The sequence below is a fragment of the Helobdella robusta genome, assembly GCF_000326865.2.
Source record: "Helobdella robusta unplaced genomic scaffold HELROscaffold_2, whole genome shotgun sequence".
In the NCBI taxonomy this organism is placed as follows: Eukaryota; Metazoa; Annelida; class Clitellata; order Rhynchobdellida; family Glossiphoniidae; genus Helobdella; species Helobdella robusta.
In genome coordinates, this window is record NW_008704083.1 from 3,033,048 (window position 1) to 3,102,808 (window position 69,761).

Sequence of the window (69,761 nt, forward strand, 5' to 3'; positions counted from 1 at the left end):
GACATCTGTAAAACAATACTGTGGTATTTTAAAAACGTCTAAGTTTAATTTAAGCCAAATTTAAATTTGGCGACGTTTCTATCAAAACTTTATAGAAACTGCATTTAGCTAACTGAAAAAAATTGGCACCTAATCTGTTTAATATAAAAATATTGAATGAGGGGACGAATGAAAATCTTCCTGCATTCGAACCAGGGGACTGCAACACAAGTTCGTCATACCTGAAAACCTAATTACTGAAATCGTCAAACTAGCTCCCGCGTCATTGTCACAACATTGGCTGCATAAATACAATCGATGAAAATAATTTTGTATTTTTATTATTATTGTTATCGTCACCAAATAATTATTCCGTAGAAAATAACGTATTACAATAACAATATGCAACATCATTGATGTTAGTAAATAAAGTTCATTAACCAGCCAACCAACCGACCGACCAACAAACCAACCGACCGACCAACCAAACGACCAACAAACCAGCCAGCCAACCAACCGTATATCCCTACAGCAATGAAAGCGACGAAGAAGACTGCGATGAGGAAACAACAGAGAACATCTGTGCAACCTCTGTGTATGTATGTTTTTTGTTTGTTTTTTTTTGTTTAATTGTTTATTTGTTAAATTGTTTGTTTATTGTTTGTTTGTATTCACGTTTTTATGCTTATTGAATAATTAAATAATAACATATTTACCACTTTGTAGATAAACTAAATTAAAATGTATCACGTGTCAAGTTTGTTGAGCCAGCTGACATTGAAACTAAACTTTTTGATTTCAAGTATAATTTTTAGTGCTGTATGACCCAACAACAGTTAAGTTGTCATCAATGCTTTGTCAGTCAGCCACGGTGTATTACGAACATTCGTGTCATGAATATTGATAGCGGTTAAACATCAAACGACATCATCAACACAATCTCAGATATGATTGAATAGGAAATGAATTTAGAATCAATATGGTGAAATAACAAAATCGATGGAACAGAACTCAACAGAACACTTCAGCAGTCAAATTCTACGAATTTAATGAATACATGTTGTATGTGGAACGCAGGATCTACGAGACTATGGCAGAACTCCATCACAATGCAATATTACCTCACAGCGTCAACATGTTCTAAAGATCAATACCAATCATTTGATTTGATTTTACGAAATTAAATTTAAATAAAACAAATACTCATGAACATCAGTTTTAACATTTAAACATTTACAACACAACACAACATTAAAACATTAACATATCATTAAAAAAACTTTACTTATCACTTTATAAAAGTATAACAAATGCATCACATTAATACAACAACATTATCACCACAACATTAACACTTCAACATTAACACAACTTTAACAACAACATTAGCACAAGCAAGGGACAAAAAAGTGCTAACAACAACATAAAGTAGTGTAACAACAAATAATAATTGTCATGTCGGTGATAGCTAAAAAAATTTAAAAAATTATTACCAAAGAAATCAGACATGAAAAATAATGATTCAAAAAGTATTTAAAAAGGTTGATTTGTGAAACAAATAAAAAAAATTATTTAAAATACTTTTAAAAATATGAAAATTAGAAAACCGTATAAATTAAATTTATCAGAATTTGTAGGGAACTTACTACAAAATTCGGCACGCAAGTTAGGAGCACAGGTGATTTCGAACCAGGTGAGACTGTATAAATAGAGAAAGCTATAACGCAATAGAACTCACATTCCCCTAAAATGTCTGTCAGTTGCACGCTTAATGCTGATCAGTGAAAATTATAAATTAACATTGCATCATCAAGGGGTAAAACTTTATCAATTAAAATATATTATTGGTCAAATAAAATTTATTGGTCTTAGCAAGCATGGGAGAAATTATTCTTCACAATTATTAGTATAGGCCTATTTAATTTACTCTTTATACAGAAAGTTAATTGAATGTGTTTGCCATCAATAAAAACTTTGATGAAAGTTTCTATAAAAGTTAATGTTAACTGTGGATTGGACAATGCTGGTTACATAACTCTTCGATTAAATTCTTTTAATCAGTTACAAAGAACTTGTTTTTTAACAATTAATGAAGTGTATGTTGCGTAGCGAGTCAAATTCAGTGGAGGTCAGCATAGAGGTCAGCATAGAACTTACAGCATAGAGGAAGTGGCCAGTACACTGTTATGCTTCATGATAAAATCATTATGCCGAAAGTAACAAAATATGGTGGCCATGTATCCCATATATAAACTATCAGCAAATCAATCATTTGTAGTATATTTGCAAGAGGAAGTTTGTCGAAACCAGTCGAATATACATTTTCAACTTGTCTAGGCTGCTGGCAAATATTTCATACTTAAAAAACCAGCAACAACTAGAAAACTTTTCATAACCTCCAACTATCAACAAAGACATTTTACAACACTTGTAATTAATAATAATTTTCACAAACATATATATATATATATACACACACACACACAAACAGGCACAAAACACACACGCACATACTCATTTGCAGCTGAAACGGCCGCTTTCGTTTCCAACATAAACATGCAGATTACAGCAATTACTACATAACAACACAACTGTTGATAAAAAGCCTAATTAAGGTAGTAAACAATTAACTGTTTATTAGAATGATCAAGACGTGAAAAAAATATTATTATATCTTAATTAATTAATTAGTTAATTAATTAATTAATTGATTCACTGATTCATTATCATTGCCAGTGTAATAACCACGAATTCATAATCTAAGTAATTGACTGACGAGCAAGTGTCTCAGTTCTGTGTACGTGTGCAAGTGTGGTGACTACAATTAAACACATCCAAAAAAAACATTATACTCGGCATCTTTCATTTCATAGGCTGATTGATAACATATCCTTGATGTTATATCTCAGTTAAATGGAAATGTTTTCATAGACGCTCCACGACAACAAATTCAGCGTTAAAAATTGCTAAAATTTTCATTACCATTTAATATTAAAAAATTTTCAGTCAGTTCTCGTAGTAAATGATCAAACTGTAAATCTTTTCTTGTAAAATAAACAATAAGATGCAGAAGAATAAAAGCGAAATAAAATTATTTCAAAAACTTATAAATAAGAACTCTCAATCAATAATTCAGAATATAACATTACAGAAAATCGACGAATGAACATAAAGTTGTTGTACGCAATTGGAAATAAGATTAATATTATTACTGATATTGTAATATAATTATAAATCTTATAATATTAATTATAATATATATTATTTATTACATATTAATATCAATATTGTAACTAATATTACAATATATATAATTAATGTTTTCAGATAGAAATTATAGTTGAAAAGGGTGTGCTTGCATGTGTACGGTAGGGTACAAGGTGGGTGATTACTAACAGCTCGCCAAATATGTCGCATGTACATGAAAATATTATGTAATTTATTTGAAGAAACGCAAGGTAAAATACCACTACCATGTGGAAATGATTATGACGTTTACAAGATTATAACAACTGAAAATTTATAACAGACCCTATACGAATGAAAAATTAAATTTATAAATTAAAGTTATTCTTTATAATTTTATGTAATTTAGTTTTTTTTATACTGCGAAAGTGTGCGCAGAGCTGCCTGTACATCGTTTTGTATTTACTTGGTTACAATTAAACTAAACATGTGCCGCAAAGGTTGTGGCGTCCACACACACACACACACACACATACACACACACAAACACGACGTACCTGCACACTTTGTTTATGTAACATCCATACCAGACGACATACATAAACACATCAATGTAACATCCACACGTACACATACACAGGAATCGCGTTACATGCAAGTTTCTTTTCTAAGGACACGAGGTCAGATCAGTGCCGACCAGTTTGTAGTTCAGCTGCTCAATTTTGACAATTTGATGGAAAAGTTGGAGTTACGGATGCATGGTCACATTGTTAAGAGTGGCTGATTGGTGGTTGTTATTTCATTTGGAAGAATTAATTAATTAATTTCAGTTCGGACAACAAAATATCTTTGTTAAGGAGCAAGACCTTAATGAACACTTGAACAACAAAATATCGAGACTTGTTTTTTATGATGGATTTGGTACTGCTGACACTTACCGGCACGAACATTTGGTTGATTCTTTTTGGATTTTATTTATGAAAGTCTCGTTTAAATGATGATGGTTGTCTCAACACGAAAACAGGCAGATAATCAAAAGATTATGAATCAAACTGTTAAGCAGTCAAACTAATTTCAACAAAACAAACAAATTGTTCAACTAATTCTTATTTGGGTGACCTAAAACAAACTTTCTCAACAAGCATATGAACAAACAAAGAAACGCACACGTTTGCGGATGAGTCGCCTAGCAACAACATTCACCTGTCTCTAGCTCTCCGAACGATTAAATGCCGCAGAATGATGGCGCAGTAGAAAGATCGATGTGTACCAAAATAAAATAATTTCCTTCCCCTCCATTCTGTATGGATGGTGGAGGTCTTATTGTTTTAACGCTTCGTTGGTAAATAAATTGCAAACCTACACAAAAGATGACTGTTGTGTGATGTGTTACAGATTTGTAATTAGGACAGTAAGAGCGTGGAAACACATTGATCCAACAAGCTTAAACGAACAAACATAAACACCTTTAAATAACAAACATAAACACCTTTAAATAACAACAAAATATAACCACACCTGCCCAAAAAAACATATCACATCACACATAAATTTTTAAAACATAAACATCACCACGTTCCAATATTCAATGCGCTCGAGAATTATTTTCGATTTGCTATTTTATTTTAGGAGTTAAAATCAATTTATCTACAAACCCTGCGGCAATGCAGCGCTTTTTACACTTTCTCCTATCTGAGCTGGTAAGTTACTTAAATAATGTATTTTCTCAAAACATGCATAATTTAATTTATTTAAATGCCATGTCGTTTTCGTGTGATTGTTTAAAACTGGATATATTAAATTCTCAAACGTGAAGCAATTAATTAATTAATTAATTATTAATTAACACAATCATTCATTTTAAGCAGCACTCCTTAAATCATTAACGTGCACACAGGAACAAAGTAAGAACATTCCGACGAAATTGCAATAATAATTTCTTGTTGTATGCGTTGTGTAATACTGAATAAATTAGTGGCGTGGTATTTGCTGGCTGGTATGGATTGTAATACCAAATCATAAATTATGCTCTCTATGTATAGAACATCAACAGGTAAGCTAAGGACTCGCTATGGGAGAGTTTTTAAAAACACATATAGCATAAATGAAGATGATACGCTTATTTATGCAATCATATCTAAGCTATGTAACACGGTTACATCATATCTATGCTATCACGGTTACATCATGTCTATGCTATGTAACAGGTTCATATATGCTATTTATTTATCCATTCATCAAATTTATCATATATTTTATTTATATGCGCCTATGTATAGGTATGTGCATGTGTGTCTTTGCCATACTATCATAAATTTCGCCAGTAATAAATGTAGAGATAAATTCTATAGGATTAATTAACGACGATCAACTGCTGCGTGTGGATAGCAAACGAAATGATGATCATTTGTTAAACAATGAAATTTTAACGCAATATATTAATATTTTATTGTTTATGGTTTGCGCCTGAATTAAGATTAAAAATGACTGATTGTTTTCTAATGAATGAATGAATGAACCCAGTTGAAACAAAACATTAGATAGACCGGTTGGTACAGAGCTAACGCACATTTCATTTACATTTCTTCCTTCTTAAGTCTATCAAACGATATAACAACGTTTTGAATAATACTACTACTGTAGCTTGCTTTCAATAAACAAAACAAGAGAAATGAATAAGTTAAAAATTTTATTGAATGAATCATTGGTTATCAGCCAGCGCACGTAAATAACTCACGCAGGAAATACAAATTTACCGATAAAAACCAACTTTCTAATTTTTTAGTCACGAGGACACACAAGAAGAAGAAATTATTGTAAGAAAATGCATTAAAATCTTTGGTGATATCACGTACTTAAGACATACGTGGGTCCTACATATGACGTACAAATTACGAGAAAATGACGCAGATATGATGCGTATGCAACTGGTTACGAACTAAACTCTTGAGTGCCCACGATTTTTGAGCAAAAAATAACAAACAGTATTAGAAGGCGTAAAATTGTAAAGCATTGAAATGGAATGAACGACTGACCTGTTCTTCGTGGGGCCGTTGAAATTTGGATCGTGCTCTATAGGTTTATCTGCTTGGTGAGGGGATTACACAAAAAACATTTCGTATTTTTGTATATATATATACATTAATATATACATATATATATATATATATATATAATTTATATATATATATAATTTTTATTTATATATTAACAGATGTACTACGTACTAATTGGCATATAAACAAATTATGGATAGCCTTTTAATATTCGTTTACATTACTGTTACTCTATATTTTTAATTTCATTCTAATTGGAAAAACAACGGAAAAACGAATCGATAGATTCAAAATTAAAATTCAGCCAAACAGCATAATCATTTGTTATGTAAATATTTTTATTGACCACAATCTACATTTCTTTAAAACGTAAAAATTAATTATCATAAAAATCAAATGTTCAGGTATTAAAAACAAATATTAAACATAAATAAAAATGTTTATAAACAAACATGAATATTAATAAAGATTAGCAACTTTTATTACGAATATTTATTATACCTGCATCATCAATCCGTGTTCGTTTGGATCCTCCACTACCCATTTTATATTTACTTATCTATTTGTTTATTTTTGAAAAAGGCACAAAAATTAAATCCAAAGTTTAATTTAAAAACATAGAAATATCATTGTTTTATTTGAATTTTTGGCGTAAACATTATAATTGATGATCGCAATGAGTGGCGTAGATACACTTCACTTGTATTGATAGCACAGGTGAACAATTGATTACTATATATACATATTCATCACAAACACACACACATGTATGTATATGTATATATATATATATATATTTATATATATATATAATATATATTTAGTGCAATAATGAATATAATTATGTACAAACTTAATATAACCTTATAAAACGTGTGTATATATTCATACATTCGTATATATTGGAGATAGAGAAAGAGAGTAGAGACACGACATATATATATATATATATATATATATATATATATATTATATGTTATTACTATGTTATATGTATATATATATATATATATTTATATATACATATATATAAGCATCTGGGCACATACCCACATATCAATTTGAACACCGAAGATGGTATAAGAATACCAAAAATTACTCGGACAACTCAGCGAATATATACCATCTTCGTATACCATATATACACGAAGATGGTATATATTCCTATACCATCTTCGATGTTCAAATTCAAATTGATATGTTGTTTATGTGCCATGATGCTCAAATATATAGATACTGTGTCTCTACTCTACTTTGTTGATTCCTTGTTTGTTTAAAGTGAATACTCAACCCTAATTTAATTAGTTTTACAATCTTTAACTTCGTCCAATATGACACTTTTACGTGTTTTTATTATCGATGATTCTTCTGTTTCTAAATTTATTAGTAGGAAGAATTCCAATTGCCCGTTGTTGAATATTTGTTATATATATATACATATATATATATATATATATATATATATATTAATATATATATATATATATATATATATATATACTTTGGATTTGGATTTGGATTGTCATCAATTTTTTGCCATTTTTCAAAAATTTTCATGAAAAACCCCTAACCTTAAATGCCCGCTGTTGAATATTTATTATCGGATGTCTTTGTTCTATGAGTATTGATTCGGCTAATCGTAAATTATAATGGTTGTTATTGTAATGTAAGATTTCAACGTTGTGGTCCTAGATTTGCGTTGTAATTTTAGTTTTGTGTTTCTCTTTCATGTGATTTTTTATAGCGCCAGTTTGTACGTGCATCGTGAGTCTTCTCGATAACTTAGTCGTCGTCATACCAATATTTCCTGAATTATGGTTCCCACACTCACCAATAATACATTTGAATCCATTATCGAAGAGATGACGTTCTTTGGTTGAAGTAGTATATTCGTGTTTAATATCGTTTTCGCTGATTGCTTGGACGTTATTTTTTATGATTCTTTCCATAATTTTTTCATCCTGTTTGAAAGCGGTTATCATGTGATTCTTATAATATATTTCTATGTTATTATTTGCATACATGTGTGTGTGTGTGGGTGGGTGTGTGGTGTGTTGTGGGTGTGCATGTATGTATATATATAAAAATAAGTGTTGGTCATGTCAGAGAAAATCGATTCGATGTTTTGAAACCTGAAATATCCGATCCTAACATTAAAGTCGATTGCACTAATAATGATTGTAATTATAATGATGGGGAATTGGAACTTCAACTTAGACTACAATCTTCTGAAGCAATTTGAACCCATAAACTCTTTCTGGAAATAGATGATGGAGCTTCAATTGACTGCTTCTTATAGCGATAATCTCTATTTACGACAATTTACAGTAATGTTTTTTTAACTGTGAAACTTTAACTATATCGTTTGCTTTAGCTTTAGGACTTATTTACGATATTAAAATTTTGTACCTGTGATGAATATTTAGTATTACAACAGGCGCTATATAAAAATCCAAATAACCGGGGGCTGCTTTTTCCTAAATAAAATTAATATTCAGTCAAATTTTAAAATTGCACGTAAAATACATAAATTATTAGATATAATGATAATTTATTCAACTTGTTGTTCAAGATCAGTGAAATAAATTAAAATAAAATTAATAAAATTGTAAATGTTGTGTTGGGACCGAAACTATTTTCCTATATTTTTTGAGGGAAACCATATGACGAACAGAAGACAAGAAGGAAGGCCGGTGATGGAACGTTGAAAATAGTAAAATTTCCTTACATAAGTGAAATTGTGAATTGTTACTTTGTGGATAAACAACATTCAATGAAAAGTACGGAGAAGGCATCCCCAGATGAAAACGCTCGTTCTTATCAGATATTTTTGAAGAACCCATGTTATCTTCATCATTCAATTTTTATTGTAAACTTTAGTGCAATAAATTCAAAAACATTCAAAATAATGAATTTTAATGAACTTTAATTTATGCACTACGTCGGCGAATCTTCCATTTTGCCACAAATTCGCTGATAAAAAAATTCACAAGTATTTAGTAACAACTTTTAAAACGACAAATTTTGTGCTCAATCCAAATTTTGAAAATTTGTTTGAAAAAATTTTGAACAAGAATTTAAGAGTAGTCGATTATTATAAACATGCCAATGAAGTTTTTTGGAATAACAGACTGACTGCTACAAAAAGCTGAATTAATGTAATATATATATATAATAGAAAATCCAAATCGTATGAACTTGTTCTTCTCATGACAAAAATTAAATTTATTTTCACTCACCGTAACGTTTATTTCACGCAGATTTAATAAAAAAGCTGCCGATAAAATCCATTTAGTGTAGATGCAAGGGCATGTTGTCAAACAATGCATGTACGCTTGTCAATGAGATAAACTTGTCTGTTCGTTTTTTAATATAAAGATCTAACGGGTTAGAGGCATGATGCGTAGAATCTCTGTGAGAATTGCGAACTTCAAGTCAATAAAAAAAGAGAACACAAAACAACACGTCTACAAAATTTTCACCGTTTATACCAATCCTAAATTGAATGTTTAAAATTATTTCATTATCCAACTGTTTACAAAATTAAAAAAAATCGCAAAATATAATTAAAAAGACCATTACTTTAAAGCGCTAATTCGAATAAACATTTTAAACAAGCAAAGACTTAGTTGCGCTCAATTATGGCATAAAGTTAATGATACGAGGACAAAATGTAAGTAACGTGGAATACATAAAATTTCAAACGTATGAAAACTGTTTAAATAAAATAAAAATTGAAAATGCTGTTTAATATCATAATCTATATATAAATGAAACGAAGGGAAATGAAAACATGTAATCCGTTCGACAGTGCTAATAACAAAAATAAACATGGGTACAGCTTCGATTTCGCACATTATGTTTCAATTTAACTGAAAAATTTATTATTTCTTAATTTATTTCTGGATTGTAAAATTTGCAAAAATGAGTTTAAGTGATAACAGATTGAATATATACATCGAGAATCAGTCGCACTGCTCAATTTCATTTAATTAACTGATTAATGAAGTGTGAACAAAAGGAATTTCATTTTTATTGCATAAAGTCCATCTTTTGCCAATAACATTTAGAAACAAATCGATATCTCTTTGTTTGTGTATAAAGAATGTAAAGAAAGTTTCATTTTTCAAAATTTCAATCTCCGTCTTATGCGTAGACACCCCGGATGGAACGCTTGCAAAATGATCCAAATCGACGTCCACTTTTATCTCATCTGTCGTCTCTGCGTCGGACACAAAAATTCGTAAAATATTTGGACTGTCGACGATTGAAGCAACTTTTAAGACTTGGCTCAGAGGATATGTTGCAAGCGAAATGAACTGAGGCTTGTCAGGTGGAAATTTATGGATCCTCGGTGACGGGTAACTAACGTAGTCTTCTTCAAGAATGGCGACAGAGTTTTCAGTGATCAACAAGTTAACTGGATGTAAAGTTAAATGAGCAGAATTATTTGTAATGTTTTCAACCGAAATTAAATGGCAAGCTAGATAGAAATATATTTTCCAATCGAGCGGAACAGATGATAGTTTGTTATCCATGGTGGATGCGATGTCAGTTAGAGTTTCATCAGACGGATATATAAAACTAACGTCGTAATAAACAACAACATCGTCATATGATCCTGTCATAGAATGCCGAAAAATCGAGTAATTATTCGGATTCAGTCGGTGTTTTTTAGATATCTTGTACATTTCATACGGACTCTGTACTTCAACGGGTAAAGCAGGGCGTATTTTTGACAAGCACTCTAGAAGCTTGTTAAGAAACATTTGTGTCGATAGATTGTCTCGAGTTATGCAACAAGCTATAGAATTTCGATCATTCTGAACCAAAAGGCGAAAAAATTCTCCAAACATACCCAAATTTACTTCACCCAATTGTTGCAAATCAATTTTTAAGTAAACCTCTAATTCGGCAAGTTGACTTGCTTCTAATTTTTCCTTCGAACGGCCGTCCAAAAAAATGCAGCGTTTTTCATTTACTGAGTAAAAAGTTTTAAAATGAGAGGATAAAAGTCCAGAATTAGAAATAAAGTGAACGTAACGATCTGTCAATATAACGCAGCTAGGAATTTCTTGCGAGGGATTTGTGAATAAAATAACATTCGTGAATAAAAAAAAATGAGCTACTTCGCCAGGCTGTGCAACGTTTAGTTCATAATAGTCAGTGAGTGATTCTTCATCTGGGAAACTGATTTCAAAATTACTGAATAAATTACTAATATCCGCCAGGCAGCATTTCATTCTTGACATCGCATCATCTGAAATCACCTCTGAAGGAATCTTTTCATAAACTAAATTCTTTTCGAATACATCTAGTTTTTTTAATTCATTCAAAGTTAACTCAATTCTGCTGGAATATAAAACATGTTTTGAATTTTCCATTTCGACGTTTGAATTGGATCTTATTTCAAGTTCTGACAACATACTTGAATTATGAACTTTATCGGAATCCAAAGAGCTTGCCTCTAATCTTCCAGTTGCATTCGACATTTCAATGGCAGAGCAGACTTTTGTCTCAGTGTAATTTTCAGAAAACTCTGTAGGAACGGTGGATTTGTTAACATTTCGATCAATAAGATCATACTTGTCTTTGTTACTTTTTATCGCTTCAAAATTGACACCTCCTGTGCCAAGCACAGAATATTTTTCAGATTCATTCGGCAAATGCCTGAAAGAACGAAATGAAATGCCCTGATCCAAAACATCGTCATCGGACTGAACTGTTAAAGCATAAGGAAATGTATCATTCTGGTTGAGTTGCGTATCAAATTGAAGATGCCTGTTTTCCCAGTCAGGTGAAGCAACTTTTTTCTTTTTTTTCTTTTTTTTTCTGCTCATTGGAAATGATGACGAAGAGGAAACATCTTTGATTTCATTTCTAAACTGAGCAAACCAATAAAGGAATGTATCTCTCATGTTTGATGAGGGCCATCTTAGATCCAAAGTCTGAACACCATATATTCCCAAATTGAAGGTCATTTTGAAACCGTAACCAATAAAACCGTTATCAGAAATCAAATCAAACGATGGTTTGTTTTTACTATTTTTAACTTTGTTTAGGTCCATAACGTTGGCATCATACATCTGAAGATTAATGATTCGGCTGTTGATTGGAAAAACGCAAGCGACGGTATTATCTGATATGCAGTGCTTAGAACGTGTATAATCAACAAGTTTGTGTTCGGGTTCTAAAATAAAAGGTGGAAAACAAGTAAAGTTTTGATGACACACGTAAAGGTTTTCATTGGTAGCAATTAAGGCACTTGTTTTACCTTGGTCTGGTTCTTCGTAGGCAACAATAAGTTGCACAAGGCAGTAAAATTGAATCAATTTTATAGGAGTAGGATTAATTGAGACGTCTGTGGAGTTATTCGAATCCGATTTATTAGAACTCGTAATATCGATGTTATTTTTTGCATTAGAATCAAAAACAACGTTCAGATTCATTTCATAAGGCTGCAGAATTTTATAAATTTTATGTTCCAATTCCTTTGAATGATAATAAACAAGAGGATCTTCATATTCGTCTAAATTTGGAACACTTCTTCTGTAGGCTCGTTTCAACTGAGACAAGAACATGTCCGTTTTAGACGAGCTGAATGTTAAGAATACAACGTCGATGTGGGTCTCAACGCGGTTTAAAATTAACCTCATGTACATGGAACGATAGCCAACAAGAATGCAGAGGATGTCTGAAAAAGAAATAGAAGCGAAATATTGCATGAGTGGTATGCTGGCGTCTCCATTCAACTTCTCCACTTCCAATAAATGGATGTTGTACGGCGTAATGTACACACAACAGGGACGATCAGATTCAATCACCAAGAATTTTGGAGCTAAATTGAAATAAGCACTACACCACATTACGTGAACCGGAGATTCCTTTTTGGGATCAACATTGCATGTACCACGTTGAATGGCAGCATTCAATATTGATTCAATTTCAGTGATTAATGCTTTGTTGTTGTGTCCAGGCAATGTATCAGGCAGCAGAAAAAAATTTTTCTGAGATTTAGTCACATTTTTTTTCCTGAAATTTGAAAAAATACCTTTAAAAACATTTGATTTAAATTACTTTCAGTAAACATTTTAATTTTTTTTTAGTAAAACACGGATTAAGTTTACTGCTTACATTACATGTAAATGGCATCGAAAAAATTTAAATAAATTCCTCCACAACTGCTCCCAAACATACACCAAAAAAATACATTGAAAGGAAACAAACAAAATAATTTAAGTAGAACCAATTGAGTCTAGCCTAGCGTGCACTTTTAATAAAACGAAATGTTCTAAAAGATGTTCATATGGTCCTAGCTTTCTACCCAAAAACTTAAAACTAATTGCATAATCAAATGACTCTAATAATTAAAGAGAAACAAACAAAAGACAATGATATAATTAAAAAGAAACAAAGTCTGTAATAAATAAATAAATAGTTGCCGGAAGTAAAGGGAACAAACCCGAGCAAAAGAGTGTTGGACGGGTGCTGGTGACCAGTTGGAAATGAAAACAACGTGCTGGCTGTCGTGCACTTGATGCGGCTCTGAGATAAAAAAAATAGATCAAGAAGGCTCATTTTTATACGTTTATAATAAAATCATCTATTGAGGCTATCAAAACATTTCACTTTTCAAATGGTCATCTTTATATTTTAAAATTAGAAAAAAATGTCAAAATCTAAACTTCTGGCAAGAAATAAAAGTGTTATAAAAATTATAACAACCACTGTTAGACAGACAGTTGTCGTTTGCTACATTTGTCATTGGATTGAAAGAAGCTTTAAAAAATCATTTGTTCTAGTGTTGACAGCGTATCAAGATATTTGAAAACTATGGGATGGCATCCATCAATCACTAGCAATTAAAAATATTAGGCATCACATTTACTACCACACTTAAGGTAGCAGCTCATATCAACCACATCATCACAAAAGGTCTTCAAACATTTCACGCAACACTTGATTTGAAAGGTTCCAAATTATTCGGCATCAAATAATCACTCATCATCTCACGCTTCAAGTACGCTGCTTTTTTTTGGTCTGGCTTCCCCATACAACAACAACAAATCCAACAACTACAATCTCTCATCAACAAGTTAATTCGCCTCAACTACCTACTTTTATCATATCCTACCCTCACTCATATATTCAACGCACTCCATTCCAAATTATTTGAGAAAATAGAAACAACATAGAGTCATCCACTATTTACTCCTGCCAATCAAAACTACCGCAACTTTCGTCAACTTTATTTTTTAAAAATCAGACTCTGACAGACGCAGAATTTGTTAAAATATGCAAATAGACAAGATTACAAAATGAAGAAAATAAGTAGAGTAAAATGAAAAACCTTCATTGAAGGCATCTAAAATATATTTATAGTCAATGATCGTCTGCCATTCGTCTAATTTTTGTCCGTCTATTATACATTTAATATTAAAATATAATGAAAAATAAAATAATGGATTATTGAGTTTGAAAGAAAGCAGGTGAGAAAATAATAAATGAATAAAAGAAATTAATTCATAAATAAGTAAGTAAATATGCAAATTAAAAAATTATTATGAAAAAAATTGATCAGATTATAAAACAAAAGTAATTTATACAATAAAACAGCTCAAATTCATCAAAAGTTGGGGAAAATGAAACATTCGCATAAAGAAAATAGTCAGGTTTTTAAAGACTTGATAACAAAACATATTCGTCCATGCCATGTTATCGTTCGACCTGTTGGACTAAGGAGCAGCGGAATATATCCTTCCATTAAGCGCCTACAATTCTGTGATTAGGTATGCCTTATAGTGAAATATTTTCATTTACAAATATCTAACGAAATGAAAGTTTTGTTCTTCTGCAGCCAAACAAATTGCTGAATAGACTTCCCAATTATTTATTATCACGACGAGACAGTTCTCAACAGTTTCACAACTTTAATAGCATGACAAATATTTCAACCAAAAATAAACATAATTTTAGTGAAATAAAAAAAATTAATAAAAATATTTTAATTACCTTGGTTGACTGTTTTAAATTTTGCATGAAACTTAGGTTAGGATTCGATTTATTTGTATTTTCCGTGGGTGCTGCTGTCTTTGTAACTTCAACTCCTGGCAATAATCTGTTTAATTATTATTTGTTAGTTCATTCATTCGTTAGTTCATTGTTAAATGCAAATCCTTTTATAATTTAGAATAATTTAAATCGTACAAGTTCACCATACAAACATTTGAGAGGTGGACATGATTGCGGCTGGTTCCGATGAATCCGACGGAGCCGACGATGACTTTTGTGACATTGGCGTTGAATCAATCGACTGCATCTTACTTCGGCTCACTGTCGAATGTTCTTCTGTTACTGGCTTAATATTTAAAGAGATGTATTCATTTCATGGAATGATTTTTATAAGCTTCGCACTACAGCTAATTAACCTTGATTAGCGAAGAAATGAGGATTTGTTAATATTAATAAGATTATGCACTCGCATAATTGAGCTCAGTGCATCTAAAAATTTCTCTAAAATATGAGTGATCAAAATTCATACTAAATTCATATGAAGTTTATTCTAAACACAAAATGCGTGAATAAAAATTAAATTGAATGCCAAATAAAATAGAAAGATTATTCTTTTAAATGTAAAATGAGCCAAATGGAACGAAGAGAAGAAGTGCTGATTCCTCCTAACCTTACTTTCAGATCTCGAGTCTGATGACGACGTCAACGAGTCAGGCGGCCTGCCAGCTTTCGATTTGCTCAACGCCAACCTCACCAAAACCAAGTTCAATTCCCTGGAACTTATTGCTTTTTTGTCGAGAATTATCTGAAAATTGCAACGATTAATAAGTAAAAACTGAAAACTAAAAAATAGAAAAATAAAAATACATCTTGCGCCCTTTCTCCAAACATCTCGTAGACATCAACGCGATAGCCTTCACTTTTCGCCATGGGATTTTTGCGGGTGTCGAGATATTCCAAGTTGGGCAGCTGGCGGAGGTGGTAGATCTCTTCCTTTTGCAGCAAACTGTTGTAGCTTAGGTTCAATTTCTGCAAGGAATACATTTTCTGAAAACCTATTTGCAAAAATATAGAGATAACAAACGTAAAACTATTATAAATTTAAGTTACAAAAAATTAAAAAAAATTAAATTTTTCTTTAAATTTAAAAATATAAATTAATAAATTCATGCTATTGAGATTCACTCATGCCAATTGAAATCGCTCGTTTAGAGCGTAAAAATACAGCGTAATGATGTAATTGCTTCCAAGTCTGCGCTCAGATCAAAAATGTGTATCTGAATTTTCACTTCTTACTTTCAGAAATAGTAATCTTTAGAATTAATCCTTTTAATCTTGTTCCTTTAGGAACAAGATGAATAAAAAATTACAGGGTACGACGCTCTTATCCCCGAACTCATCAAACGGCACTATAAAACGGTTTCTCTTATGAAGTGGTCCAAATAAACAATGCTGTCCACAACTTGCATGAGATCGGACAAACTTCGTTGAATTAAAACTAATAAGATATCGCTAAATTATCAGTTCTCTGTCTTCAATGAATGAGCAGAAGAATATGAAGAGTGTTCTATTAATTCACCACAAGTTGCTACGTCATTGACATCTAGTTTTATCTTGCTTAAAACGTCAAATTATATTATTTAGTGACACAATGTGTGTGTTCGTGTAAACAGGCGCATATGATGATTATGTGTGTGCGTGCGCCTACTTGTTTTTATACTATTTTCATTTCACCGATTTGTTCTCGTTATTTACAATTTCTGGCTTTGATGTTTGACTGTGATTTAAAAATTTAATACAAGAATCAATAAATAATTCTTATGAAAAGCAAAATTTCAGACGAATGCAAAAATTATTCATGAACCTGAGAGCGTGGATATGCGATTTCTGGATAGATTCAAGCAGGTGACGTTTCCTAACTTGATGTGCAAAGATTCGAGATTGGATATGTAGTTTGATGAAAGATCTATCGACCGAAGGAACGACAGGTGATAGAGATGCTCAATTTCTTGGAGTTTGTTACGGACGAGGGATAGTTGTTCAAGATGAGGCAACAATTTCTACAAATAATTTTTACTCTGATTAGTAAAATCATTATTAATCTGAAAAAATTATCTTCCATTAATGAAAACTACAAAAATAAACCGCCATTGCAATTTCACAAAAATGTCCTTTTATTATTACTGTCGTTATTATTTATTTATTTATTGCGACAGAAACAATGCATAATGCCAGTTATATATAATTCCTACTCCGATGGACGAGCATTGCCAACGAGCGTGAGAGGACCGTACATTTTAAATGCATCATTTGATTATAATTCATTTTATTAGACATTTCTTTTTATCATTCATTTCCTCTTTTGACGAGTAAGTTATTACATGGTTTATAGGTTTGTCAGTGAATTAATTGACTAAATGAACGACTAGATAACTAAATAAGATGAATCAATAATTTAATAAAAATATACGATTTTTGAAGGATTGCAAATCAGCGATGGAACCATGAATGGAGCCGTTCTTCAGTTGAACTGAAAGTGGCGTTTAGACCTTCGTTTTTTCCACTGCAAATCATGATAAAAGTTGGCAAAGAAATCTTAATTCAACTAGAAACCATTTGATTCTTAAAAATTGATAAACGGCTTATAACATTTTTAACATCAACTGGATTAAAAAGACAAAAATCTACATGAAATCTTCTTTTAGGATTTTACTGATAAATGTCCTTTCAGTCTGACATCTCTCGGATTACATAAGTGGATTCTATTGTGCTCGTCAGAATTCGTCACAAATCATTGTTGCACTATTTCTTTAATTTTTTGTAGCAACTGACCAAAATCGATGGAGACAGTGCATGAAATTAGTTTTAAACCGGACATGTCATAAAATCTTGTATGTCTTTTGCTCGTCGTTCACGTTTTCAGAGGTCAACACGAAAAACTTGTATTATTAAAAGTCATCCTCCAGTTTAATATATTGTAATGTAAATATGAACATGGTCTGTTTTACGATTTGTTGGCTGTTCAACATCACGGATCGAGCGTAATGATTAATGGAATGAATTACAAAATGAATCGCCATCAGTGCAAAATAAGTTTCGCTTGTTGAATGCCACTTGTAATCCTCCAACTGAGGAGCGGTTCCATCACTGGTTTACAGTCCTTCAAAAAGCCGTAATTGTATTGTAATGTAAATTTGTATTGAGTTATCAACAAATATTTTACAAATTGCTTTTATGCCCCTAAATTCTTATGAGAATACTCTACATAAATACCCATATAAAAAACTTTTAAAAACAAATATTTTGTTTAATCAATATAGTAAATGCTTATAATTCAAGAGTAAAACAAATTTATTGTTTATAAAAAAAATCGATCATAAGATGAAGAACGGTTGAAAAGTTTTATAATTTTCAATCAATCAATCTTCGGTTTGCGTCCAGATACCCGGTTCCCCGAGGTAGGACGTTGTTTTCTTTGCCATCAACTTTTTGCACCAAATTAGACGATCAGTTGTATCGCTTTCATTTAAGTTTAGAGCTTTCATGTCTTGCTCGATTGTTTGCGACCAGGACTTCTTTGAACGGCCTTTGGGACGTATGCCAGGTACTTCAACATCTGCAAGAAAAGTTATGGCACTGTTTCTATTTCGTTTGACATGACCAAACCACCGCAGACGGTGTTGCCGGCATTCGTCCTTTATATCATATAAACCAGCACGACGCAGGATTTCGGTAGATTTGATGTGGTCCTTCAGACTAATTCGTTGCATCCATCGGAGCATTTTCATGTCGGTTCGTTGAAGTTGTTATTCCAGTTTGGTTGTCATTGGCCATGTTTCTGCACCATATAACAACACCGGACGTATCACAGATTTATAAAGTCTTGATCGTAGTGATAGCGGGATGTCACGCCGCATCAATATAGAGGCAAGGAGATACCATTTATTCCAGGCTGCCCGTATGCGTGCTCGAACGGCAGCTTCAGCTGTTCCAGTACAATCCAGAACATCCCCTAGATATTGAAACGATGTGACTTTCTCTACCTTAATGGCTTCAAAAACATTGCTATTTCGAATTTGTTTTTTTTTAAGTTTTATAATTTTGAGAAATATTTAATGCAATCACTGATTACAGAAACAAAAGAGTGTCAACCAACTATTGAGTCGTCAATGCATTCGATTTTGTTGTCGTTGAAATTGGCGAGCGTGACGTTCGGCCAGGAACATGCATCGAGCAATTGAGTGGGCATTTCGCTGCAGTCCTCCGTCCAGTGCACGCCGCTCATCAGGATCTCCTGTCAAGTCGTCGTAATAATTAGAAAATGATTTTTGATGAAAAAAGTTTTTTTATGAAAACGCAATAACGATCCAAAATAATAATAGAAATAATAATAATAATACTAATTTCAATTAGAGTAATTGAGTAGAGAACAAGCCACAAATAATAGATTAGGTGTTTCAAAACATTTGAATAAAAGCTGGGGTACAAAATGTCAGACATACTTATGAAGAGAGATGGAAAACAATTAGAGAATGAATAATTTCTAAATCCGAAACCTACAATTGCAAAAAGTAACGCATTCTAATTTATTAAAACAAATTAATTGAACATATTTAAACATGAAAACACTTGGCGTTGTACGATAAATATATAGTCGCCTTTGAGAACTTTTTTAAAAGGCGCTTTAAAAAATCGAAATGATCAGATCAGAGTTGAATAACAAGAGTTGGTAAGAAGAAAAACACAGTTTATAGAAAGATTCAATCAGTAAAAAGCCGGTTGGTCGATAACAGTCAATAAAATTCAACATGTTGTTTAAAATCTTCAACAATATTCAACATGTTGTTCAAAATCTCCAACAATATTCAACATGTTGTTTAAAATCTTCAACAATATTCAACATGTTGTTTAAAATCTTCAACAATATTCAACATGTTGTTTAAAATCTTCAACAATATTCAACATGTTGTTTAAAATCTTAATTGAATTACATATAATTCTATACATTTTATATAAAAGAAATTAAAGTATGTAAATAATATTTTATTAGCTACATTTTTACAACAATCTCACTTTTAGGGCTGAAAGAGTTTTGCAAACATATAACTGCTTCAGATGTTTCTTCACGTTGTCCTCAATTTTCACACGCTCCATTCTACAGTTGGAAAACTTTACGAAAAAGAAACATTCCATAATGAATTTCATTATATTAGTTTAACAGGAAAACGCAGCAATCAACGCAAATGTCCATCACGTGGCAGGAACGCAACTGTAGTGGTGCTACATGTGGTACTGCAACCGATAGAAATATAATCTGACGACTTTACGTCAATCAGAACTTCGTTTCAAACATATATAAAAACACATTCATACATATACATACGCATGTCATGAAGCTTAGTTTCACTTAGCTAGAAAGTAAGTTGGAAACCGAGTGTCAACCAGAAGAGGAATAGTGCGAACAAAATAGAATAGGTAAGATCCAAAATTGTTTTTGAAGACAGTACATACTCCAGAAAGTCGAGCTAGTATTGGAGCATAGCAGAGTAAATGAGAAGAAAAAAACTGTTGAAGGTTTCATACAAAGATCATGAAACGAATGAATGAGTTGGAAGAAGGACAGTGCAAGAATATCATAGATCTTGCAAAAAAATGAAAATGAATGTAAAAGAATGAGAAAGAATCAAGAATGAACCGGGCAGATGAAAGGCAGGTCGTGTGATCAAAATAAACAAACGACAAAAAAGTGTAGAGTATAAGAAAAAGATCAGTTTGCAGGTTGGTACAAATAATCAAAGAAAACCCCTTGGAAAATTATTTAAGTATAGCTGAATTGTTACTTAATGATGGAATAAATTATGTAAAATAAGACTCTAAATGACGTCATCAAAAAATCGGAGATAAGATGATATGTTTGCAAATATGATATGACGTATACCAATATCATAACCGGCACAGCATCATGGTACTCCAAAGTTTTGAGATATAACACTAAATAGCTTCTCAATGGTGCAGGTTGGGCTGTTTGATGACCACCTACGAACCACTGGTTTCCACTTTTGCCCGTTTTTGATAAGTTTAAACAAAAAATTTTTCTGAAAAAGCATTCGTTTGAAAAAATAATGCCTTTATTAAAGACCACATGAGACGATCTAATGGTCAAATTCAGGTTGGGATATGCAGTATGCAGTGTCAGATTTCAAATGTTAAAAATGTCTTTCTGTACGCATAAAGTAGGTGGGTGCTGTAAAATGAAAAAGAACTCTCGTCAGCACAACGGTTGGAAACACAGATGTATTTGACATCGGCGTTGGAGTTCACCAAGGCTCGATTCTCAGTTCACTGTTATTTATAACTGTGATGGAAGAAATTACAAAACCGATACGCACTGGTGACATTTGGAATCTAGTATATGCTGATGATATCGTTTTAACAGCCACGTCTGAGCAGAATGCAGCACAGATGTTTGAAGATTGGAACACCAGACTCGCCGATCATGGATTCAAAGTCAACATCAGCAAAACCAAAGCAATGAACACTGGTGAACCCATCCAATCCATAGCTTCTGGACGATGGCCCTGTTCAGTTTGTAAAGCTGGTGTAGGTAACAATTCAACCAAATGTCAGCAGTGTAACCAGTGGTGTCACAAACGTTGTTCAAAAATAATTGGTACTTTATCTAAAGTGTCCAATTTTGTTTGTCCTGCTTGCATCAATCCACAACAACAAATTCGAAATAGCTCTGTTCTTGAAGCCATTAAGGTAGAGAAAGTCAAATCATTTCAATATCTAGGGGATGTTCTGGATTGTACTGGAACAGCTGAAGCTGCCGTTCGAGCACGCATACGTGCAGCCTGGAATAAATGGTATCTCCTTGCCTCTATATTGATGCGGCGTGACATCCCACTACCATTACGATCAAGACTTTATAAATCTGTGATACGTCCGGTGTTGTTATATGGTGCAGAAACATGGCCAATGACAACCAAACTGGAACAACAACTTCAACGAACCGACATGAAAATGCTCCGATGGATGCAACGAATTAGTCTGAAGGACCACATCAAATCTACCGAAATCCTGCGTCGTGCTGGTTTAGATGATATAAAGGACGAATGCCGACAACACCGTCTGCGGTGGTTTGGTCATGTCAAACGAAGTAGAAACAGTGCCATAACTTTTCTTACAGATGTTGAAGTACCTGGCACACGTCCCAAAGGCCGTTCAAAGAAGTCCTGGTCGCCAACAATCGAGCAAGACATGAAAGCTCTAAATTTTAATGAAATGGATACAACTGATCGTCTAATTTGGCGCAAAAAGTTGATGGCAAGGAAAACAACGTCCTACCTCGGGAAACTTGGTCTCTGGACGCTAAACGAAGATTGATTGATAAAGTAGGTGGGTGGGTTCAGGTCCATCCGCGTAACCACTGTGTATGTCCTAGCTGATACCACTGAGTAACACACAATGGGAAAAAATGCCGCTACATTGTTGTTATTTGCAGCACCCATGCTATGTAGAAGGATGTGTGGTGAATGTGGTGAATTACGAAAAAAACTTAAAAATTGTTATACAGAGTAAAGGCAGTAAACAAGAGTTTTCGAACTTCAACAAAAAGAGACTGTCCAATTTGTAAAGTTTTGAAATAATGAAATTGATCAAACTTGGTTTTAATATTAAAAAAGAGTACCTACCTTCAAAGATTCGAGTGATTTGAAGTGTTGGAAGTGGTAGCTTAATTCATTTGGGATAATGTTGCTCGTGCCGAATGGGAGGGAGTGTCCTAACACCTGATCAATGATTTTGATTATTTTATTTATAAAGTAAAAATAATTATATCTGAATCATTTAAAACATCTGAGCTGAAATAAGATGTTTCAACTGCAAGCTAACTAGTGCATTGTGTGTACACCAAATATCAGACAAGAACTGAAGATCAAACCATTCAGAGATTTTTAAAATGTCAAATAGACTCAAACCAATTGTAACCAATTGTTAACACCGATTCATTATGTAACTGACTTGAACTAAAATAAAAAATAGATTTCATTAGATCAGTAGCTTACCAGAAAAAACTATCCTTCCGTTCCTCTAGGAAAAGAAATTCCTTATTTCTAAGGCAATTAAAAATAAAGATGTGATGACCTAAAAATCCAACCAAAATAATTAAACTAAACCATCAATACAAATAGCTGAAAAGATGCAGCACAAATCTAAACAACGCAAGTTTTCAAGTAAGGTTTCAGGATGTAATAACCAGAGAGACAAAATGGCTGCTTCTAAGCGAGCAACCAACAATATACAAATAGTTGAGTTTATCTGAATTGAAAATCTCGTTTCCTAAACTTTAAACAAATTCCATGACTGTATTGTACATTTTCGTGATAAAAGTCAAGCAACTTGACTACCAGAAACCAAAAGATAAAAATTCTACTGGTCTAAAAGTCCTACCTCGGGTAACCGGGTCTCTGGACGCAAAACGAAGATTGATTGATTGATTGATAGTCATTGGTGCATGTCTAACACGAATGTTTTAAAAAACATTAAAAAAAAGAATCATCAATAAATGAAACAACCTGCAGAAATTTGACTCTTGTCACAAAATCCAACAAATGACCCAAGTCTCTCTTCATATTATAAGAACCTGAATCAAAAGTTTCAAAAGTGAAAAATGAACAAAAAAAATGATTTTAGAACTAGTTTAAGGGTAAAGATTAGTTATGCAAACACAAATTGATGTTGTTTTAACAATCATCGTACAAAACGTTTGATAAATCTCTTCTATAAAATATGATAGCAGACATTAAATGATGAAACAAATGAATTCCATAATTTGTTGGTCATCAATATGTAAAAAGCCAAAATAGACCCTAAAATTATTATTGAATAATTATTTTGAATCAAGAATAAAAATAAAATTGAATTGTTAATGTCAAAAACAATTTCATCATATCCCTAATATGAAACTTAACTAATTAGAAGATCCCCAAAGTTGCGTATTAAAAGATGTTATCATTTTAAAATGAGAACAATCATCTGTCCACTTTTTGACACAGAATGTTAACAAATATAAAAGGTGCAAATAAATTGAAACCGCATGTTGGCTCAGGTAGTTGCAGCCTGGTGCACAATGCATTCAACTGCAACGTTGTCAGTGTGGAAAAATTATTTGATGACAACATTTGATCCCCTGAAAAAAATTTCACGAATGAATGTTGAGAGGTCCTCACTTTGAAAACAAAACAAGTTTACCTTTTTCATAAAAATCTTCAGACAAAACCTCAACTATGCCATGAATTTCCTTGATTTAAAAAATTAAACATTCAAAAACTTTACAAATCATGTAGATTAATTAGCGCAACTAACATATTTATGAAACTCTAAAAATTTAAGCAAAACAGCAGGTAATGTTTCAAAACTTCTGAATAAACTTTGCAGGTAGATTTCCAATTGATGCTGTCGTTTTTTGACAAACGATTCAGAATTGTTACCAAATATTTTCTTCTTAGGTAATAAATCTCTATCCAAAGATGGTATTTGGCCTAAAAGCTATCAAATTTTATTGACAAATTTCATTAATAACAAGAATGTTGATATGAAAATATTCTTAAATCGTTGGGAATTATTATTTATATCATGACGAGGCTTTGGCATGCCTCAACTTCAAACTATGAGACATGCAGACAAAAAGTTTTTGAAATATATAAAATGTGGTCAGGTTACAAAAATAAAATAATTATCCAGCATTACTTTACTTATTCATTAACATAACTTATTCAGACAAGTTAAAAAGATATATTTTTATGATCTGCAGTGGTAGTTGGGAGCAGTTATTTGATAAGTCAGAAAAAGGACCGTTTTAGTTAGAAAATCAACCTAATATTGGACATAATAAAGAAAACAAATGATTAGCCACACTACCACAAATTTTAGCATTCCCCCGTAAAAATTTTAGCTCCCCCCAAAATTTGAACATTTTCAAAATTTTTCCCCTCTCCCTGTCAAAGTTGTCTGAAGAAAAATGAAATAAATATTGGAAGGAGGCAGTTTAATTTGTAACAGTTGTAAACATTTTCTAATGCTCCAAACAAATAAGCCTTCATATTGTAGCTAATCAAACCTAACTCATGACAGGAATGTTTTTAGAAACATTAATTCCCAAGTCAAAATAAAGTAAACATCTGGATGTGGATATAAAAAAGGCCACCTTAACTTAAAGTTACAATGAAACATTTTTATTCGTAAAAACTAAGCTCTATTGCAAAGTTATAAATTATATATATAAATAAATATATTTCTATGTGATAAGTGACTTAATTTAAAATAAAATCTATTACTCAAGTTGTTGGTCCACTTGCATGTTATGCTACATGCTGAAATGATTAACTAAAACAAATGTATTAATTAAGAGATCACTTAAAAAACTAATACAATTAATTAATTAAACAATTAAACAATAATTTAACACGAGTAAGTTAGTAGATGAAACATTCTATCAAATATACCAGATCTAAAAACCAGAAATCTCAAAACCTCAACTTAGCTTAAATTGCTGTACTGTTAAATAAAAACACTCCATAAAATTTTTTTACACCCACTTTTAATACTTTTGTAACATGTCTAAAATCTCTTCACCTAGTTTTTCATCCTTTAAACTTTGCTTTCTGCTTAATTCAAAATGTATCTAATTTATTTAGATTAATATCTAAAAACTTATTTGTACATGCATAACAACTTTTTTGAAAATTCCATCCATTCTTCAACAACATTTCTAATCTTTTTTCATAACCAGAATAAGTGGTGAAAATAGACAAAACCAGTTTTATTTTCAGAAAAACCAATGACTCCTCTAAGCTCAACTTGATTCCTTAACTTAATGTCAATCAATTACAGAATTGAAATATAATATATTTTTATTTAATTTGAATTTTTGACTTTAGAATTTTTAATTAACAGCATGTATTTTATAATATGCTGGTAATACAGCACATGAAGATATTTGTTGGTTTATGACATGATTAAATCATTAGATTAGTGATTAGAATGAACTTAGTAGTAGTTGATTGATTGATTAATAAAAGTCGAGTCAGTAGAACTGTAGAACATAATAAAATTAATTAATTTATAATAATAAAATTACTAAAAAACAACCTTTTCATTTAATTCATAAAATTCATTATATCTTTTACAGACATTCCATTTAAATGGTCCTAAATTAATTTCTATGATGTACACCTATTAAAAAATTAATATTATTAATATAAGTTTGACATAAAAATTAGGATTATCATTTTTTTTATATTATTTAAAATTTAAAATAAAGTTAAAAATAAAATTATAACAGTGTGGTCTTCTGCCATTTCATTTCTTATTATTTTTATTGCTTTGGCAGGACTGTATGATTCAGTATTTTTTAGAAAAACTGCCATTTTGGTGAATAAAAACGCTTTTATGTTGAAAAATGCGGACAGCACAACTGAAACAGAAACAGAAGAGGCGATATTAAATTAAAAGTTCGTCACTTTACACTCCCATTGTTTGTTTATTTTGTAAATTGTAGTTGGTTTGTGAACGGATTGTAAATAGAAACAAAGTAAAAACTTTATGGAACATTATCACAGGTTTAGCAATATGATGATAAATTAATATTATTAATTTACGATGACTTTAAAAAGAAAGAATGTTGGTATGTTTAAAATATATTTGACTCTAAATTTAACAGATGTTGCAATGCATGCAAAAAAAAAAACTTTCCAAAGAAATGAGTTTGCTATATACATGCCCTGTGCTGTTCATTCACTAAATCCGATAGACAGAAGTGCCATTGACTCTTGTTTAAAAGCAGTAAACTTTTTCTATACAGTGCAATTGATTTATTTTTTTTTCAGCTTCAACCAACCGATGGAAGATTCTAAAAGGATGTCTTTGGTAATAAAACACCGATAAAATCCCTTTCTGGCACCAGATGTTGCAAATGCTGTTGCAACTGAAGCTATTCTCAGATCTTATTGTCAGATTATGGAAGCGTTAGAATGCATATAAAAAGACCAGTTGCAGAAGGGGGACACAAGAAGAGAGACGGAAAACATTGTAAAGAAAATGCAAGAATTAGAATTTGTTTCATGCTAGTTTTTTGGGGAAAAATTTTACGACATTTCACAGATCAATCAAACTCTACAAAATGAGCACATAAACTTGAAAACGTGTGCTTGCTGATTTATATTCGGCACTAGCAAATCACTTGCATGAATCCAGAAATAAATTTGAAAAAGCCGCAAAAAAATAACACCAAGTGTGGAATTATGACTTGTAATCGTAAACGAAAAACATCGATTTTTGAAGGAAATGTTCCTGAGGTATCTCTGAATTCCAGAAACACATTTCGTATGTCTGCTTTCTACATCATTGTTGACAAACTTGAGACAGAGATGAGTAGACGAGGAGAGGTATATAATGATATAGTTGATAGATTTTCTTGTTTGTTCGATGTACGATGTACCACAAACATCACAAGGTTGTGAAAGTTTAAAAAAGGCTTATCATAATGATCTGAACAACAATTTATACACTGAACTACAACGGATCGAGAGTTTTTTGGAAACGGGGCCCCAATTTGGGTTTGTGCCCCGGTCCTGTCCGTAATAACTTTATAATCTTTGACTATATATTTTATACAACATATATAAAACTAAAATTTAAACGATTGTTAATCTATGCCATTCAAAATAATAGTTCTGAATTTTAATTTTTACGGCTGCTCAATGTCATATAATGGTGATTTCACTAAATGTATATTCCATATGTGCACGAAGTGCAATGTTGTGTCTGGAGATAAATGTAATGACTAATTTTTTAATTTATTTGTGTAAATAATAAATGGATGTTTTAGAAGTTATGCTGTTTTACCCTTACAACACACGGAAAAATATTTTACAGCGCAAAAACCTATATATTTTATTTTATTTATATTGTCTATGCAATGATATAATTTTATATATATCCATGGGTCTATGCAACTCTGGCTGGATTTATATAACTTTGTTGTCGTTCGGTTGGTTGAATGTTATTGAAATTTTCCTGATCGTGTCGTTCTTGTTTTTGATTTTTCGACATATTTGTCGGCTCAGTGGATTTTTGAGTTTTATTTTCAATTCGGGTTAGTTGATTTATAGTAGAATTTATTTTTTTTATTGTATTTTAAACAGTCCCACTAGATTTAACAATAATATCACTTATTCCAAATTATTCTTCAATTCTATTCTGGTCGTTAAATATTGTATAATATTTGACTTTGAGATGCTATAACGCGTGCGAATCACGAACGGGCGAATTCGATTGGATAAAAAATGCACTTTTGTACTTTAGATCTTACGTTAAGTTAAGGATAATTTTTAATTGGTCAGTGCTATAAGGCGTGCGGAATCGCACGGTGAATACGCCGCTGAGATGCTATAAGGCGTGAGGAATCCGCACGGCGAATTGAACGTGTTAATGCTATAAAGCGTGAGGCCGCATGGCGAATTAGACGTTAGGATAGTATAAGGCGTGCGAATGGCGGGGTGAATACGACGCTTGAAATTATAAATTGTGAGGCACCCGCACATCGAATTCGATGTTGAGATGCTACAAGGCGTGCAAATCACGAACGGGTGAACACGTTTGAAATTATGAATCTTGAGAAACCTGCACATCAAATTCGACTTTGAGATGCTATAACGCGTGCGAATCACGAACGGGCGAATACGACGTTCAAAATCATACATCGTGAGGAACCTGCACATCGAAATGTTACAAGGTGTGCGAATCACGAGTGGGCGAATACAATGTTTAGACGGTGAAAAGCGTGAGATTCGTACAACGAATTCGACGTTGAGAAATCTGTACAACAAATTTGACGATACAGAACAAAGTCAAAGCGCAAAATTGGACGTTTATTAAGACAACAATATAAAGCATTTTTGTTACAGAATGACAATTTTGAAAATAACAAATTTATTGTATCCAGTGTCATATAGTAACATAAGACACACAGACGAACACATATATTTACACAGTAATGCACACATGTACATTTGTTCATGTGTTAAAGAGTAAAAATATAGTTAATACGATTGAGTACATCATAATGCTTCCGAGTTGATGTAGAAATAATTGGTGCCATATGGTTTGTAGTTGTCGTAGTTTGTTGAATGCTAGTTGTCTTGTTGCTTTGTCTTGTTTCGATGGTTCTCGATGAATGGAGATTATTATCCTGTGTTTATTACTGGTTATCAACAATTCTTATCAAGCTGTTGAGTGTGCGAGTATGGGGGTGTGTGTCTGTATGTTTGTGTATTTAGTGTTTGAATAGTATGCGGTGTAATGGTTTGTTGATTATGTATGCTTGTAGGATGTCGTTATGGTTTTGGATGCATGCATGTAGGATTAGATTGGTGAAGATTTCTTCATAGAATGAGTTTTGTTGTTTTGAGATTGGCTATTAAATATTTTAATTTAATTTTTATTACTACCTTCCAATTTTTGCAGTATGCCACATAAACTGCTGCAGTGCAACCACACAACAAGGATGCATGGTTAGGTCGTGTCCAAGTTTTTTTCAAATTTGCAGATGGTTTAACATTTCCATAGTGCTTACAGACCCACCTAATGCAATAACCATTATCAAATATACAAAAATTAATATTGTATAAAAATTTAAAATATTCATAATAATTGAACTTAAGGCTTGAAAATATTTTATCAATATAAAAACAACCTCTGACTGTATTGCGTATCTGGGAAAAGATGAACAATTTTGGCTCTTTCCAGAATAATTTTTTGTTAAAATTTTTTGTTACTATTTCTTTGGTGTCACGCTTCATTCATTGGATGGTAGTTTTCTTAAAAAAACTTTTTACCACATCAACGGCTTTTTCAACATTCACAAATCTATTTCTCTCCTAACTTTAATGACTCGGAGCTCATTTTCTCAAATTAGAATAATAAAATAACAAATTTAATTTTATTTAATTAAATTAGATCAAACACAACAAAAATCAAGCGAATCTCCAAAAGCCTCACCGCTCACAACTGAAGGAAAAAGGAAAATGAACTCTTGTCAAAGATAATAAATAATAGTATTACGACGCGCAAATAAAAATTTATCTAAAAAAATTTTTTTTTAAATTTATTTATTAATTTATTTTCAATTGTAAGTAACGGAAATTTTTACAAATACTTTTTAAAATAATGTTCGGCATAAAAAAATATTTTTAACATATTCTTTTGTACACACGCCTTAGCAGTCTAACAAGTTCATGGTCTGCGTGCGGCCCGCACGCCCTATAGATTTATCGTTTTTAATTAGTAAGACTAAGTTAAGTGACTGTCTTTTGTTACTTGTGGCAAAAGTATACAAGTCTGACATACAAGTATACACTACACATAGTATAATAATTTATAATATAATACCTTATATGCCTTTTATAGACTATTATTTTGTATTTTGTGGAATAAGCATGAAAGTGAGAGTATAAAATAAAATAAATAATTAACATTTAGAATTAAGCTTTCAAGTTAAAAAAGAATTTAGATTAACAATAATAAAAATTAGAATGTTAATCAGTTAATCTTAATGTTAATTAAACTTATTAACTGTTAATGTTAATCTTATATACTTGGAATATAAACACTTAATTTAAATTGTAATACTTATCAAAATGAAATAAATTGAAATAGAATAGCATATTTACGATGGAAATGTTTTTAAAAAGACATTCATTTTTAATGCTGTAACTGCTGTAATGGCTATGCATGGTAGGCAGGAAAGTATACTCCAATGCCTTATGCATGCTAAGCTTGAAAGTATACTGCTGTGTATCTTTACCGTTGGTGGGCATGAGCATTTTGACAAACTATTTTAACAGTGATAGACATGAAATGACACTTTTTTGCATAAGCAGTTAGAGTATGAATTTGTATACCAAACGTTAATTTACTGTTTAGTTACAAAAGTTCACAATTTTTAAATATTTAAAATAAAAGCCTTAGATGAATGTTTAATACTTAATTAAATAATAAAGGCATAAACAATTTGACACAAAATTGAATAGTTTAGAAAATAAGTTGTATTTTCGCCATCTTCCATAGAAATTATTCTTAACACTTTGAATAATTGGCATTATTATAAAATTACCAATTTATATGTTTTTGATAAAAAATTCATTCTATTGGGTTCGCTGAAAATTGTGCATGACGAATAGCGCAACAAAGCACTTGAGGTAAATTTAAAAAAAAAATAACATAAATGTTTGTTCTATCTGTAAATAAGTTTTCAAAACGCGTATATTAAATTAAATGAATATTCGTTAGTTTTTTCTAAAAATAAATTTTTAGAAAGACAAAATAAAACAAAGTTTAACCAAATGATAAACGTTATGCTTTATTAAACTAATTTGAAAGAGGTTTTTAATATGTAAATTACAAAGTCAAACTATATGCAATGGGACAGGAATATTCCATTCGTGGAATGTTTTAATAAGTTTTCAATATTGTTGTCAGACATTTTTCAATTTGAGATATTTAGATTTGTTGGCATCTTTGTTTCCTTTCCTTGCATTGTATTGAACAATTCTGTTTTCAATAAACTCTTGTTTTTTGCAGAAGTTATACACAATGTATAACTTAGTATTACATCATTTGGCATGCCATTTTTACAACTTCAATCAAAAATTAAAAAATTTAAATATTTTACTAATTTTAATAATTTCTTGACAAAGCATGTCATTTTTACAATTTCAATCATAAATTGTCCTATATAATAGATTAAGCTAATGGTTTCCTACATGCCATTTTTACAGTTTTGTCAGAAGATTTAAAAAAAAAATTTACAAAAACTGTTTTAATGATTTGGTGTCAGCACATTTTACAAATTCAGTTGTAAAATTGACAGTGACCAATTGATAATTCCTATTTTATTGATGTTCATATATATATATATATATATATATATATATATATATATATATATATATATATATATATATATATATATATATATATTATAACACAAAATTTGTAATCAAATTAAATTGTTTCAATTTTTCAGAGGAAAGACGAAATGGCAGTTGAAGATACTCACGTAATTCAAGTCTCAAATGTTTCTCCAGCTGTCACAAAGGAACAATTGAAAACTTTATTTGGATTTATTGGAAAAGTTGACGATATCAAACTTTATCCTGAAATTGAAGCAATAGATGTTTCTACAAAAGTCTGTTTTGTGAAATTTGCCTTAGCGGAGGATGTGTCAGTATCTCTTCATTTAACAAACACAGTTTTTGTAGACAAAGCTCTCATCGTAGTCCCAGTTCCTGAGGATGTTATACCGGATGAGATTACTGCACTAGGACTTGGTAGTGGGGATAGCTCTAACATGTCCAATATGTATCAGGGATTGGCACAATATCCTGTCCTGCCAGCAAATACAGAATTATCAAAAGTTGAAGAAATTCGAAGAACGATATACGTCAGTGGAATTGATTGTGCTATTTCTCCTGAATCACTAATGCAGTTTTTCACTCAGGCTGGAGAAATAAAATATATGAGAATGGCTGGAGATGAAACTGCGAGCATCAAGAGTGCTTACGTTGAATTCACAGATCAAGTTTCTGTTGTGAAGGCTCTTGGAATGAATGGACAGGCGTTAGCTGGACAACTTTTGAAGATAACACCGTCAAATACTGCAATTGTAAAACCACCAATACTTCCTGGCATATCAGCTACCAGCAAGGAAATAGAAGAGGCGCTGAAAAAAGTTAGTGAAGCTGAATCACTAATTTCAGCTGCTATTGACCCAGTTACTAATGGAGGTAAAAGATCAAGATCTCGACATAGATCGAGGTCTAGACATAGATCAAGATCAAGAAGATCACGGTCAAGAAGATCTAGATCTAGACATTCCAGATCTAAAAGATCTCGTTCAAGACGTTCTCGTTCTCGAAGGTCGCGATCTAGAAGAAGAAGCTCGAGACATCGATCAAGATCTAGGCATCGTTCCAGATCTCGACACAGGTCCAAATCACATGGCAGGTCCAGATCACGTCGATCGCGGGATCGCAGAAGGAGTAAATCAAGATCTCCGAGGTCTAGAAGATCGAGAAGTAAGGAAAGGAGGAGGTCTAAAGATTATAAAGAACCCTCGACATCTAGTATGAAAGAAACTTCTGATTCTTACGAAAGTAAGACAAAGCACTCAAAAAAAGAATCTAGAAAAAAGTCGAGGTCACGTTCTAGGACTCCGTCAAGAAAATCTAAAAAATCTCGTCATAGCGATTCAAAAAAGGAAGGAGAAAAAGAAAGTAAAAGCAGCAAACATAAATCTGATAAAAAAAGCAAATCCGATATCAAATGCTCTGAACCAAAGTCTGAGGATGTTATTAACAAGAATCTAAGTGATGAAAATGTTTCACAAAATGACATGGATATTGACAGTGATTAATATTTGTTATCCAGCTAAATGTGTAATATCGTTTGCTTGATTCTTTTTAATATTTTTGAATTAAAAAAATTAATTTTTATGACAATACACGCAATTAAAGTAAAGTTCACCCAGACAATAACATTCGTCGCCTAACTTCTAATGAGCAAAGCAAACTTCCCAACCTTACAGCTTTTGTCGTGTTTTTTTTTGAATTTACCAATCTTTAGATTTTCTTGTTGATTGAACGGTTAACGAAAAATGGGTGTTGTTTTAGATTTTTTTTAGTTTCGCTTAATACAATAATTCATTAAAACATTTTATTCGACCCAAAAAAGTAAAACGTTGACTGTAAAGGAGTCCCTCTAAAGACTTATCGAGCGCAGACGCCTCAGTAATAATTATTTCCGTATTAGGGGAGCGTTCCTAAAACGCACTCCACTCCCAAAACGCACCCCCAGTGAAATTCAAATAACGTGTACCATAAATTTTGAATTTTTATTTCCATTCGCTTTTGGTCTATCGGAAGTAAACTTTTAACATCGAAAGCGCGTTTGTTTTGAATACGAGCCTGCTTCACGAACAAAAGTAAGTTTTCTTACCTTTTTCGATAATTTTATCAATTCTTAAAATTCGTCTTCAGTCATTCAGAATTATTATTTCTTAATGTATATTATCTTAAAATGTTGCTAATCCTGTAGTGAATAAATGCTATTTAAAATAATATCAATATTTTGTACGGTATTTTCGAGATGGTCGTCTACGTGAGTTCTGTGAGTTTTCCCAAAATGCACCATCCATTGATTCCCAAAACGCACCATGAGGTGTGTCTTGGGAAAATATCAGCAATTTTTTAATAAAATTAAAGAACATTTTATAAAATTAAATTATTAAAATATAATGATTATATTTTCAATTATTATGCCATAATAATTAAAAGTTAAAACCATAATAATTAAGGGTTTAACTTTTAAGGTAGTTTTATGTTACAAATTATAATGGCCACATTGTTATTATATTACAATCACAATGTTGTCATTATAATTTGTAACACAAAATTGCCTTAAAAAACCATAATTATGACATAATTATATACTTGCCTTTTACAAATACTATGGATATGCAATGCTAGGGTACCAGTTTGCTTACTTAATGCCTACTAATTTTGTTATTAACATATTTATTATGTACTAAAACAATCATTTTCCTATCATTTACAGATGGGTCGTTACTACATAAAAAAAAGCACAAGAGGAAATTATAGCTCAGAAAATTTGAAGAAAGCTTTGGAGGATTTACGTGAAGGTCAATCATATCCCAGTGTTTCAAAAAAGTATACTATACCATGTCGAACACTTCAAAGACATATGAAAGGCACTATCCGACAACCAGGATGTATAAAGCTTGGTAGATTCCGACTGATTTTATCGGATGAAATGGAGACAGAAATTGTCCATCATGCAATTGAAATGCAACAACGATTTTATGGCCTCACATCAATGGACATTCGGAAACTTGCCTTCCAGTTGGTGGAAATGAAGAAGTTGTCTCATCCATTTAATTCTACTAAACAAATGGCAGGGAATAAATGGTTGCTGGGATTTATTGAACGTCACCCAGAGTTGTCAGTTCGTGAACCGGAGGCCACTAGCATGTCTCGTGCAGTTGCATTCAATCGTCCTCAAGTTTCAAGATTTTTTAATATCCTAAAAAATGCACTTGAAAAAGATTTAACCATGGAATGTTCAAGGATTTGGAATATGGACGAAAGTGGTGTGACGACTGTCCACAAGCCTGGGCGTATTATTGCCAAGAAGGGCACTAAACAAGTTGGCAAGATTACGAGTGGAGAGAAGGGGAAAAATGTAACAGTAATATGCGCAGTAAATGCACATGGATCCTATTTACCACCGGCAATGATTTACCCACGAGTAAGGATGAATCCTCAGTTGTTAAAAGGAGCACCACCAGGAACATTAGGCTTTGCAACCAAAAGTGGTTGGACAGACTGTGAGGTTTTTGTGAAGTGGTTAAAGCACTTCACAGATGTTGTTAAGCCAACCCTGGAAAGAAAAGTCATACTTCTAGTAGATGGACATGCTAGCCATAAATCACTAGAAGCCATTACATTTGCCAGAGATCATGGTATAGACCTTATCAGCTTCCCTCCACATTGCACTCACAGGATCCAACCACTAGATTTAACTTTTTTTGGTCCATTGAAAGGATATTATCGAAGTGAATGTGACAAGTGGATGATCTCAAACCCAGGAAAAAGAATCTCTTTCTTCGAAATTGCAGGAATTTTTGGAACTGCATACATGAAATGTGCAACTATTGACAAAGGCGTTTCCGGTTTTAGAAGTGGAGGAATCTGGCCATACAATAACGACATCTTCACAGATACAGAATTTGCACCATCATTGATGACTGAAAACAACTTAGGTAACTATTTCAATTTAGTCCATCATTTCCTTTTTAACCTATTAAAGATTGTTAAATTTAGGTAATTTTTCAATTATGTAACCTAAATGTCATTATTGCAGTCATAGACACCGTGGTTGCAGGTCCATCAGTTATAGACACCGTGGTTGCAAGTTCATCAGTCGTAGACACCGTGGTTGCAAGTTCATCAGTCGCAGACACCGTGGTTGCAAGTTCATCAGTCGTAGACACTGTGGTTCCAGGTTCTTCAATTCAGGTCATGATACAATCATTGTCTCCATTACCAAAAGCCGAGCCTCGATCTGGAAAAAGAAAGGCTGAAGCAGCAGAAGCGCTGACATCAACACCTTTCAAACAAGCTCTGTTGGAAAAGCATCAACTGCAGCAAATGAAGGTAGAAAATCAAGCCAGAAGAAAATTAATTCTTAAAAAAAAGAAGCTGAAGAAAACTGGCTGCTTCTTTGGCTGCTCGAGGGAAGAAAGCTCCTCCACAATCTGCTTTTCTACAACCAAGAAAACAGTGCCAAAGAAGAAAATTGTTGACAGTGACAAACGCACGCCGAAAAATAAAGATAATGAAATCTGTCCAGGATGTGATGAGGTGGGTGGAACAGAAGATTGGATTCGGTGCAGTGGTTGTAATGTATGGTGGTACGAACAGTGCACGTCTTATGAAGGGATTAGAGGATTTGTTTGTGATTTTTGTTGAATGAAACAGAGCCATTTATAAACATTTTATCAAAACTTATTTCAACTAAAATTGAATCTGGTTTTGGTCTAAATTTTTTTTTTCATATTCATTTTCAGCATAAAAAACTCTATTAGAATCACTTATAATGTCTCAAGAAGAAAAACCTTGTAAATCAGTGTTATTGTTATAACCTATTTTTTACTTTATTTTGATAGATCGCAATTATAAAGCACCTAATATGCTTGCTGTATCAATTTTACTTGGATGTCCCAAAATGCACCTGGGGGTGCGTTTTGGGAAAACCTTTCCTAAAATGCACCCTCTCGATCAAATATTTTTTTGACCTGCTGTCGTTTTTATTTGAAATATTGAGGGCCAATTTCTTTCTTTTCACACTTGTTACATGCCATTTCATTTATTGGAATAGTATAAGCCATTGTATTTGATGTTAAGGAACAGCTACAAGCCAAAATTCCTTAAAGGGTGCGTTTTAGGAACTTTCCCCTATATCAAATAATTATTAACATTTTACATAAATTGTGTTGATTACAAAACTTATTGTGACTAATTGTCAAATATAATAATGTAGCAAAATGAAATAAATTGAAATAGAATAGCATATTTACGAGGGAAATGTTTTTAAAAAGACATTCATTTTTAATGCTGTAACTGCTGTAATGGCTATGCATGGTAGGCAGGAAAGTATACTTCAATGCCTTATGCATGCTAAGCTTGTAAGTATACTTCAATGCCTTATGCATGCTAAGCTTGTAAGTATACTGCTATGTATCTTTAACGTTGGTGGGCATGAGCATTTTGAAAAACTATTTTGACAGTGATAGACATGAAATGACACTTATTTTTTGCATGAACAGTTAGGGCTTTAAAGTATGGATATACATATATAACAAACGTTAATTTACTGTTTAGTTACAAAAGTTTACAATTTTTAAATACTTAAAATAAAATCCTTAAATAAGTGTTTAATATTTAATTAAATGATAAAAACAAACAATTTGACACAACATTGAATAGTTTAGAAAATATGTTGTATTTTCGCCTTCTTCCATAGAAATTATTCTTAACACGGAATTATTTACCTTGTTTAATTGGCGGCGCGATGGCGTAATGGCTAAGCTAAGGAGACATGCAAAAGTGTGTGATGCGTTGATTCACGTATGTTCATCAGGGCATCGAACCGGAACTGAACAGAAATATTGTTTGCTAGTTTAACGAAACCGAAACCGTAACGAAATAAATAACGGTTCGATGCTAAAAATTTAAAAGAAAATATTTTTGTCAAATTCAGAAAAAAAATATTTAGATAATATTTTTTCTTTTAAAATTCTATGTTAGTCTTTATTATCTTTGAAAATTTGTTATCTCTCTTTTCGTTTGTTTTTCCGGCTGAGTACGCCGAAAATTTGAGTAAGAATTGCTACGTGAGGAGAATTCAATATAATCGGAGAAATTAGAGATCAAATGCGATCATCTTCAAAATTTTGAACTACCAGCGGAAGTTATACACAATGTATAACTTAGTAATACATCATATGGCACGCCATTTTTACAACTTCTATAAAAAATTAAAAAAATTTAAATATTTTACTAATTTTAATAATTTCATTTTATTAAACGCTTGTCATTTTTACAATTTCAATCGTAAATTGTCTCAATTAATAGATTAAGTTAATAGTTTCAGACATGCCATTTTTACAATTTTGTTGGAAAATTTAAAAAAATAATTTACGACAATTATTTTAAAGATTTAGTGTCAGCACATTTTACAAATTCAATCGTAAAATTGACAGTGAATAAGTGATAATTTCTATTTTATTGATGTTCATATATATATATATTAAGATATGTTGTTATATCACACAATTTGTGATAGAAATAAATTGTATTAATTTTTCAGAGGAAAACGAAATGACAGTTGAAGATACTCACGTAATTCAAGTCTCAAATGTTTCTCCAGCTGTCACAAAGGAGCAATTGAAAACTTTTTTTGGATTTGTTGGAAAAGTTGACGATATCAAACTTTATCCAGAAATTGAAGCGATAGATGATTCTACAAAAGTCTGTTTTGTGAAATTTGCCTTAGCGGAGGATGTGTCAGTATCTCTTCATTTAACAAACACAGTTTTTGTAGACAAAGCTCTCATCGTAGTCCCAGTTCCTGAGGATGTTATACCGGATGAGATTACTGCACTAGGACTTGGTAGTGGGGATAGCTCTAACATGTCCAATATGTATCAGGGATTGGCACAATATCCTGTCCTGCCAGCAAATACAGAATTATCAAAAGTTGAAGAAATTCGAAGAACGATATACGTCAGTGGAATTGATTGTGCTATTTCTCCTGAATCACTAATGCAGTTTTTCACTCAGGCTGGAGAAATAAAATATATGAGAATGGCTGGAGATAAAACTGCGAGCATCAAGAGTGCTTACGTTGAATTCACAGATCAAGTTTCTGTTGTGAAGGCTCTTGGAATGAATGGACAGGCGTTAGCTGGACAACTTTTGAAGATAACACCGTCAAATACTGCAATTGTAAAACCACCAATACTTCCTGGCATATCAGCTACCAGCAAGGAAATAGAAGAGGCGCTGAAAAAAGTTAGTGAAGCTGAATCACTAATTTCAGCTGCTATTGACCCAGTTACTAATGGAGGTAAAAGATCAAGATCTCGACATAGATCGAGGTCTAGACATAGATCAAGATCAAGAAGATCACGGTCAAGAAGATCACGGTCAAGAAGATCTAGATCTAGACATTTCAGACCTAAAAGATCTCGTTCCAGACGTTCTCGAAGGTCGCGATCCAGAAGAAGAAGCTCGAGACATCGATCAAGATCTAGGTATCTTTCCAGATCGCGACACAGGTCCAAATCACATGGCAGGTCCAGATCACGTCGATCGCGGGTACGCAGAAGGAGTAAATCAAGATCTCCGAGGTCTAGAAGATCGAGAAGTAAGGAAAGGAGGAGGTCTAAAGATTATAAAGAACCCTCGACATCTAGTAGGAAAGAAACTTCTGATTCTTACGAAAGTAAGACAAAGCACTCAAAAAAAGAATCTAGAAAAAAGTCGAGGTCACGTTCTAGGACTCCGTCAAGAAAATCTAAAAAATCTCGTCATAGCGATTCAAAAAAGGAAGGAGAAAAAGAAAGTAAAAGCAGCAAACATAAATCTGATAAAAAAAGCAAATCCGATATCAAATGCTTTGAACCAAAGTCTGAGGATGTTATTAACAAGAATCTTAGTGATGAAAATGTTTCACAAAATGACATGGATATTGACAGTGATTAATATTTGTTATCCAGCTAAATGTGTAATATCGTTTGCTTGATTCTTTTTAATATTTTTGAATTAAAAAAATTAATTTTTATGACAATACACTCAATTAAAGTAAAGTTCACCCAGACAATAACATTCGTCGCCTAACTTCTAATGAGCAAAGCAAACTTCCCAACCTTACAGCTTTTGTCGTTTTTTTTTTGCATTTATCAACGTTAGATTTTCTTGTTGATTGAACGGTTAACGAAAAATGGGTGTTAGTTCTAGATAGTTTTAGTTTCGCTTAATACAATAATTCATTAAAACATTTTATTCGAACCAAAAAAGTAAAAGTCCCTCTAAAGACTCATCGAGCACAGCCGCCTCAGTAATAATTATTTCCGTAAATATATCAAATAATTATTAACATTTTACATAAATTGTATTGATTACAAAACTTATTGTGACTAATTATCAAATATAATAATGTAGCACAAGCATCGTTAATTCTCTCAAAAATTGTGTATATGACGGTAAATTTGCGTGATTTGTTATTTGCCTTAGTGTTTTGTCTCATTGTGTCCCAAAAAGTTTTGCATCATACATTGTATGCATGCAGGCTTTCTAAACGACCTTTTTCTTCTGTTGTGAATCGAGTATTTAAATATTCATAGCTTTGTACATTAATAATAATTGATACTTCAAAGGTTATAATAATTGTCTCAGCCTGCGTTTGTGTGTTCTGTGAGTTCAACATTAACTTAAGTTTTCAGTATTTAAATCGCTTGCCGCTTGTTTTACGAGAAATAATACAAATTATCCAAGACATTTAACGCGTATTAAAAATATTTTACAGCACTTCCAAAATATTTTGCAACATTTATAATTAAACACGTTTTATTAGTCTCATTAGAAATATAACAAACTCTGAGTTCTGTGGTTAACAAAGAACGTAAAAAAATTTAAAGATGTTATAAAATTTGTTGGTTAAGTTGTAATATTTCAAGTAAAATATGTATATAACGGCCCGTTCAGTGATCCTCAAATGAATGAACGAAGCTATCTATTGTTATGCTGTCGTTCTTATGATTAATATAATTAAATGTAAGGAGTTATTTGTGAACTAGGAAGTTTTTTTAGTTTGGAATATACACGTCGTTAAAAGATTATAATTATAATGGGTAAAAAATTGGTTTGATATAACATGAAGCTTTTTGAAACTTTTAATTTGATTATAATCTGATATCGCGCAGTTGTAAAAATTTTAGAAAAGTTTAAACAATGCTAACAAACTGCGAGCATGGAAATCTTGGTAAGAACTTACTTTTTTAATCAATTTTTTGCATTAGTTTTCAACAAAATACATTTCACAGCTTGGAAAACGTTGCTGCTCGTTGCCTTGATCATAAGTGCCACGTATTCACTTGAAAACGACACTACCAGCACCACTACAGCTGACCACACCATCACTGCCGCTCAAACTATTTACACTTCCGAAATCACCACCTCAACAAAGTTTTCTACGGTTGAAACACATGAATCAGGTGAATCAACTACTACAAGTTCGACAACAACTTCAACCCCAGCCACAGGCACCCAGCAAGTAGCCAGTACCGGTGCAACCAGTCTAAATAGCACAGCCATAGGAATTGGTGTTGGATTGGGAGGAGCTTGTCTCTTGATCGCTGCTATCATATTCATTGTTTTGTTGTTAACAAAAAAGTAAGATGATTTTATTGAAAAAACGACAATGAATTAATTTATGCCGAACCATTTGATTAAGTTGTGATTACTTTTGAACTTGCGATTGATTAATTTTACAGATCTCGTAAACCGGTTCATCCAGTCTTTGGAGGTAAATATTAAACGCATTTTGTCAAAGAAATGACAATGACATTTATTATTATAAAACTAAATTGAATAAGATTTTATAATGCGACTTAATTTGAACAATAAAACTATTTGACGTAGGTTACGAAAATGAGGCTATCCAGGAGAGGACTGTTGACTTCCCGGAACCTGCTCCTAATCCAATAAAAGTGGCCAACCTTTTACAATTTCTGAGAGATAGAAAATCAAACAAAAGCTTATTTTTTGATGAATTTAAGGTGACATTTCATTATTATAATTTCATTAAGTTTCTTTTGGTGCCGAACTTATCAAGAATGCCCACGTCATTGTTGCATTTCAATGAATTTGCTGTCACTTTACGCTAAACAAATAAAAATTAAAAAATATTTTTAAAAATTTTTACACGTTCAAAAATTTGATAACAGTAATCATATTTTCCCGTTTCAATCTTAATACTTAGTTTCAAATGCTTAAAAATTGTTCTGTCAAAAACTTTTTCAAAGATTTTAAACAGTAGAGAATATTCTTTTTAAAGATGTTGACGATAAGTAATAGACGCATCTGGCTGATGTGGAAAGTAATGCTATTTTAAAATCATTTGCAGTCTCTTCCTCCTGTCAACCCACCACGAATCAAAAGCTGCAGCGAAGCGGTTGAAAACGCTTCCAAAAACCGATTCATGGATATTCTACCATGTTCGTTTTCGTTGTTCGATTCAAATGTTCTTCTATTCATTCAAATATTATTGAAATATATTACTATTTTTACAATTAAATTATTTAATCTATTGGGAAACTTTTGAGAAATTTAATGAAACGTAGCTAAGCATGCAGTCAAATATACTTTCGATTATAATCGGCTTTTTTACAACACTGGCTCAATTAAACCAGTAAATTTTGTTAAATAAATTTAATAAACTTCATGCTTTAAAAACCTAATGTAATCTTTTTTAAATTGAAAAAATTGAATAGCTAAAAATTAAATTCACCTAATTTCAAGAAGTTGTATTTTAAAAAATTATACTAAACATTTGTTACGTTTTATAAAATTTAAGGACTTTTTGAATGAATAATTTAACTTTTATCACACATTTATTGAACATTATTGAAATTTTTTTTTTAACATTCATTCAAAGATAACGAAGACAGAGTGAAACTAATTGGCTCATCTTGTGATTACATCAATGCCAGCTACATCGATGTTGGTTGCGTAGTTCAACTTTTCATCAATCTTATTTCATTTGTAACTATTCACCGTTAAATTTCAGAGTTACAGTAGAAAAAACGCCTTCATTGCCACGCAAGGTTTAACCTCACTTTCAGTTTAAGATACTTCTGTGTCGTTTTATTTTGTAAACAAATATTTGCAAGTATGTTTGCTTTCATGTTACGTACGTGATTGGATTAACTTGTTTCTGAGACTCGTCAAAATTCGAGTTTTTTTTTTTTAACATGTCAGCACATCGCATCACATCAAATCTCAAAACACCACCACACACACACCATCACATCACCACAACTTATCACCCCACACCACACACCACCACACACCACCGCACACCATCGCACATCATCTCACACCACCACACACCTCACCTCACAATACACCAAACAAGGTCCTCTGCCTCAGACCTGCCACGATTTTTGGCTGATGGTGTGGGAGCAAAATAGCAGCATCATCATCATGGTGGCCAATTTATTTGAAGACGGTGCGGTATGTGTTTTTTATACAATGTTTGTTTGATTATTTTTGTTATTATTAATGTTATTATTATTATTATATTATTATTTAGTTATTATTATTTTCTTATTATAACTATTAGTTTATTAGCATGTTGTTAAAAGTTGCAATAACTTAATTACATGCAGCCTAAATGTGCACCATACTTCCCCTTCTTAAACAAGCTTGGCGAACCGTCTGGTGACCTCACTTTTGACGACATCACTATCCTACTAACTTCTCAGGAAAAATGCAACGACTACATCGTCAGGCAGTTCAGCGTTCAGAAAGTTAGAAATCGTTTTGTTTTAAGACGCCACTAATAACATGACGTGACTGCTGGTACTTATTGATGATAATGTCCTGTAAAGATTGTCGTCATGACTAAGTCATTACGCGACAAATTAATAATAACGGTGAAGATTATATTCATCGCAGTAATAATAATAATAATACTTATAATTATAATGATAATCGAAATAATTACGCTCTAGTATGTTATAATTGTAAGTTGTAAGTACTAATTAATAAGCGTGGAAGCTAAAAATTCATATCGCATATTACATATATATATAAATAATATATATATATATATATATATATATATATATATATACAATATTCTATAAAATCTACCAAATGTTTGGCACTAATATGTTTGTAGTTCGTTTTTTCAATTTTTTTCACTAAAGTTTTTTGGTGAACGTTTAGTTTATTAAAATTCAAAATAAACTTATTTTCCGAATTCATGCTGCAAATAAAGAAGAAGACACACATATATATATATATATAAGTTAAGAGGCAATTTCAAAAGTAAGATTCTTACAAACGAATTGATTGATGCTGTTGCAACTTTAAAACACAGCAACAACATTATAATCCGAAAAGCTGGCAAAACTGCAATGGATGTAATTATGGACAGAAATGACAACGACAAACTGAACAGCATTCTTGGTAACACCAACAAATTCATCAAAATTAGTAGTGAGTGATCCAACTGCTATGCTCGAGACAAAATGGAACGAAACCATTAGAAGAATGAATGATAAAACAGAAGAAAAAATAACCATACTCACAGGCGAATATGAACCAGGATATGCTTACTGTACTGTCAAGACGCATGAAGCCAAGCCAACAACCATCTACGACCAATAACCAGCCAAAAATTTGCGATCACTTACCTCATTGCAAAAATGCACAATAAAATAATTACAACCTACACCCATAATAGCCACAACCTAAAATCAAGTAAATAATTCATAGACCTATTATTTACAGCAAAACCATACAGTAACGCCGAAATATCATTTTGGATGAGAGTTACTTTATACAGATGTCCTCGTAGAAGACACAATTAACATAATAGATAGAATGTACAATCAACATAATAAAAGATAGAATATACAATTAACATAATAATAGATAGAATGTACAATCAACATAATAATAGATAGAATATACAATTAACATAATAATAGATAAAATATGCAATCAACATAATAGATAGAATATACAATTAACATAATAATAGATAGAATATACAATTAGCATAATAATAGATAGAATATACAATTAGCATAATAATAGATAGAATATACAATTAACATAATAATAGATAGAATATACAATTAACATAATAATAGATAGAATATACAATTAACATAATAATAGATAGAATATACAATTAACATAATAATAGATAGAATATACAATTAACATAATAATAGATAGAATATACAATTAACATAATAATAGATAGAATATACAATTAACATAATAATAGATAGAATATACAACTCCTTTCATTCACCACTACCGATTCCAAAAGATGAATTAATGGCGCTGCTACGAATATAATGTCGAGTCTTTCAATGGCTTGTGTAGCACATTAAATCAGCAAACAGACGGTATAGCAATGAGCTCTCCATTGGAGTACTCTTCGTAAACTTCTATGTTGGACACATCGAAGAAATGTCATTAAAAAAATAGAGTTAAAGCCAAATATATAAATATAATGACTATATATTTATTACATATGATAAAGATGATCAAGTAGAAAAACTTTCACGACTAAATTCATCAAAATTTAAGTTTAAAACTGAAAAAACATCTGACATTAAACTATCATTTCTAGACGTACTAATACAAAATGCCTAAAATGAACTTAAACCTCAGTATACATACACCAAAGCAACAAACAAAATTTTATGTCTTAATGGGAATAGTGAATGTTGTCAAACACATCTAGAGAGCACGATCTCTACTTTTTTAAACCGAGCCCATACGGATTCTTCTGATGTAGGAATCAGGAGAACAGAACTAGATGGAATCACTAAACTACTCACTAGTGATGGATATAAAAATTCTATGATCCAGAAAATAATAGAAAGCAAAGAACAAAAAATCAGCAGCAACAACAACAATGCAACCAACAATAGTAACAAAATTAACATAGTAATATATTATAAGAGCCACATGTCAACAGCTTTCGAAAAGATTGAAAAAATCATGAAAAATATCATAAAAAATAACGTCCAAGCTGCAAACGAAAACGATAGTATTAAACTACGAATATACTACTCCAACCAAAGAACGTCATCTCGTGATGAAAAACAACTGCACTGGTAAACCAGAATCAATAATGGGTCATAGCCATCTAATATATTTGTTCAAATGTAAGGCGAGTGTGGGCAATTGGTATGGAATACCGAAAAATGTTTTTCTGTTCCATTATGCTTAAATCTTTTATTATGCTTAAAATAAATAAAAATTTTGGTTTTGACTCAAAAACTTTGACAATGGTTAGAAAAATCGAAAAATTAAACAGGAAGTTATAATATAATATATATATAATAATTATATATGTTTATATTAATATGAATATCTCAAAATTATATATTACATTATATGACCACCGTTGAACGTTATTTACATAGTTAACCACTACCAGCACTAACGATAATAATTACGCTTAAGAAACAACAATGATTGAAAGTCATAGCGATTGTGTAGGTTCTTTAAAACTCTGGCTGCATGACTTTCTAAATTCTTTCGACAATTGTGTTTTAAAAATAATATTACGTAAGCTGAAGATGACTAATTGAAGTGTAGGTAAATGTTGCTGTTATTTTATATTTTTGCACGCATGTTTGTTTAGTGGGAGTGCAGGCCCTTGTAAGTGAACCCTGGAAGGAAGTGGTAAATTTATTTGAATGGATACATTCATGCATCAAAATTCCTAAAAATTAACTCTTCTCACTTTTCTATTGCACACTGTTTCAAGATGAGAATATTATCTTACAAAAGTTGGTTTCTATGGCAGTATATGAACCCTGGATGGAGTGATGTGTAATGTAGGAATGATGTGAATACACTGAACGGTGTTGTTTCCTGGCATGAACGAAAATGGTCTTGTTTTGTGATGGTAGATATAATTGTTTCTAACGATTTTTAAGGCGTGGTCGGAATTTTGTGCAATTATGATTATGATAATGTCCTTATTGAGATACAGTTGAAAATTTTAATAAACCGTTCACAATAAACTTTTACATTTACATTTCCTAAAACCATTAAACGGACAAACTTGAAATGTTTTTTTCAATATCGTACCAAATAAAAATGCATGCAATAATGAAACTTTCAACATAAGGATGGTGAAAGCAAAAGCGTCAAACAGTACCATTATACTGAGTGGCCGGACAAAGGAGTTCCAAACAGCTGCTCTTCCATTCTAAAATTTTATGAGGCTTCCATTAAAAATAATTCCTCCATGGAAGAACCAATCATAACCCATTGCAGGTGCGTTCAAGCGTATGATAATCATATGAAAGTTGTCTATTTTCTTCATTGTAATTTTTTGTTATGCCAATTAATATTACATTAATTAGGAAAATTTGATAAAGTCCGGTCAACATATGAATCATTCAAAGTTATTGTAAGCAGCACATTTAGTTTAGTAGCACCCAACAAATTTTCGAATTGTTACATGTTGAGGGCATTTTTGACATTTCCCATTATGCATCGATTCATTTTTAAATTAAGATTTTTTTAACTGGAATGAAATTTTACGACAAATGTTTAAAAATTAAAAAGTGCTGGAGTTGGACGGACAGGGACTTTACTGGCTATCGGTATTTTGTTGGAGCAAGCTGCCGAGGAGGGCTGCATCGATGTGAGGTTTCATGTGGACAGGATGAGGAGGAGGAGGATGGCTATGGTTCAAGTTGTGGTGAGATTACATTAATTGTTCATTAAAATTATATGCGTTTTTCCATTATTTTTTATTCTGAAATGATAATTCGGTCACCATACAATTTTTATGAAATTTCAAATTTAACTGGAACTCTCTACCTACTTCTCTAACTACTTCTCCATCACTTGCGAAGTGCGAAGTTCAGAGCGGATCTCAAGACCCATCTGTTTTCAAAATTCATTGAAGAGCGCTGCTGAACATCGCGGAAATAGCGCTTTATAAGCTAGTTGATTGATCGATTGATTGCAAGTGTAAGTTATTAAGTCAATGGATTCTTGTTAGACTTTACATTACTATTTTTGTTCTGATCTATATTTTATTATCTTTCTCAAAAATTTCTTATTTACAAAGAATTTTTTGCGATTTGCATAAAAAATCATGAATAAATCATTTGTAATAGTTATAAATTTTTTTCTTTGTGAAATAAAGAAATATATTCTAACGTAATAGAACGGCCCATAAATATCAAAACTGTTTAATTATGCAAATTATAAACATGCGACTGATCTTGCTTTAAAATTTCCAACCAAATAATTTTTTCACTTATTAAGCGGCTGTTTACAAATCATTCTTCGCTTGGTAAGAATTGAACTTTTGTGCTACAAAGGCTCTGCATTCACACCACACGACGCTCACACGCACATATTTTATATCCACAAGAGACCTATCATCAAGCACACGAAACTTGTGGTAGTCTTCGAGTTTTGGACAGACAATATTCGAACCGTGTCATTAACAACAGCGCAAAATGTGAATAGGCATTTCCATTGTATAAGCCAACTCGTCAACCGTATTCAATAATTTTCAAGGAAATCTTTGACAGACAATCTTTTTTTACATTATGATAATGAGTCAAATCATAGAAATCATGAAAAAGTTAGAAATATATAGAATTCTGAATTTAGCGCTAACGCTGGTACATCTAAGATAAAAGAACAATACTACAACAATTGGCGATTCAGAATGGAAAAAGCAAACACTAATCACGATGAAGCGGGGCTGAACTGAAATTTCTATAAGTTTCTGTAATTATGGCTGTAACAGAGAAACATTGAAAATTTTACATAGAAAATTATATAAATTCACCCGATTTTATGTGTTTTCTAACATGAATGGCAATTTGAATTTTTATTACAAACCTACGCCATATACTTTAGTAAAATTTCAAACCTAGGCCATATGCTTTAGTAAAATTTCAAAGCATTTGGTAAAAATAAATGTAAACAAATTTTTAATCTTCAAAAAACGAGTTACATGTCAATTTCAATCAGATAAATTTGTTGGTTATCTTATCAATTTATATCAAATGTGATAAGCTTACATTTTTTAGTAATATATTCGTTATACATTGATGTTCAGCTCAGTTAACTCTGTGAAATTGTGCACCATTATTTTTTTATAAAACTTAAAGTTATAACTAATGTAGAATTTCTAGGAAAGTGTATGCAAGTGTGTTTGAGATGCAAATTTTTGTTGCAAGATTGTTCAATTTTTTTTGTCAAATTATTTATTCAGGATCAGTATTTGTTCACATATGCAGCAGTCATAGAGAAGTTGCTGGTCGGAGATGTTTCTTCAACAAAGAAAGACTTCAAAGAAAGATTTCTGACCCTCGAAACTCCTAACCATGCGGGCGATTGCAGTTTGAAACTCCAACATGAGGTCCGAAAGTTAAATAGTTGAAATATTAAATATGTATTTTTATAAATTCTTTTATTAAAACATTGAAGTTGCTTGAAGCCCTGAAGCCCATGTACCTACCCAGAAATTTCACTCATGGTACAAATCCGGCGAATAGGAATAAAAATAGATTTTCAAAAATATTACCAGGTATCTTTATAATTTTATTAAATAGTTTAATAAATAAATAATTAATTAATACTATACTAGGTTATGAAATTGTTTGTTTTTATTTCAATAATATTTTCAGTTGACGATTTCAAGCCTTTCATTAAAGTAGATAACCTGAGAGAAAATGATTTTGATGAAAATTACATAAACGCTATATTCGTTCAGGTACGATATTTTTTTTATATGAATGCACGCTTCATTTTTTGCTTGATATTAAATTTTGAGTGTTTTCAATTAAACATATATTTTTCATTTAAGTCATCAACTACTTTGCCATCAAAAATTATTTTAAAAATGTGCAGGGCTTCAAGAAACAAGACAAGTTCATCGTTACCCACATGCCGATGAAGTCGACGGAGAACATGTTTTGGGCCTTAGTGAAACAGTACAACTGCTGTGCTATTGTCATGCTCAATGAGTGCTTGCCAGATGAACAAGTAGGTGACTGCAGTTTTTTCCCAGTTTTTCATCATAACTATTTGAGTTTTCAGAGGTTATTGCATAGTTGTAGAAATGCTCTAAACTTTTATATAAACTGGAATACATTTAATTTGTATAAAATTAAATAAACAAAAAAAAAACGAAACAAAATTAGTGTTAGAATTTGTTATGGTGGGATGTCCCCGTAACCACTAGAGGATTAGATTTTGAAAATTTTGATTTGAAATTATTTTGCTGGACCTAATATTTCCGTTTTAAATTTTGATATTTATGATACTGTATACCTCAACAATATTTGATCTTCCCGTGCAGAATTACTGGCCTTCAGATGGACAAGCGTTATCATTTGGCCCACTCACCATCTTGAACACTGGAGAAATCTCCAGTGAAGATGTCTTTGTGTCAAGCTTAAAAGTTTCTGAAGTTTCTATAAATAAGGTACTCTTTGTTACAACGAAGTTCTGTTTGTAAGTCAATTTTAGGAAGCTAGGATATATTCTTTCTTATGTTTAAATTAGTTGAAACTATTTCAAACATACGAAGGTCATCGAATTCTTACAAACAATTTTATCTCAAGTATTTATTAGTATAGCAATAATTTATTGAATATTTATAAATGCATAGTGAAGGACGAAAATAATGTTGTCGGTTCATTTATCAAGAGAAATGTTATATGTACATTTCAAGTTTCTCATTTCAACAAATTTTATTTTAAAAATTTTTATTAAATCTATTGTACACATTTTAAAACATGTTGAAGTATTAATTTTAATTGTATGCAGAGTGATGAAATATTATTTTTTATTAGTGGTCAGTGACTGTTTTCATCTCCCTGCAGAGCTCTTCCCTCAAATCCTCCTCCTCCTCCTCGAACTCCTGCGAAGTATCGCCTGCCAACTACCTTTCATTCTCCAATCAATGCATTGAAATGGAGCCTCTAAACGACACTCGCATATCCTCGAAGCGAATTTCTTCAGACCCCTCGGCCATCGACGTTAGACATATTCGTGTAAATAATTGGAAGGAAGGCATAAGTGCAGGGGAAAAAAAGATGGCGCTGTTGACGCTCGTATCCGAAGTTTCCAAATGTTTGCAGAGAAGCGCCAATCCCTCCGTTCTTATTCATTGTCTGTAAGTTATTCTTTTAGATGTAATTATTTCACACAGGTATTGTTGTAACTTGAGTGTGCTTTAGAATTGAGTGTCAATCAGAATTCACCCACCCCGTCATTTCTCAAACCACAGAAGTGATACAAATGTCTTCAACTTAATGTACCTGTCATAGCCCCACTCAAATAACTCCACCTAATTCAAGTTTTGAGAAATACTGATATATCACTGGATTTTTTGCAGGAATGGAGCAGAGAGAAGTGGTTTGTTCTGTGCTCTTTTGAACACCATCGATAAATACGAAGCCACTAAAGAAATTGATATTTTCAATTCAGTCAAGTTGATTCAGAAATCTAGACCTGAATTTGTCAGCAGCATGGTTAGTTACAGCACGCAAGTTAATCTTAAGTACAAATTAATTACAAATATAAAAAAAACTTTGTATAAGCAATGCCATGGAAAGTAGAACAGTTAACAGTATCGTACATACAATAATATGTAGAAAGCGTTTTAGTCAGATCATTCATTTTAGCCGGTGCCCATGTACACATTTGGTGATTGTCGTCTGGCACGAATATTTTTAATAATGGGTAATCAAACCAGCTTTTCAAATATAAAAAATTGAATCAACCGTTTAAAATCGTTATGCAGGAGCAGTTGAAGACTTTGTACGAAATTGTCGATGAATACATATCAACTTCCCAATCATGAAGATACATCTTTTTTTGTTAACATGACTTTTCTGATGATTATTAAATAATTTCTCTTTGGAGCATATAGAAACTTCAATTTTTTCATAACGTAGAAAATCCACTTTTTCTTTTTGCTTACACCAGTTTTTTTTTTTATATAAAAATGCGTTTATAAGCACACCGTAAACACATCACACGCATCCTCATAAAACGTGTAACCCTACTACGCGCACACATGTCTTATATAAATATATATATATATATATATATATATATATATATATATATATATATATATATATATATATATATATATATATATATATATTGGATTAAGACTGTCAGAAATGCAATTATTGATGAAAATCACAGCATGTTTGGCGTTAGTTAACTTCCTGTTTAACTTTTCAATTTTTCTAAATGTTGATCGTAAATCATTCTCAAGTTTCTTGAGTTCAAAACCAAAATTTTTGTTTGTTTAATGCATGATAGAACAAAAAAAGCTTTTTTCGGTGTTCCTATACCATCTTCGGTGTTCAAATTGATGTTGTGTATGTGTCCAGATGCTCAAATATTCTACTTTGTTGATTCCTTGTTTGTTTTAAGTGAATACTTAACGCTCATTTAATTAGTTTTGCAATCTTCAACTTCGTCCAATATAACACTTTTACGTGTTTTCATTATCGACGAATCCTCTGTTTCTAAATTTATTAGTAGGAAGGATTCCAATTGCCCGTTGTTGAATATTTATTATCGGATGTCTTTGTTCTAAAAGTATTGATTCGGCTAGTCGTAAATTATAATGGTTGTTATTGCAATGTTAGATTTCAACATTGCGGTCCAAGATTTACCTAGTAATTTTGTACGTGCATCATGAATCTTCTCGATAACTTTGTCGTCGTCAAACCAATATATTCAAAATTATGGTGTCCACACTCAACAATATTACATTTGAACAAATATATTAGATGGCTATGATCCATTATCGATTCTGGTTTACTAGTTCAGTTGTTCTTCATCACAAGAGATAACGTTGTTTGGTTGGAGTAGTATATTCGTAGTTTAATACTATCGTTTTTGTTGGCTGCTTGGACGTTATTTTTTATGATTCTTTTCATAATTTTTTCATCCTGTTCGAAAGCTGTTGACATGTGATTCTTATAGTATATTACTATGTTATTTTTGTTACTATTGTTGGTTGCATTGTTGTCGTTGTTGTTGATTTTTTGTTCATTGCGTTCTATTATTTTCTAGATCATGGAGTTTTTATATCCATTATTAGTGAGTAGTTAAGTGATTCCATCTAGTTCTATTCTCCTGCTTTCTATATCAGAAGAGTGCGTATAGGCTCAGTTTACAAAGGCAGAGATCGTGCTCTCTAGATATATTTGACAACATTCGCTATTGTCATTGAGGCATAAACCTTTGTTTGTTGCTTTGGTGTAGACTGAGGTTTTAAATTCATTTTGCTTACTTTGTATTAGTACGTCTATGAAAATATATATATATATATATATATATATATAGTGTGTGTGTTTATATTTGATATGTAATATGCCTACTATATATTTACATGTTAAATTTATTTGTATTATATATAAAAAAATTAGATTTAATGTGATAAACCTATTTGCATGCATAAATATTATACACCATACACCACCCATCTACTACAGAAATATATAACCGAAATGCATACAATCTGGCAGTTTATTCTTCAATTTATTTTGATAACAATTAAACATATTCAATATGACATGTATGCATATCTGAAGAAACAACTGATGGTGGAGTCAAACAACATTGTAAAATAAAGTAAACTGCTGATGGTGAAATAAAACGAGGCAAACCAAAAAACATAATTTGCTGTGACAACCAAATTTAATATATAATTATATCAAATTAAATTTCAAATGTTTCAAGTGACTGTATGTAACCACAAAATAATTTTTCAAAATGTCATCACGTGTTGGCCATGGAGTTGCCTGGAATGAGTTTTACACACGTTTCCTATCAGTCAAAACTCTTATTATACTACCGACACCTGTCTTTGCAAACACCTGCCAGTGTTTTTGTGATTGTCAGTTATTAATTAGTGTTGTTGCCCGTGATTATAATTGGTGTGTTGTTTAATTAATTTAAATGGCATGTGGCATATCTAACGTTAATTCAAAAAAAGTTATCAAGTTATCCACTAAATTTGTGTATTTATTTATTAATCACCTTCAGAGAATTTGATAAAATTCAGAGATCAGAAAAGTTGTTGCTGCTAATTTTATGGGGGTATGAACAAAATCACTTGGCCAATTATTTAAACTTGAACAAATGAATGAATGAGCGAATGAATGAAAAAGTTAAAAAATTTTTCTATAAAAAAATGAATGAATGGAAAGGAAAATTAATTTAAAACAAAAGCAATGAAATTGATGGATGGATGAAACTTCAAACAGTTGAAAGAGTAAGAACCTTATCGTGCCAGATGAGAAGAGATGCGCTACTATTCTCAGATGGTTTATCAAAACTTCTGTATATGTATTTCATCAATGTGTCGAGTTTTGTCTCGTCAAGTTTCGAAACAGCACCATCTATTTCAGATGTTTTGAAAGACAGCATCACCTTCATCACTAATTCAAGGGCTTTGTCCTGTAACAAAACCAAAAATAAAACCAAGAATAATTTGAAAGTAGGGAGATGATCAAACTGTTCTTCACCTTGACAGCCTGGTTCTTTGTATTGACAGGCGGGGTAGAGATGGCAGTGATGAGAGCATCAATGTTGTTGCCTCTGCAAGATCAAATATCCAGCGAGTTATTCAAATTGTTAATCATATTATAATTATATTTAAAAACTTTTATTCATGATTATAGATTATATACAACCAACCATACAAATTTTTTCTAGAATACTTGTGGAAAAAACTGTTACTATTGCTTTTAGCTAACAAAATAAATATACAAGAAATTTGATTTTCTTCCAAAAAATTCAACCAATAACACGAAACTTATATAATTTGAAGTTGAAAAATATAACCTGAATAATTTACATTTAAATAACAATAACATATGTAACTCAAACAATTCAACAAGTCTTTCCCAAACTACTAAAGAAACTGATGATCAGGTGATTTATTTTTTCACAATTACCTTTGATTTTATTTAGTTTACTTTATTTTGTTATTTATTGCCTTTACTCAACCAAAACAAAATGGAAAAACATGTTTAAAAAATTACATTAATTTTTATTTTATCTGTATAAATATAAATTATATATATATTATTATATATACTATAAAATATATTAAATTTAAAATATGATTCGAGTAGAAGTAGAGTAGGTAGAGGATATTGATTGATTGACGCATTGTAACATGTTTGCTGATTTGCCTGATAATTGAATTTATAGATTTGCAACCTCTACAGTTGTCACGCAGCATAGACATCTTGCGACAGACGAGGTACTCCTTCGTCTGAAATGAAATTAATTAATTAGATTTGTTTGTTTGTTACTTACTTGGCCAGCAGCGATTGTACTTCCGCATTGTTCGGTCCGGTGGCAGAATCATCGGCCAGCTGCTCCTCGATGTACTGCTCCTCCTCGTACTGGTCAACATTAATTTTCCTGAAAGCGGCACTTTTTGTGTTTTTGGCCATTTTCTTTATTTTTCTTTCCCGGATTTTTATAATATAATAAAATAGTAAAATAAATTGAAAACTTCCTGGTAGCGTTGACTTTATACTGAAGAGCAAAAGGTCTTTTTTTTATTCAAACAATGCCAGAAAACATCAGCTTGTTTTACAGTTCAGTTTTTAAATTTTTCGTACAACAAATTTCAATTCATTCTCGAGTTTAAGTTCATAAACAAAATTTCTGTTTCATATTTGTTTATTATTTACAACAATTAAGTATATAATTAATATAATACAAAATAAAAAGCTTTTTTCGACAACCATTTGCAATCATCCGTGCTGAATATTTGAATCCTGGTAAGTTATCTCTCTATAATATTCTGGTCTGATTGATGTCTTTGCTACACTGCCATCATTAGCCGCTTTTCACTCTTTTAGACGGCAGAACTTCAATAGCTGGATGGTTATTGCTGGACGTCTTTGCTTAAAAAGCAAAGATTCTGCAATATTTAGATTATATGGATTGTTGTTGTGGTTGATTATTTCCACGCTGTTTCCACGCTCTGGTGATTTTGTGTCGTGCTTCCTTTTAAGATTTCAGACTTCTAGATACTTTGGTTATTTTTATTTCATTATATTTTGTTATATGACCACCGTGTACTTAGAATGCGAATACTATTTAGCCCTCAAAAGCAATCGCGAACATTTTTAGTGGGTTTTAAGGTCTGGTGTCACTCTTTAGTTTCCGTATTTATTCATAAAATTTTAAAATTTGATATTACAAATGGAAGGTAGTTAGCTTGACATTAACAAACGAGTACAAGCAAGGCCAATACCTAAAAATTTTAGATATTAGGTTGAAAGTTTTTAATTAATTTTAAAATATGTATTAAATTGAATTTTTTAAGGATGTGTTTTATTGAGAACAAGTATATAAATGAGCAATGCAACACAATTAGATGAATTTCACAACAGACGTTTTTATTACACAGATAGCAAATTCTTTAAATCAAATCAGTAAACATTGATTAAAGTTATTAAAATGTAACTTTTCTAATTTTTTATCAGCAAAATCTTTTATCAAGCGTGAAAAATATAAATTTTCTGCTATTTTTTGCTCGATTGATAACTTGCAACATAGTGTTTCTCAAATATGTTTTAATTAGCTCAGTTTAGAAATGCTACGTTCCCACTTGCAACAGTTACTGGTTGTTGCGGTAGCGCTTATTTATGTAAGAAAACACTAAACCAGAAAGAGCAGTGAGCAGGAAAAGAGAAGAATAGTATTCGTTTGGATAGACTGGACACGTTGAGGATTGTTAGTTTTAATCGTTCGGACTTGCAATCCGACAAGGTATTGTAAGAAGAAACCGCAGAACAATCCATTTGTTTGGATATAACTCTTGTAAAAAATGTGAAAAATCAAGCGTGAAAAATATAAATTTTCTGCTATTTTTTGCTCGATTGATAACTTGCAACATAGTGTTTCTCAAATATGTTTTAATTAGCTCAGTTTAGAAATGCTACGTTCCCACTTGCAACAGTTACTGGTTGTTGCGGTAGCGCTTATTTATGTAAGAAAACACTAAACCAGAAAGAGCAGTGAGCAGGAAAAGAGAAGAATAGTATTCGTTTGGATAGACTGGACACGTTGAGAATTGTTAGTTTTAATCGTTCGGACTTGCAATCCGACAAGGTATTGTAAGAAGAAACCGCAGAACAATCCATTTGTTTGGATATAACTCTTGTAAAAAATGTTCTTTAATAAAATTCAATACAATGTCATTTTTTTCAACTTTTTCAACTTCCATTTTACTTATTTTATCTTTAATAATAAAAACTGAATACTTATTAGTTCGTCAAATACCAAAGCACCATCAATATCAGACAATGGACAAACGGTTAATTTTTCTTGCAAACCTTTACACAATTTCAAAGGTTCACACATGATGGGCAAATTATCCAAACTAAATAATAACCCATACATTTACATATTTAACCAATTGTTTAAATAGTTTTTTTAATTGATGATAGACACGTGTCTAATAAGGGGTTAAACAAATTCCACTTATAGTTTCTTCTCTGGATCATGGATTGGTTCGTCAGCGGTGTTTTCATCGAAATGACATTTCGCTCGTCGCACCCTCTTCATTGGTTTTAATGTACGTTAAAAGTTAAAGTTTTCAGCTAATTCTTTAGCATAAACCATTGCTTGTTTGAAGCCAAACATTCTGTAATTTTCTTTATACTTCATATATTTTTTAAGCATTTAAGTGCACTGTAACAGATCAATGTCTTTGGCTTGCATCGCTTTACTAACAACGTTTATTTGAAAAAGTACACTCTACCAAGCAATTAAAGAAATTTGAAAACTATAATTTTTTAATTGTTTTGTTAATAAAAGTGCTTTGTGTGCAATGTCAGGAGTCTTGGTACTAGTTTCATATATATTAATTTAAGCATCTTGCACGCTACCTATTTGGTGTCGGATTGCTTTAAAACTTTCAATTTTAGTTTCTCAACAAGTTTCATATCATGATTTACCAAATCGTAAATTATTTAACCAATAAAAAGTACGCCCGTCAAAATATCGCTAAACCTGCAATAATCAAAAATGAGTTTAGGTGAGACACAAAATGTAGCACCGCAAAGAATAAGAGCGCAAAAAATAAATTTTAGTTACAGAAACATTTGAAAAAATTATGATAAAATTTATAAATTTTTGGATTAAAGTATTTCTAACAAATTATTAGTATGAAAAATAAATTAATTTCCACGAAAAAATTATTTTATGTTGAAAATAGATGTAAGTTTAACTAAATCTATTTTCAAATTATTTTTATTATAAAAAAATATTTAGTGTTTATTTTGCAGACTGCATAGGCGCCCCCAGTTACCCGGTCTCGCCCCCCTTTTAAGACCGGCACTGATGTAAACTTCGGGGTTTACTAAATGAGGGGTAATATTCAACCAGACATGTCCATCCGAAAACCTTATATTTATATATATATATTTTTTTTTTACCAATACACACACACACACACACATATATATATATATATATATATACATACATATATATTCAATTGGAATATATATATATATATATATTGATTGTTGATTTTTCGTAATTTTTCTTAAATTTCGGCGTTTTTTCAGAGTGCATATTGTTCAAATTAGGTTTAATTGATAGGTTAATTAGAGATGATTATTAATATATTTTTGTTTCTTTGAATAATTTAGAACTTAAGCAACTAATTTAATTTTTTAGTTTAAATCTTAAGTAAATACGTTTCTGTTAAATTGTAAGCTATCACTCCTTGTTTTTTAGACGTATTGCATTGTTTCGGTTGTTCTGTTATTTTGTCTGGAATATCAACAGTGATTTGAAAGAAAATTTTGGTCATTGTTGTTGCAGAATATAAAACTACCTTGGCTGTCGCTGAAACGGCTTCGACAGTGCAGCTGCTGCATCGTGCTAAAGACCTGTATCTACCACTGCATTTTCTCCATAGACTTCGTTTGTGTGCTCGATTAAGACATGTCTAAAACAAGATCTCAGAGAAGTCAGTCAATTCCGGGATCTGCTTCTGTAAAGGATGATAACATATTATGTTGTGTATGTGATGCGGTGGTTCAAATCGAGCCTTCGGACTTATATGATGAATTGGTGAAATATGCTAGCAAAAGTAAAAACATGAAATTTTATTGTGATAATTGCGTGAAACATGCTGATGGTTTTAAAGGTCTTTTGCAGATGCTTAACGAAAAATTTGAATCCATTGATTCTAGTCTTAAAACGTTTGATTCCATTGATATTGGGATGAAAAATCTGCAGTTGAGGCTTGAGTCAAGCGGTGAGAACCTAAAACAGTTAGAAAAACTAGACGAGAAACTTAGCCAGTCTATTAATTTCTTGAAAAACGATATCACCAAGTTTTGGTCAGACGTGGTAAAGAGTAATTCTAAAATTGTCGATAACGAGGCTGCTACTTTGAGAAATATGATCAGTACTTCATTTTTCGATGTGGTAAAAAAGGACCTCGACGTAGTTAGTAAAGAGGTCATCTCTGTTCGCAGAACAATTGAAGTGGCAAATGAAGTTAAGGCCCGTGAGAACAACATAGTTCTCTTTAATTTCAGCGAAGACTTGGATGTTGCTAAAGATAGGGGTAATGTTCTTGGCTTTTTAAGGTCCTTAACAGACGAGTCTCTGAAAGATGAGGACATATTGAAAATATTCAGACAAGGTAAAAAGCCAAGCGTATCGTCTCCCCCGCGTCCAGTGATTGTTATGTTTATCAACCTTTCTGCAAAAGTCCTGGTTATGAGAAGATTGTTCAGATTAGCGCTGCTGGATGAAAAAATGAGGGAAGTGAGGATTAGTGATGACCTTACAACGGGCCAGCGTCTGCAACTTAAAAAATTGGTTCTTGAGGCAAAAACGCGGAAATCTAAAGATAGTCATTTTTTATATCGGGTCAGAGGTGTGGTCGGGCAATGGAGAATAGTGAGATATCCAAGGCCTGCTACCAAACCGGATTAAATTTGGGATTGCTTAATATTAGATTCATTCGGTCAAAATATGATATAATTCATGATTTGTTATCAAATGATTTAGATATATGTGTACTGACCGAAACATGGCATGGATCATCTGATGATATTTCTGTGAAATTGGCTATGCCTTATGGCTTCTCATTTATGGATTATTTGCGCCCACACGACCCTAATCATGGAGAAATAATTGTATATTTTAAGAATGTTTTCAAGGTTAAAAAATAGAATTACCAGTGGTAAATTCCTTTGAATCACTTGCTATTAAATTTTGGTGCGGTAAAAAAACGATTCTGTTATTGGCAGTTTATCGACCGGGTTCTGTACCCATTACTCCTGCATTTTTTGATGAGCTTACATCACTCTTGGAGCAGATTTTGTTATTGGCGGACTATGTCATTCTTACGGGGGATTTGAATGTCCATTTGGAAAAAGTTGGAGATACTCATTCAATCCGGTTGGTAGATGTTTTTCATGCATTTAACCTTGAAAATAGAGTTAAGGAAACTACCCATGTACACGGTGGTATCTTGGATCTAGTGGTATCCTCAATGGAATTGCCTGTGTCCTCATGTACCGTAGGTTCATATGGTATTTATTCCAATCATGGTCTGGTCCAAGTATGTTTTTCGATTCCGCTAAATTATTTTGTTAGAAAGAAAAGACTGGTTCGTTCATGGAATCGTGTGGATTTTGATAAATTTGCCGCGTTAATAATAAACTCACCTATTAATGGACCTTTTAAATCAGATGATCCTGAATACTTATTTGATCTTTACAAAAAAGAAGTTAAAAATATTATAGATATTGTTGCACCGAAACACTATGAGATGACTAGAAACAATGCTGCTTCGCCTTGGTTCGATGAAGAGTGTAGGCAGACTAAGCTACGCTGCAGAAGACTTGAAAGAGCTTATCGACTTAATCCTGGAGATGTTAGCAAGAAAAGGTTCGTTGATGCTATGTTGAAGAAACAGTCATTGCTCTCAGAAAAAAGGAAAGCCTACTGGAGAAATATGATTGAATAAATGTTCCAATCCAAAGAAACTCTGGATGACAATTAACAGGGTTTTATGCAAGATGAATTCTGTTGATTCGCTTAACATGTCAGATGAGTTAAATTCTGATGATTTTGCTCAATTTTTTAAAGATAAGGTTGACAACATACTAGAGACGATGCCTTGTATCAAAGAGCCTATTGTTTCAAACAATCGGATGAGTGAATGTGCTGAACTTTCATTATTTCAGTGCTGTTCCAGTGATGAGATTCGTCAAGTTATTTTGGATTCACCAACAAAGTCGTGCCCACTGGATGATTTGCCAACTAAAATACTTAAAAAATACGTTCATCTGATTCTTCCGTTTTTGACTGTTTTTGTAAATGCATGTTTAACTTATGGGCATTTCCCGATGGCTTTTAAATATTCAATTGTTGTTACGATGTTAAAAAAGCAGACACTAGACAAGAATAGTTTATCAAGTTATAGACCGGTGTCAAATCTAACATTTTTGTCAAAAGTTATTGAACGAATTCTCCACAAACAGCTAATTTGTTATTTAAATCATAATGATCTGCTACCAAAATGTCAGTCAGGATTTAAAAAATTTCATTCAACTGAGACTGCACTGATAGATGTTTCATCTGAGTTGTTTGCTGCTATTGATGATCAAAATATCTCAATCTTGGCATTACTTGATATTAGTGCGGCCTTTGATTGTGTTAATCACGAGATTTTACTTGGAAAGCTACGTCAATGTTTTGGAATCTCAGGTGTTGTTCTTATTTGGTTCGAATCATATCTCTCAAAAAACGCGAAAACAACAGATATTACGCAGAGATGTTTTATCATCTGTTCAGGAAGTAAAGCATGGTGCATCGCAAGGCTCAGTACTTGGACCGCTGCTGTTTTTGCTATACACTGCTGACGTTTTCGACATCATTGATTCATTCAGGTTCGAGCATCATGGGTTTGCAGATGACATACAAATCATTGTCAATGGTCCAGCTACTTCATTTCAAGCTCTTGTTGACAAATTTGGTCGGTGCATGGAGGCGATTGATTCTTGGATGATCAAGCACAAACTCAAATTGAATCAATGCAAAACCCAGTTATTGCCAATTGGTACGTGGCAGCAAATAAACAAATTAAATTTCACTTCGATTGAGATTAACAACAGTAAGATTGAATTATGTCAAGTTGCTCGTAATCTTGGTGTTGTATTCGATGGTAATATGACAATGGAGTGCCACATAAAGTCGCTAACAACTTCGCATGATGAGGGCTATAAAAAATTCACTTAATGAGATTACCCTAAAGAGTTTGGCTCACGCGTTTATTCACTCGAGGCTGGACTATTGCAACAGCCTTTTTTACGGTGTCTCCATGTTGGAAATCTCCAAACTACAGTCAATTCAAAATCGCATGGCCAAGCTAGTTGTCGGAGGTTTTAGATCTGATCATGTAACGCCGATTTTATTGGATCTGCACTGGCTTCCGATTGAAAAGAGAATTATCTAAAAGATTGCTGTTTTGATGTTCAAAGTTTTAAACGGGCGTGTTCCTCCGTACTTGGTCGGTAGATTGACTAAACGTGATTCAACGTCTGGTTATCCAGGATTGAGATCCAATAATAGGAATTTGCTGGACGTTCCTCAAACCCGTTTGGTGATTGGTAAAAGAAATTTTGCTGTTGCTGGACCGATGGTGTGGAATAATTTGCCAACCTCACTCCGTCTACCTGGAATATCATTTCCTCTATTTTGAAAACAATTAAAGTTGCTGCTTTTTAAGCAGCATTTCGGTTCTTGTAATTAAATGTGATTATGAAAATGAAATTTTTTGTTTTGTTTTTTTTTATGTTCTTTATTAGACGGTACGGTACTATCATTATGTTGTTTTAATTCTTGTGTCGGTTAATAATTCGTTGTGAGGCTTGTTGATTATTGCGTTGAATTTTTGTACATAACTAGTAACTTGTATGGATAAATCCTAAAAATCGTCATTTGAATTAGTATTACTTCTTTTTGGTCATCTATTTATTAATTGATTTTGTGTTAATATATGTGTGTTCTGACATTTAACTGAGTGACAATCAACTTTCTTTCTTTTGTCTTATTTATTTTTTCTTGCACTTATTGTAGGCGCTTTTGAGATTTTATTAAAAAGCGATTTATAAGTTTTCATTTAATAATAATAATATTATATAGCAGTCCAGTACTGAGGTTAGAGGTCAGTTATTTATTTATTATATTGCAGTCCAGTACTGAGGTTCGAGTAGAACTAAATGAAGATTAATAAACAATTGTTCAGTTTTTCTACTGTTTGTTTCTTTTAACCTTTTTTTGTTTGAGTGATAGTTTAACGGCCTTTCAGCCCGGCATAATCATCTTCCCGCCACATGAACTTTGATATATTTTAATTAACATCTGTTTGTGAATAATGTTTAGTTGTTGTTGTGTTGATTTTTGTGGCTGTTATCGTTTTTAATCTATTTATAAATTATAAAAAAGAATAAAAATGTTGAATGAACAATTTAAATTCAGTTTGCGTGACGTTGTGCAAATGAATTGTACAGACTTAATTATAAATAAACATACTACAAATATAAATATACATAATCCAACAATTACCTTTTCATCGTCCGAGTGAGATGAGTGAGCTAAATCATTGCGCTAACGTCAGTTCAACAAATATGTTCATTAATTTAGACATAAACGTGTCCAGCATTTTGCCATATTCAAACTCAGGTCAAAATAATAAATGATTTTGAATGATTGTAAATTAATTATAAGTATATTTTATGGTGCTGATGTGCAACTTGTCAAAATAAGCTAACTTTTTTGCATTGTTGTGCATCAACCAGCCGCTTTTAAATTGTTCCTTTATTAGTTGCAGCGAATTAAAATTTTTTGTGCCGCGCGCCGTTCTAAACTTCTTGTATCGCACCATGGGCTTTGTGTTAATCCCTGGAGTTTCGTGAAGGCAGCATTCGAATCGAATCCAGTCACTTGTCACTCCGACCGTCTTAGCTAATTCGCCGTAAAATTTTTGTATGAGATGTCTCTGCATGAAGATCTAATTTTTTAAATATAAATAAATGTTTCAGAAAGAAAAATAGTTTATCTGAGCAGCAGCTTGTTCTTGCGAAGATGCTTCATTGTTGTCCTGGGACTGGCTTTCGTTTGTTTTCAATTTCACTTAGAAATTTAAATCAACAAAACTTAATAAAAATTATTTTTTTTAATGCTACAAGAAAATACTTGTTAACTATTCAAGTGTTATAGGGCAGAGTTTTTAGAATGGGTCATTTTTCATTTTTAGTTTTTAGTTAGACACAATGTAGTAATCATTAAGAATTCATTTATTTTTGGAAATGTGGTGCTGATGTAGTAAATTAAGCTGGTAGCACATATATAGAATATATTCTTTTATATTCTATATAATATATATATATATATTATATATATATATATATATATATATATATGGCTAATATTTTTTTTACTAGATTCTTGTAGTACTCAGATTCTGAAGCATGTATAATATAGTAATGGAAATCCTGACGTTTTTGATATATAGTTTTTTGAATTGACCGAATTGTTTCCGTTGTTTATTACTAAACAGTGAACACGCACTATAGTTTGTAGTTTTTTTTAACTAGATTCATGCAGTAGCGGATCTAAGACGGCCAAGGAGGGCCATGGTCTCCCGTTTTGTGCAATTTTTTTATTAAAGTTAAGTAGAACTTATTTTTTAGTCATAAATCAATCAAAAATTGATGTAATGAACCAAAAAAAGTCACCGGCTGAAATTTAGCCTCACTCGTATAAATTTTGCCCCTCGTTAAATTCTAAAATTTAACTTAACTTTTTTAACCTTTTGCCCCTTTCACTCCGCCAAAGTTGTCTAGATCCACCCTGGATATATATAAATATAAATATGCAACAATTTATGGAATCTACAAAATTTCTGGCATTGGATAGTTTTTTATTACATTTCTTAATATTTTTAATAAAATTATTGTCGTTATTTTTTATATTATTAAATTAGAGTATTATAGAGTCTTCCAATTCGTTCCCAAGTGTTTAGGACCTATTTCGATTCATCAATAACTTGTTGCAGTTACAGGAGACTTGTTAACTCTAACCCAGTACTTGTTGTTGCACTTTATATAGGGAATTTGGCAAATTTATTTATTATAAGCATGATAGAACATTTAAACATGATAGAACCAACAAGCTTTTTTGGTATTACTAAACCATCTTCGGTTATGTATATATATATATATATATATATATATATATATATATATATATATATTCAACAATGTTAACTCTTAGTTTGTTTAATGTGAATACTTAACGGTCATTTAATTAGTTATTAAAATTACGATCTTCAACTTTGTGCAATATGACCGAATTTGGGTTTTGAACTCAAGAAACTTAACATTGATTCAAAATCTACCGTTAGAAAAATCTAACAATTAAACAGGAATCTTAATCCAATATATATTACAATCTTAGTCCTATATATATATACATAATCTAATAAATATATATATATGTATATTGGATTAAAACTGTCAGAAATATATACTATATATATATATTATTATACTTTTATTATATATATATATTAGGGATGCACCGAAGTTCGGCCCCGGCTCCGGCCCCGGCCAAAATCCGGCTTTTTTTCAAATCCGGTCGAATCCGGCCCCGGCCGGATTTGGTGGCCGGATTTAAGCGTCTATCAACTTTTAAAAATGTTAGAAATAGAAAAAAAATTTTATTGAATTCAATTAATTTTATGTCAATAAGTTAATGGCTAAGGCTAAGCTGAAGGCATACATGACACATAATAACAACATCACTAATTGTGAGGTGATCTGGACAATTTTCTTTATGCTATAACATGGGTTATGCATAAATTATAAGCTGATCTTTGTGTAAAAGAACTTGTGCACGTGTATATACTATATATTGATAATTGCACATGACGGATCATATAGCTACATAATATATATATATATATATATATATATATATATATATATCTATATATCTATATATATTTAGAGAGAGAGAGAGAGAGAGAGAGAGATACATAAGCACATAATTTAAGAACATGGTATGTTAAAGGTTAGGCATACATGACACATAATTACAACATCACTAATTGTGCGGTGAGCTGGACAATTATCTTTGTGCTTTAACATGGGTTATGCAAATATGCATAAATTATAAGCTGATCACACAACTTATTCATATATTTGAATTAAATAACTATTTGCTTGGTGTTATTTTTTGATGTTCAACATGTAGATAACCGTAAATGTGAGTATTTTTTCTAACGTATGTAAAACGGTAACTAAAATCCGGCCCCGGCTCCGGCCCCGGCTCCGGCCCCGGCCGGTTTTTAAATTTCAAATCCGACCAAGTCCGACCCCGGCCGGATTTGAAAAACCTGAAAAACCCGGTGCATCCCTAATATATATATATATATATATATACATACATACATATATGTTGGAAGGAGACCATATTTGATACAGTATTGTATGAATTCTGCCGAATTGTTGGCGTTAGTCAATTTAAAGTTTGAAGTAATATATAATTAAAGTATATATATATATATATATATATATATAAAAGTACAAGTTATGTATATATGACTTGAGCTTATTTAGATAAACTATTTTAAATAAATAAAACTTGAAGTTTTATTGAAGGTGTAGTTTAAGAGTTTAAGATGGTAACTGTTTAACTTTTTCTAGATTTCAGGAGTTGTTCAAGTATTTGTTGGATTGATAATGACAGGCATAATACGAAATGTGAGCATAATAATGGGCCACCTGGAAGAGGAATATTTACAGATTATATATTGGCTGCCAGGAACTTTTGGAACTGCCTGCATCATTTTAGGGTTGTACTTACTTTTAAACATCATATGGGCAGCATTTATTGTTGCGTGTAGACGGTTGTCGATGTCCGCCCGTCCGGTTCGTTTCAATAAGATGAGAAATCTTTGCTCTCAACTTTTGCTCTCAAATTAGCTCATTATGTTACATTCAATTTGTTTATTTTAGTAAAAAAAATCATCAAAATATTTATTTCAGTTATTTGTAACTATGTTAATGTTAACCGTTCTATTGATAGCCTCTCTGATTGCATTGCCGACACTTCTCAGAAATGTTAGCCATGCATTTACAATTTTCATAAGATGTTAATGTTCGTTTTGCATTTTTTTATAGCTTTTTCATTAAATTGAAAACCACATATCTGTTACTTTATTGTTATAAAACGTTTATAAGCAATGTTTCATGCAAACATGTAACAATAAACTGAAATTTTAATTGTTCAATTAAAACTACGACAACAATTTTACATTAAGGAACGACTCTCTGTTTTATTGAACAGCAATCAAATCACTGATTTCGTTAACCAAGGTGCTTGAAAATTCACAATAAAATCATCATTCAAAGTCAAAACAAATTTTTTGTTGTTACTTAATGCAGATGTCCAAATTGTTAATTCAAGTGTCATATTTCCCACCAACTTACGTCACAAAGCTTGGGCTTACATACAATTTAAGGTTACTCGATTAAAATTTTTTTTTCAAAATATATTTAAGAAGTTTATTTTATATTAACATTTGAAAACATAATTTGGATTTGAATTTTTTTTGAAGCAACTAATAAAAAATGTCAATAAAATTTTTTATAAACTCTATTCTACGTCACTGTGTGTACAACGAAGTTATTTTTGACCTTTTTGTGGTCACTGTTTGGTACCATAACAATTTACATCAAGGTTTCTGTGCAGCTGATAAAATTAACTGAAATTACCGGGAACATGTCTGAATGACCACCTTCAGTGAATATGTAACAGTTAAGCTTGTGGTTTTGTCTTGCATGATCGATTTGATAATAAATCAACAAAAGAAATAAAATAATATAATTAAAAAATAATTTATGTGGTAGAAACTAACAGCGCCAAGGTTTTAGAGAACATACAAAAATTAAATGTTGATTGGCTTTTGAAAGTTCACGCTTCTAGATCAGTAGGTCATTTATGATTTATCCAACTGTTTTTAAATGTTATAAGAAATTTTTAAAAAGAAATTATACAACTGTTGTCATGGTTCTGCAACTGATCTAATATATCTATGGTTTCAAGCAATGTGATACATCTTTGGTGTCATGTGATCTTACACAATCTGAGTGTGACGTGCGGAAGACGTGCAATGGAGAACTTCATATCGTCGTTACGCATCTGACTAAAACGACAAAATTAAAAATCAAATCGTTAGATATACCTAGCTTTTCGCATAAGTCGGTAAGTGCAAATCCAAATTTAGTTTACGGTTAAATAATTGGCTAATTAGTTAATAAGTATGCTCCATGCACCGTTCATATAATTATTTAACTCGTTTACTAATTATGATCATTGCACCAAGGCTAAAAAGAGTTTACAAATTGTGTCAAGTTGGGATTTCAATAATATTTTGAGAAGATTGAAAGGTTTTAAATTAAAAGAAGGCAGTTTGAAAGCAGTTTTATAGTTTTTGCACAACAAGTTAACGCCATAAAACTATCAATTTTTAACTACTTCGATTTTTAAAAATTTAATCTATTTAATACGGTTCATATTAGAAAAAACAAAAATGAATTAACAATTACCATTTTAGCCTTTTACAAATTCTAATTATAACTTCCATTAAAATAGCATGCACGTACTTATATATTAAATTGAATTTCATCAACCAGCTCTCAAAATGCAATGCAGTTCTCAAAATTTTATAAAGGAGTACTTTGAAAGTTTATCTCATTTTATTTTTATTAAGTAGAGGCGCAAGTTTAGTGGAGAACTTATTCTGAAATGTTCACCAATTGGCAGGATAAATGCTGTGGAACACATGGGCCATCAAGTTACCAAGACATAAAACTATCAAAAAGATCACAAAAAATTTTATTCAACGCTGATTTTAGGGCCGTCAGATTTCCGATATCTTGCTGCAGTCTAAACAATAACGTAACGAACGTGAAACACGAGGAAAATTTCAGAAATCTGACTAATTGTCTGGACGGAGATTTCAAGTACATCAATAAAAAAGTCAGCCTTATTTTCATTGGTTGATACATGCTTCTTTGCTGGCATCGTAATTTTATTTGCTACAATGGCTAGATGTTAAAAATAACACAAATATCAACTCGATCGTAAAGTTAAATATCAGTTTAAAATATTGAAATAGTTTGTGTGGATCTATGTATACTTTGAACCAAATTATTTGATATATTTTCCACATAGAATTGTCATGATTTTTAGTAGTGATCTCAGCAGAAATATTGTGGACGGTTGGAGGCAGAGGCGTTAATGTTTTACAATATCGGCCAATTTTTTGGTCTTTCTAAAAAATTTTCGTCACGTGCTTTAAATCGTTATTCGTTTAATATTTTTTGGAAAGTCATTTTAGTGCATATACTTTTAAAATTTTACCTTACAGCATTATTTAATAATAACAAATTTATTCTGGTGGGCTACAGATCTTAGCTAACTT

General features: G+C 31.7%; 9 protein-coding genes across 9 annotated transcripts in view; 6 read left to right on the forward strand and 3 right to left on the reverse strand.

Moving 5' to 3' along the window:
* Positions 1-10,537: 10,537 nt before the first annotated feature.
* On the reverse strand, positions 10,538-11,353 carry HELRODRAFT_150740 (hypothetical protein; the record flags this gene model as incomplete). Its single annotated transcript, XM_009017208.1, has 1 exon — positions 10,538-11,353. A coding segment is annotated over one exon (816 nt), but the record flags the coding sequence as incomplete, so codon positions are not given.
* Positions 11,354-16,034: 4,681 nt separating this feature from the next.
* Positions 16,035-26,662, reverse strand: HELRODRAFT_63958 (hypothetical protein; the record flags this gene model as incomplete). Its single annotated transcript, XM_009017209.1, has 11 exons — positions 16,035-16,288; positions 17,098-17,293; positions 19,390-19,527; positions 20,307-20,402; positions 22,928-23,023; positions 23,807-23,877; positions 24,328-24,423; positions 24,486-24,534; positions 24,600-24,782; positions 26,385-26,468; positions 26,576-26,662. The coding sequence occupies 11 exons, from the start codon at positions 26,660-26,662 to the stop codon at positions 16,035-16,037; spliced, it is 1,350 nt and encodes a 449-aa protein (XP_009015457.1).
* Positions 26,663-28,280: 1,618 nt separating this feature from the next.
* On the forward strand, positions 28,281-33,960 carry HELRODRAFT_93914 (hypothetical protein). Its single transcript, XM_009017210.1, has 2 exons — positions 28,281-28,386; positions 32,319-33,960. Exon 2 carries the CDS (start codon positions 32,332-32,334, stop codon positions 33,706-33,708), a length of 1,377 nt encoding a protein of 458 aa, XP_009015458.1. The 5' UTR covers positions 28,281-28,386; positions 32,319-32,331; the 3' UTR covers positions 33,709-33,960.
* Positions 33,961-34,946: 986 nt separating this feature from the next.
* On the forward strand, positions 34,947-35,924 carry HELRODRAFT_142748 (hypothetical protein; the record flags this gene model as incomplete). The annotated part of the gene is made up of 1 exon (XM_009017211.1): positions 34,947-35,924. A coding segment is annotated over one exon (978 nt), but the record flags the coding sequence as incomplete, so codon positions are not given.
* A 2,828-nt stretch (positions 35,925-38,752) lies between these two features.
* HELRODRAFT_160226 (hypothetical protein) lies at positions 38,753-40,138 on the forward strand (the record flags this gene model as incomplete). Its single annotated transcript, XM_009017212.1, has 2 exons — positions 38,753-39,687; positions 39,760-40,138. The coding sequence occupies 2 exons, from the start codon at positions 38,753-38,755 to the stop codon at positions 40,136-40,138; spliced, it is 1,314 nt and encodes a 437-aa protein (XP_009015460.1).
* Positions 40,139-41,386: 1,248 nt separating this feature from the next.
* On the forward strand, positions 41,387-52,040 carry HELRODRAFT_160227 (hypothetical protein; the record flags this gene model as incomplete). The annotated part of the gene is made up of 20 exons (XM_009017213.1): positions 41,387-41,417; positions 41,692-41,827; positions 41,929-41,960; positions 42,077-42,213; positions 42,561-42,651; positions 43,092-43,156; positions 43,224-43,260; positions 43,572-43,669; positions 43,825-43,965; positions 47,325-47,473; positions 47,768-47,903; positions 48,588-48,677; positions 49,443-49,589; positions 49,658-49,757; positions 49,858-49,943; positions 50,081-50,215; positions 50,532-50,657; positions 51,058-51,350; positions 51,573-51,708; positions 51,981-52,040. 20 exons carry the CDS (start codon positions 41,387-41,389, stop codon positions 52,038-52,040), a joined length of 2,226 nt encoding a protein of 741 aa, XP_009015461.1.
* Positions 52,041-53,749: 1,709 nt separating this feature from the next.
* On the reverse strand, positions 53,750-55,725 carry HELRODRAFT_105985 (hypothetical protein). The gene is made up of 4 exons (XM_009017214.1): positions 55,531-55,725; positions 54,733-54,804; positions 54,488-54,664; positions 53,750-54,081 (listed from the first exon to the last, which is right to left on the reverse strand). The coding sequence occupies exons 1-4, from the start codon at positions 55,669-55,671 to the stop codon at positions 54,019-54,021; spliced, it is 453 nt and encodes a 150-aa protein (XP_009015462.1). The 5' UTR covers positions 55,672-55,725; the 3' UTR covers positions 53,750-54,018.
* A 3,463-nt stretch (positions 55,726-59,188) lies between these two features.
* HELRODRAFT_160229 (hypothetical protein) lies at positions 59,189-60,432 on the forward strand (the record flags this gene model as incomplete). The annotated part of the gene is made up of 2 exons (XM_009017215.1): positions 59,189-60,022; positions 60,133-60,432. 2 exons carry the CDS (start codon positions 59,189-59,191, stop codon positions 60,430-60,432), a joined length of 1,134 nt encoding a protein of 377 aa, XP_009015463.1.
* Positions 60,433-69,082: 8,650 nt separating this feature from the next.
* Positions 69,083-69,761, forward strand: part of HELRODRAFT_160230 (hypothetical protein) — a gene marked incomplete at both ends in the record, with an annotated part of 1,557 nt that continues 878 nt past the window's right edge. The window contains one exon of the mRNA XM_009017216.1: positions 69,083-69,316. Coding sequence (XP_009015464.1) covers positions 69,083-69,316 — 234 coding nt within the window. The remainder of the gene's footprint in view (positions 69,317-69,761) is intronic.

Coding starts and splice junctions, on each gene's coding strand:
- HELRODRAFT_93914 (XM_009017210.1), top strand. CDS start 32,332: ATGGCAGTTGAAGATACTCACGTAATTCAAGTCTCAAATGTTTCTCCA.
- HELRODRAFT_105985 (XM_009017214.1), bottom strand. CDS start 55,671: ATGGCCAAAAACACAAAAAGTGCCGCTTTCAGGAAAATTAATGTTGAC. Junction 54,805..55,530: donor TACAATCGCTGCTGGCCAAG/TAAGTAACAAAC, acceptor TGATCTTGCAGA/GGCAACAACATTGATGCTCT. Junction 54,665..54,732: donor CAAAGAACCAGGCTGTCAAG/GTGAAGAACAGT, acceptor GTTTTGTTACAG/GACAAAGCCCTTGAATTAGT.